At 45.2% G+C, this 72089-nt stretch overlaps 1 protein-coding gene across 1 annotated transcript; it reads left to right on the forward strand.

Moving 5' to 3' along the window:
- The first annotated feature begins 33272 nt into the window (after positions 1-33272).
- On the forward strand, positions 33273-57246 carry IRS2 (insulin receptor substrate 2). The gene is made up of 3 exons (XM_040425228.1): positions 33273-33551; positions 34985-38109; positions 54683-57246. Exons 2-3 carry the CDS (start codon positions 35076-35078, stop codon positions 54685-54687), a joined length of 3039 nt encoding a protein of 1012 aa, XP_040281162.1. The 5' UTR covers positions 33273-33551; positions 34985-35075; the 3' UTR covers positions 54688-57246.
- The last annotated feature ends 14843 nt before the right edge of the window (positions 57247-72089 follow it).

Raw genomic sequence — 72089 nt, forward strand, 5'->3', positions numbered from 1 at the left:
GACAATGCTCCATAGCTGCTTCTCCATAGAAGTTGAAAAAAATTGAAAAAGATGATGTCAGGCAGTGATACACAAGAGTGTAGGGTCCCTGTATACGCCCTATGGCTGACTAGCGAACATGACCCTAATTCTAAGATATGGGTAGCAGCCTCACCACAGGGCACTCGTCCTTACAAGGACGACCCCGTCCGGAACCTGTCCCTGAAGATAAGACTAGAAGTCCCTAAAAGGATCTAGAAAAAAAGCTCCCTACACGCATGTTTCACTGCCTGCAAACAGATATGTATATACTGCAGGTAGTTCATCAGGGGAGATAGAGAAAAGAACACCAGGGATAAGTATAAGGTAAACACTAAATCCCTAGAGACCAGCCTGAACAAATTCGTCAGCCAGTGATGGAGGTTTGCCCAGATGGTGGACAAATCCTGGGGCGGTCTCTATAGATGGAGAGACTGTGGATATGCAGCTAAATGATATGTAGTAAGCTACAACTGGGACGCCAACTATACTGGCGTGCCAGACACTTTTAAATAGTTTACCTACTTGCCGCCTTCGCCGCCCACACTATGGTCAGGCCAATGGGCGCATCCGTGCGTTTGCACGTCATCGCCGCGCATGCGCCCATCGCGGAGACGGAAGCGAGGCTTGAGGCGCACGGAAGTGCTATGGATGCCAGCTACTTCCTGCGCATGCGCGGCATCGCCAAATATCGCGATGCCGCGGCTGCCAGCTGAGTTAGCCGCAGCAATACAGATAGGTAAGAATAATGGTCCTACCTGTAATCACTATTGGGTAACAGGGCGATCAGAACTCACCCGGCTCCCAAAGTGCAACGGTCCCCAATCGGACCATCAGAAAATACACAGTATTTGGGCAACCGGTCATATAAACCAGTATAAGACATCTGGACAATGACAGGCACCGACATATCGATGTGGTGGCCAGTAAATCGGACAAATTATAAAGCATTGTATTCAATACATAGGAGGAATAATCAAATGTGTTAGGAACACCTAAGACGTAGTATATACACACATGCAACCTCCATGCCAAATCAGTATATAGACATAAATTGGCTAAGTGGGCCTGAATGAACGCCGAAACCGTCTGTATAGAGCTAGACCCAGCTAGTCCCATCATAGGAAGCAGCTGAAATTCAACTGTTCATTCAGGCCCATCGGTACTACTGTGCGCAAGAGGAAAATCCAGCGGGCTTCTCGCTGTAATATGATTTTATCCCAGTCTCCTCCACGTTTTGGGGGGGAGACTGCCTCAATACCACAAACTTTGATAACCCGCGGATCGCCTTGGTGGAAATCACACACATGACGGGCCACAGCCGTGTCCCGTCCTTTTTCTATATCAAGGAGATGTTCTCCGATTCGCCTTCGCAGCTCGCGCTTGGTCTTGCCAATGTATTCTTTGTTACAAATACACGTGATCTTATATATCACGCCTGCGGTTCTGCAAGAGATAAAGTCTCTGATATCAAAGGTCCGTTTGAGATTGTTACTAAAGAAGGTCTTGCCTGTGGCAATCCTGTCACAGGCTACACAGCCGCTGCACCTGAAACTGCCAACCGGCCGCCGGCTCAGCCAGGTCTCAGGGGCAGCGGGTGGCGAGAGATGGCTATGCACAAGCAAGTCCTTGAGGCTCTTACCTCGTCTGTAGGTCACTTGTGGGTAGTCATGTAAAACATCACTGATGTCAGGGTCCATCATAAGAATGGACCAGTGACGATTAAGTATCTCCCTTGATTTGTTGGCTAAGCCATCAAAGGTGGTTATAAACCGTACCTTCTTCTCTGTCTCTTGTTTTTGCTTAGGGACTAGAAGTGTGTCTCTATGGATGTGGGCAGCTCTCTGAAATGCTTTTTTCAAAATGCAGTCGGGATAGCCTCTGGCCAAAAATCTTAGTCGGAGGTCTGCCGCCTGGACTTTGAATTCGTGCTCCCCTGAGCAGTTCCTCCGTAGGCGCAGATACTGCCCATAGGGGATACCTCGCTTCAGGGGCAACGGATGGCTACTCTGCCAATGGAGGACTGAGTTGGTTGCCGTGGTCTTTCGATAAATGCTAGTTGAGAGTTCCCCCCCAGGGTTTTTGAATATACAGACATCCAGAAACGGAAGTTTTTCTTTGTTAATCTCAAACGTGAAACGGAGACCGATAGAGTTTATGTTAAGCGAATCCACGAATAATTTAAAGGCTGCATGGCTGGAATTCCAAATGATCAGGATATCGTCGATGTACCGGGCCCATAGGGAAACGGGCCCGGTCATCGACTCCCCTTCTCCAAAGACGGTTACGGCCTCCCACCAGCCCAGGAGCAGATTTGCGTAGGACGGCGCACAGGAACAACCCATCGCCGTGCCCCTGAGCTGGTGGTAGAGACGACCGTCAAACATGAAGAAGTTGTGTGTAAGTAAGAATTTGAGCAGCTGTAAAACAAGCTCATTATGAGCCGCAAACTGTTGGCCTCGCATGCTCAGTTTGCGCAAACTGTGGCCCGTCATGTGTGTGATTTCCACCAAGGCGATCCGCGGGTTATCAAAGTTTGTGGTATTGAGGCAGTCTCCCCCCCAAAACGTGGAGGAGACTGGGATAAAATCATATTACAGCGAGAAGCCCGCTGGATTTTCCTCTTGCGCACAGTAGTACCGATGGGCCTGAATGAACAGTTGAATTTCAGCTGCTTCCTATGATGGGACTAGCTGGGTCTAGCTCTATACAGACGGTTTCGCGTTCATTCAGGCCCACTTAGCCAATTTATGTCTATATACTGATTTGGCATGGAGGTTGCATGTGTGTATATACTACGTCTTAGGTGTTCCTAACACATTTGATTATTCCTCCTATGTATTGAATACAATGCTTTATAATTTGTCCGATTTACTGGCCACCACATCGATATGTCGGTGCCTGTCATTGTCCAGATGTCTTATACTGGTTTATATGACCGGTTGCCCAAATACTGTGTATTTTCTGATGGTCCGATTGGGGACCGTTGCACTTTGGGAGCGGGGTGAGTTCTGATCGCCCTGTTACCCAATAGTGATTACAGGTAGGACCATTATTCTTACCTATCTGTATTGCTGCGGCTAACTCAGCTGGCAGCCGCGGCATCGCGATATTTGGCGATGCCGCGCATGCGCAGGAAGTAGCTGGCATCCATAGCACTTCCGTGCGCCTCAAGCCTCGCTTCCGTCTCCGCGATGGGCGCATGCGCGGCGATGACGTGCAAACGCACGGATGCGCCCATTGGCCTGACCATAGTGTGGGCGGCGAAGGCGGCAAGTAGGTAAACTATTTAAAAGTGTCTGGCACGCCAGTATAGTTGGCGTCCCAGTTGTAGCTTACTACATATCATTTAGCTGCATATCCACAGTCTCTCCATCTATAGAGACCGCCCCAGGATTTGTCCACCATCTGGGCAAACCTCCATCACTGGCTGACGAATTTGTTCAGGCTGGTCTCTAGGGATTTAGTGTTTACCTTATACTTATCCCTGGTGTTCTTTTCTCTATCTCCCCTGATGAACTACCTGCGGTATATACATATCTGTTTGCAGGCAGTGAAACATGCGTGTAGGGAGCTTTTTTTCTAGATCCTTTTAGGGACTTCTAGTCTTATCTTCAGGGACAGGTTCCGGACGGGGTCGTCCTTGTAAGGACGAGTGCCCTGTGGTGAGGCTGCTACCCATATCTTAGAATTAGGGTCATGTTCGCTAGTCAGCCATAGGGCGTATACAGGGACCCTACACTCTTGTGTATCACTGCCTGACATCGTCTTTTTCATTTTTTTCAACTTCTATGGAGAAGCAGCTATGGAGCATTGTCAAGGGTGAACGTCCCGTTTCCTGTCTCACGGTACCGGTAGGACAACTGGTTTCTGGTGCCGCCGTGCACTATTTTTAGTGTTTACATGTATTTTTCAATTGGGATGGACACTTAGGCTGTCCGCCAGTGTATATTCATCTGTTCTATCCCAAGGTCTGTTATTGCACTCTTTATTTTGGAATTATTTTATCTGCATTATCAATAAATGTTAAATTTTAGATTACCCACCTCCTGAATCATAAATTATTTTACGACAAAGCTCTTCCCATGGGTTTTACCTTATCCTGTCATTATTTTGAGGCCTTTTTTTATCTTTCTACAATGGGTAGTAGAATTCAATTCATCAGAAGGTCATGTATTACACTATTTAGACATCTTTTTATTCATTGGTAAAAAAAGATTCTAATTCTTGCATGAATCTTCTTCAAAAATTCTCAATAAAGCAAAATTTTTCAACATGCTTAAAATTCCTTGGTATCACAATTGATACTGATAATATGGAATTTAAGATTCCTGAGGAAAAAAATTCTAGTACCATTGCATCATTGACTGAATTATTAGGGAAAAAAAGAAAACAACCCTCAAAAGTGTACAAACTTTACTCGGATCTTTAAATTTCATTGCGCGAGTAATTCCCATGGGAAGAGTTTTTTCCAAAAGGATGTATTCATCTACAAAAGGTGTCTTCTCCAAATTCCCATATACAGTTAACACAGCAAATTAAAGAAGATATCTCTATTTGACTTAATTTCCTAAAATAATTTAACGGTAATACTTCATGGCAGGGAGATTTTATTGATTCCGATGCCTTGTCATTCTTCATAGATGCTTCCGGTGCTATCAGTTATGGAGCATATTACAACACAAGTTGGTCTGCAGAAGAATGGTCACCTAAATGGATAAATAACAAAATTACCAAAAAAAACTTTGTTTTTCTAGAATTATTCCCAGTTCTTGTTTTCTTGATTTGGTCAAATGAATTCAAGAACAAAATAATTTTCTTACATTCCGATAAGGGTACTTTCACACTAGTGGCAGCCTTCTCCGAAATGTCGTAGTTTTATTCCGGCCGCCTCTCGGCATGTTTGCCGTGCTGTCGCCGGAACTCCGGCCCGCCCCTATTCTAGTCAATGGGGCCGTAGCGGACCTCCGGCGGCATGCATGCAATAGCGGCAGCACGGATCCAGCTTGCTGTTCACCCACCGGAACAGCCTGCCAGAGAAGGCTGCCGCTAGTGTGAAACTAGACTAACCAAGGAGTTGTACTTTTCTATTAATTGTCTAACTTCCAAATCAGACATAGTAGTTCTCTTACTTCGTCACTTGGTACTGATTTGTTTAAAAAACAATATTTGGTTAAAAGCAAAATACATCCTGGAAAAAAATAATTATATTGCTGATGCTTTATGCCAACAGTGATTAAAGGATTTGATAAAACTTGTACCACAAGCATCAAGAATTGGTATACCCTGCCCAACTCACCTGTGGAACCTGTTAGAAGTATAACTAATGAACTGATAATACATTCGTTAACCAACAATACATGGGCTGCATACTCAGCGCTTGGCAGTCATGGACCGAATTTTGTAATAGCAACAAACTATTACCGTTTCAGTATAAAGAAGAGAATTTCATCAAGCACATAATATCATGAATAAAAAATGGCTTACATGCTGACTTCATCTTAAAAAGATTGTCAGGCATGTCTTTCTTCTTTAAACTTCAATGTTTCGAGACCCCCATTTCGAATTTTAAAATATAACAAGTTATCAAAGGCCTACATAAAATCTCTTCAACAAAAGAAAAAACTAGACCAATATCTATTAACATATTCAAAAAGTTCATTAATTACTTACCTAAAATATGCAACTCCAGTTTCGAGACTCAACTTTTTACTTCGGCCTTTTTCTTATCTTTCTTTGCGGCTCTTAGAATTAGCAAAATAGCTGCAATTAACAAACATTTTTAAGCGCCATTATTAATCTCTAACATTTTTATCCACAATAACTCTATTAAAATACACATCAAAAAAAAAAAAGCTGATCAAACGGGAAAAGGAACGTGGTTATCCCTAAATAAATTTACCAAAAATTCCATTTGTCTAGTAGAAGCCATAATAAATTGGTTAAAGATTAGGGATGAGCGAACCCGAACTGTATAGTTTTTTCGTATACTTTTTCGTAAAAGTCCGTGTTCGGGTTCGGTGTTCGGCGCTTTCTTGGCGCTTTTTGAAAGGCTGCAAAGCAGCCAATCAACAAGCGTCATACTACTTGCCCCAAGAGGCCATCACAGCCTTGCCTACTATTGGCATGGCTGTGATTGGCCAGTGCAGCATGTGACCCAGCCTCTATATAAGCTTGGGTCACGTAGCGCTGCACGTCACTCTGCTGATTCAAGCATAGGGAGAGGTTGCTGCTGCGACGTTAGGGCGAGATTAGGCAGATTAACTCCTCCAAAAGACTTCATTCTGTGATCGATCTGCAGCTGTGGATCATTGAAGTGCTAATATCGACTTGCTCACTTTTTTTAGGCTGCCCAGAGCGTTTTTAGATCACTTTTTTCTGGGGTGATCGGCGGCCATTTTGTGGCTTGTGGTGCGCCAGCACAAGCTATCACCAAGTGTATTTAACCATCAATAGTGTGGTTATTTTTTGCTATATCCTACATCAGCTGCAGGCTGAGCCTGTGTCACCGAAGTGCATTTAACCATCAACAGTCTGGTTATTTTTTTGGCCATATACTACATCAGCTGCAGGCTGAGCCTGTGTCACCGAAGTGCATTTAACCATCAACAGTCTGGTTATTTTTTGGCCATATACTACATCTGGTGTAGGCTGAGCCTGTGTCACCCAAGTGCATTTAACCATCAATAGTGTGGTTATTTTTTGGCCATATACTACATCAGGGGCAAGTTGAGCCTGTCACCCAGCGCCTAAAAAATAGACCTGACATTTCTATTCAACCAAATCTGTACTGTTTTAGCTGGTCAAATTATTTGTAGTGACCGTAAAAGCACACTTTTTGTTCTGGGTTGAAAAACTATTCCCAAATTTGCCATTCTCAAAATAAGTAGTTTCTGCTATATCAGGCCTACTTGAAATCTATCCCAAAAAGGATATCTTAGATTCAAGGTGCTGATAGTGTCATTCAGAAAAACTTAACACACACGCTACCGTGCAGATACAAGTCTAATTCTGTGATTAAACCTATACCTGTCACACAGCGCAAAAAAAAACAGGCCTCACATTTCTATTCAACCAAATCTGTACTGTTTTAGCTGGTCAAGTTATTTGTAGTGACCGTAAAAGCACACTTTTTGTTCTGGGTTGAAAAACTATTCCCAAATTTGCCATTCTCAAAATTGTGGTGAACGGGAACAATGAGGAAAACATCTAATAAGGGACGCGGACGTGGACATGGTCGTGGTGGTGTTAGTGGACCCTCTGGTGCTGGGAGAGGACGTGGCCGTTCTGCCACAGCCACACGTCCTAGTGAACCAACTACCTCAGGTCCCAGTAGCCAGCAGAATTTACAGCGATATTTGTGGGGCCCAATGCCGTTCTAAGGATGGTAAGGCCTGAGCAGGTACAGGCATTAGTCAATTGGGTGGCCGACAGTGGATCCAGCACGTTCACATTATCTCCCACCCAGTCTTCTGCAGAAAGCGCACAGATGGCGCATGAAAACCAAGCCCATCGGTCTGTCACATCACCCCCATGCATATAAGGGAAACTGTCTGAGCCTCAAGTTATGCAGCAGTCTCTTATGCTGTTTGAAGACTCTGCTGCCAGGGTTTCCCAAGGGCATCCACCTAGCCCTTCCCCAGGGGTGGAAGAGATAGAATGCACTAACGTACAAGCACTTATGTTTCCTGATGATGAGGACATGGGAAGACCACCTCAGCACGTCTCTGATGATGACGAAACACAGGTGCCAACTGCTGCGTCTTTCTGCAGTGTGCAGACTGAACAGGAGGTCAGGGATCAAGACTGGGTGGAAGACGATGCAGGGGACGATGAGGTCCTAGACCCCACATGGAATGAAGGTCGTGCCACTGACTTTCACAGTTCGGAGGAAGAGGCAGTGGTGAGACCGAGCCAACAGCGTAGCAAAAGAGGGAGCAGTGGGCAAAATCAGAACACCCGTCGCCAAGAGACTCCGCCTGCTACTGACCGCCGCCATCTGGGACCGAGCACCCCAAAGGCAGATTCAAGGAGTTCCCTGGCATTGCACTTCTTCAAACAATGTGCTGAATACAAGACCCGAGTGGTTTTCACGCTGTGCCATCAGAGCCTGAAGCGAGGCATTAACGTTCTGAACCTTAGCACAACCTGCATGACCAGGCACCTGCATGCAAAGCATGAACTGCAGTGGAGTAAACACCTTAAAAACGAGGAAGTCACTCAGGCTCCCCCTGCTACCTCTTCTGCTGCTGCCGCCTTGGCCTCTTCTGCTGCTGCAGCCTCGGCCTCTTCCTCCGCCTCTGGAGGAACGTTGGCACCTGCCGCCCAGCAAACATGGGATGTACCACCAACACCACCACCTGCGTCACCAAGCATCTCAACCATGTCACACGGCAGCGTTCAGCTCTCCATCTCACAAACATTTGAGAGAAAGCGTAAATTCCCACATAGCCACCCTCGATCCCTGGCCCTGAATGCCAGCATTTCTAAACTACTGGCCTATGAAATGCTGTCATTTAGGCTGGTGGACACAGACAGCTTCAAACAGCTCATGTCGCTTGCTGTCCCACAGTATGTTGTTCCCAGCCAGCACTACTTCTCCAAGAGAGCTGTGCCTTCCCTGCACAACCAAGTGTCCGATAAAATCAAGTGTGCATTGCGCAACGCCATCTGTGGCAAGGTCCACCTAACCACAGATACGTGGACCAGTAAGCACGGCCAGGGACGCTATATCTCCCTAAGTGCACACTGGGTAAATGTAGTGGCGGCTGGGCCCCAGGCGGAGAGCTGTTTGGCGCACGTCCTTCCGCCGCCAAGGATCGCAGGGCAACATTCTTTGCCTCCTGTCTCCTCCTACTCAGCTTCCTCCTCCTCTTCTTCCACCTGCTCATCCAGTCAGCCACACACCTTCACCACCAACTTCAGTACAGCCCGGGGTAAACGTCAGCAGGCCATTCTGAAACTCATATGTTTGGGGGACAGGCCCCACACCGCACAGGAGTAGTGGCGGGGTATAGAACAACAGACCGACGAGTGGTTGCTGCCGGTGAGCCTCAAGCCCGGCCTGGTGGTGTGCGATAATGGGCGAAATCTCGTTGCAGCTCTGGGACTAGCCGGTTTGACGCACATCCCTTGCCTGGCGCATGTGCTGAATTTGGTGGTGCAGAAGTTCATTCGCAACTACCCCGACATGTCAGAGCTGCTGCATAAAGTGCGGGCCGTCTGTTCGCGCTTCCGGCGTTCACACCCTGCTGCTGCACGCCTGTCTGCGCTACAGCGTAACTTCGGCCTTCCCGCTCACCGCCTCATATGCGATGTGCCCACCAGGTGGAACTCCACCTTGCACATGCTGGACAGACTGTGCGAGCAGCAGCAGGCCATAGTGGAGTTTCAGCTGCAGCACGCACGGGTCAGTCGCACTGCGGAACAGCACCACTTCACCACCAATGACTGGGCCTCCATGCGAGACCTGTGTGCCCTGTTGCGCTGGTTCAAGTACTCCACCAACATGGCCAGTGGCGATGACGCCGTTACCAGCGTTACAATACCACTTCTATGTCTCCTTGAGAAAACACTTAGGGCGATGATGGAAGAGGAGGTGGCCCAGAAGGAAGAGGAGGAAGAGGGGTCATTTTTAGCACTTTCAGGCCAGTCTCTTCAAAGTGACTCAGAGGGAGGTTTTTTGCAACACCAGAGGCCAGGTACAAATGTGGCCAGACAGGGCCCACTACTGGAGGACGAGGATGAGGAGGAGGTGGAGGAGGATGAGGATGAAGCATGTTCACAGCGGGGTGGCACCCAAAGCAGCTCGGGCCCATCACTGGTGCGTGGCTGGGGGGAAACACAGGACGATGACGATACGCCTCCCACAGAGGACAGCTTGTCCTTACCTCTCGGCAGCCTGGCACACATGAGCGACTACATGCTGCAGTGCCTGCGCAACGACAGCAGAGTTGCCCACATTTTAACGTGTGCGGACTACTGGGTTGCCACCCTGCTGGATCCCCGGTACAAAGACAATGTGCCCACCTTACTTTTCTACACTGGAGCGTGATAGGAAGATGCGCGAGTACAAGCGCATGTTGGTAGACGCGCTACTGAGAGCATTCCCAAATGTCACAGGGGAACCAGTGGAAGCCCAAGGCGAAGGCAGAGGAGGAGCAAGAGGTCGCCAACGCAGCTGTGTCACGGCCAGCTCCTCTGAGGGCAGGGTTAGCATGGCAGAGATGTGGAAAAGTTTTGTCACCACGCCACAGCTAACTGCACCACCACCTGATATGGAACGTGTTAGCCGGAGGCAACATTTCACTAACATGGTGGAACAGTACCTGTGCACACCCCTCCACGTACTGACTGATGGTTCGGCCCCATTCAACTTCTGGGTCTCCAAATTGTCCACATGGCCAGAGCTAGCCTTTTATGCCTTGGAGGTGCTGGCCTGCCCGGCGGCCAGCGTTTTGTCTGAACGTGTATTCAGCACGGCAGGGGGCGTCATTACAGACAAACGCAGCCGCCTGTCTACAGCCAATGTGGACAAGCTGACGTTCATAAAAATGAACCAGGCATGGATCCCACAGGACCTGTCCATCCCTTGTGCAGATTAGATATTAACTACCTCCCCTTAACAATATATTATTCTACTCCAGGGCACTTCCTCATTCAATACTATTTTTATTTTTATTTTACCATTATATTGCGGGGCAACCCAAAGTTGAATGAACCTCTCCTCTGTCTGGGTGCCGGGGCCTAAATGTGTGACAGTGGCCTGTTCCAGTGGTGGGTGACGTGAAGCCTGATTCTCTTCTATGACATGAAGACAGATTCTGTGCTGACATAAGGCCAGATTCTCTGTTACGGGACCTCTCTCCTCTGCCTGGGTGCCGGGGCCTAAATGTGTGACAGTGGCCTGTTCCAGTGGTGGGTGACGTGAAGCCTGATTCTCTGCTATGACATGAAGACTGATTCTGTGCTGACATAAGGCCAGATTCTCTGTTACGGGACCTCTCTCCTCTGCCTGGGTGCCTGGGCCTAAATGTGTGACAGTGGCCTGTTCCAGTGGTGGGTGACGTGAAGCCTGATTCTCTACTATGACATGAAGACTGATTCTGTGCTGACATAAGGCCAGATTCTCTGTTACGGGACCTCTCTCCTCTGCCTGGGTGCCTGGGCCTAAATATGTGACAGTGGCCTGTTCCAGTGGTGGGTGACGTGAAGCCTGATTCTCTGCTATGACATGAAGACTGATTCTGTGCTGACATAAGGCCAGATTCTCTGTTACGGGATCTCTCTCCTCTGCCTGGGCCTAAATGTGTGACAGTGGCCTGTTCCAGTGGTGGGTGACGTGAAGCCTGATTCTCTGCTATGACATGAAGACTGATTCTGTGCTGACATAAGGCCAGATTCTCTGTTACGGGACCTCTCTCCTCTGCCTGGGTGCCTGGGCCTAAATGTGTGACAGTGGCCTGTTCCAGTGGTGGGTGACGTGAAGCCTGATTCTCTGCTATGACATGAAGACTGATTCTGTGCTGACATAAGGCCAGATTCTCTGTTACGGGACCTCTCTCCTCTGTCACATATTTAGGCCCAGGCACCCAGGCAGAGGAGAGAGGTCCCGTAACAGAGAATCTGGCCTTATGTCAGCACAGAATCAGTCTTCATGTCATAGCAGAGAATCAGGCTTCACGTCACCCACCACTGGAACAGGCCACTGCCTGGGTGCCTGGGCCTAAATATGTGACAGTGGCCTGTTCCAGTGGTGGGTGACGTGAAGCCTGATTCTCTGCTATGACATGAAGACTGATTCTGTGCTGACATAAGGCCAGATTCTCTGTTACGGGACCTCTCTCCTCTGCCTGGGTGCCTGGGCCTAAATATGTGACAGTGGCCTGTTCCAGTGGTGGGTGACGTGAAGCCTGATTCTCTGCTATGACATGAAGACTGATTCTGTGCTGACATAAGGCCAGATTCTCTGTTACGGGACCTCTCTCCTCTGCCTGGGTGCCGGGGCCTAAATGTGTGACAGTGGCCTGTTCCAGTGGTGGGTGACGTGAAGCCTGATTCTCTGCTATGACATGAAGACTGATTCTGTGCTGACATAAGGCCAGATTCTCTGTTACGGGACCTCTCTCCTCTGCCTGGGTGCCTGGGCCTAAATGTGTGACAGTGGCCTGTTCCAGTGGTGGGTGACGTGAAGCCTGATTCTCTGCTATGACATGAAGACTGATTCTGTGCTGACATAAGGCCAGATTCTCTGTTACGGGACCTCTCTCCTCTGCCTGGGTGCCTGGGCCTAAATATGTGACAGTGGTCTGTTCCAGTGGTGGGTGACGTGAAGCCTGATTCCCTGCTATGACATGAAGACTGATTCTGCGCTGACATAAGGCCAGATTCTCTGTTACGGGACCTCTCTCCTCTGCCTGGGTGCCGGGGCCTAAATGTGTGACAGTGGCCTGTTCCAGTGGTGGGTGACGTGAAGCCTGATTCTCTGCTATGACATGAAGACAGATTCTGTGCTGACATAAGGCCAGATTCTCTGTTACGGGACCTCTCTGCTCTGTCTGGGTGCCGGGGCCTAAATATGTGACAGTGGCCTGTTCCAGTGGTGGGTGACGTGAAGCCTGATTCTCTGCTATGACATGAAGACTGATTCTGTGCTGACATAAGGCCAGATTCTCTGTTACGGGACCTCTCTCCTCTGCCTGGGTGCCGGGGCCTAAATGTGTGACAGTGGCCTGTTCCAGTGGTGGGTGACGTGAAGCCTGATTCTCTGCTATGACATGAAGACTGATTCTGTGCTGACATAAGGCCAGATTCTCTGTTACGGGACCTCTCTCCTCTGCCTGGGTGCCTGGGCCTAAATGTGTGACAGTGGCCTGTTCCAGTGGTGGGTGACGTGAAGCCTGATTCTCTGCTATGACATGAAGACTGATTCTGTGCTGACATAAGGCCAGATTCTCTGTTACGGGACCTCTCTCCTCTGTCACATATTTAGGCCCAGGCACCCAGGCAGAGGAGAGAGGTCCCGTAACAGAGAATCTGGCCTTATGTCAGCACAGAATCAGTCTTCATGTCATAGCAGAGAATCAGGCTTCACGTCACCCACCACTGGAACAGGCCACTGCCTGGGTGCCTGGGCCTAAATATGTGACAGTGGCCTGTTCCAGTGGTGGGTGACGTGAAGCCTGATTCTCTGCTATGACATGAAGACTGATTCTGTGCTGACATAAGGCCAGATTCTCTGTTACGGGACCTCTCTCCTCTGCCTGGGTGCCTGGGCCTAAATATGTGACAGTGGCCTGTTCCAGTGGTGGGTGACGTGAAGCCTGATTCTCTGCTATGACATGAAGACTGATTCTGTGCTGACATAAGGCCAGATTCTCTGTTACGGGACCTCTCTCCTCTGCCTGGGTGCCGGGGCCTAAATGTGTGACAGTGGCCTGTTCCAGTGGTGGGTGACGTGAAGCCTGATTCTCTGCTATGACATGAAGACTGATTCTGTGCTGACATAAGGCCAGATTCTCTGTTACGGGACCTCTCTCCTCTGCCTGGGTGCCTGGGCCTAAATGTGTGACAGTGGCCTGTTCCAGTGGTGGGTGACGTGAAGCCTGATTCTCTGCTATGACATGAAGACTGATTCTGTGCTGACATAAGGCCAGATTCTCTGTTACGGGACCTCTCTCCTCTGCCTGGGTGCCTGGGCCTAAATATGTGACAGTGGCCTGTTCCAGTGGTGGGTGACGTGAAGCCTGATTCCCTGCTATGACATGAAGACTGATTCTGCGCTGACATAAGGCCAGATTCTCTGTTACGGGACCTCTCTCCTCTGCCTGGGTGCCGGGGCCTAAATGTGTGACAGTGGCCTGTTCCAGTGGTGGGTGACGTGAAGCCTGATTCTCTGCTATGACATGAAGACAGATTCTGTGCTGACATAAGGCCAGATTCTCTGTTACGGGACCTCTCTGCTCTGTCTGGGTGCCGGGGCCTAAATATGTGACAGTGGCCTGTTCCAGTGGTGGGTGACGTGAAGCCTGATTCTCTGCTATGACATGAAGACTGATTCTGTGCTGACATAAGGCCAGATTCTCTGTTACGGGACCTCTCTCCTCTGTCTGGGTGCCGGGGCCTAAATATTTGACAGTGGCCTGTTCCAGTGGTGGGTGACGTGAAGCCTGATTCTCTGCTATGACATGAAGACAGATTCTGTGCTGACTTAAGGCCAGATTCTCTGTTACGGGACCTCTCTCCTCTGTCTGGGTGCCGGGGCCTAAATATGTGACAGTGGCCTGTTCCAGTGGTGGGTGACGTGAAGCCTGATTCTCTGCTATGACATGAAGACTGATTCTGCGCTGACATGAAGCCAGATTCTCTGCTATGGCATGAAGAGACTGATTCTCTGCTGACATGAAGCCAGATTCTTTGCTATGGCATGAAGAGACTAATTCTCTGCTGACGTTAAGCCAGATTCTCTGCTATGGGACCTCTGTCCAATTGATATTGGTTAATTTTTATTTTTTTAATTTTTATTTTAATTCATTTCCCTATCCACATTTGTTTGCAGGGGATTTACCTACATGTTGCTGCCTTTTCCAGCCCTCTAGCTCTTTCCTGGGCTGTTTTACAGCCTTTTTAGTGCCCAAAAGTTCGGGTCCCCATTGACTTCAATGGGGTTCGGGTTCGGGACGAAGTTCGGGTCGGGTTCGGATCCCGAACCCGAACATTTCCGGGAAGTTCGGCCGAACTTCTCGAACCCGAACATCCAGGTGTTCGCTCAACTCTATTAAAGATCAGACCTAATCGCCATGGTGCACTCTTTATGCATCAGGATAGGTTGCCTTTGACCAAATACCAGTTCAATTTTATTCTCAAATCTTGTACCACCCAACTAGGATTTTCCAATCTTAAAATTTCATCCCATTCCTTTAGAATAGGAGCAGCAACTTTTGTTGCACAAATTGGTCTTGACCACAACATAATAAAAAAAAACTAGGTAGATGGAGCTCCAGTAGATATAAAATTTACATTCGCCCAGAATTAATTTTTCATTAATTTTATTTTAGGTTCAAAGAAAATAATTTGGATTCTTGGAAATTCATTAATTTCTTTAGCAAAAAGAAGATCCACCATAAGAATCAATTCAGGAAATCTTGGATTCCCAGAAGAATATATTATTCTGTGGAAAGTAGTTGAAAATGTAAGAATCAGTAACTTAATCTCGGAATGTAAATGTCTTTTATCAAAATGGCCAAAACCTAATCTCCTAATTTTGCAAGTTAATTCTCATGATCTAGGTAGAATCAAAACACATAAACTAATTTTCGAAATGAAAGAAGCTATTCGACAGATTCACCACTTACTTTCAAAAACAACCTTAGTTTTCTCCGACATCATCCCAAAATGTTCCGGGTCCTTCAAGGAATTAGCCTTCCTGGAAAAATAAGAAAAAGAGTGAATAAACAAATAGAAAAGTTTATGTTCTCAATGTTTTCATCTGTGAAAATTCTTACCGTCATGTTGAGTTAGAAGGATTTGTTAGGGGTCTTTATCAACCACACAGAGATTTCCTTTCAGACATTGGTTGTGACATATTCAATTTGGATCTTCAAAACATGGTAGAAAAATTTTACATTTAATAATTTATAGGTATGCAATGTTTTTTGCCATTTCGCTACGCGTTATGGCGGTTGCTCAATACAGTGTACTAATGATATAATTAATTTAATTGAGTTAATTTATTGATGTTGGTTTATTAGTTACAATTTATTAATTATCTAGTAAACATACCGTATTTTTCACCCCATAAGACGCACTTTTCCCCCCAAAAAATTGGGGGAAAATGCTCCTGCATCCTGTGGGGCGAATGCTGACATTTTTACATCGCAGGCTGAGCGAGCGGGGAGGGACTGGGAGGAGGAGCTGGGGGCCGGCAATTGCAGCTCCAGTGCTGCACTATACAAATATAAAATGTCTCATTCATATTAAAAGTGATTAAACATGCCCGCCCCACTTTTAATATTACCGTACACCCTAACAGCTTCTGTAGAATGCAGGCAGGTCAGGCGGGCGGCAGCCTAACTCCCTGATGTCACGTGCCTGTGCCGCCTACTTTATGAATAAAGCAGGCGGCGCAGGCACGTGACGTAATAAGCATTGCAGCCTTTATTAATTAATCAATCAATAAATAAATAATTTATCATCATTATTTATGTGTGGCGTTTTATTAATATTACTAACTCGATGGTGAATATGTCATCATGCCTCTTTATCGACTCAAGCACATTTTCCCCTTCATGGTTTACCAACATAGTAGATCCTGTGGAGAAAACAACTCTCTGCAAGGTTTTAAGACCCATATTAGAATATGGACAAGAACAACCTAGAATCATTGGTCATATGGCCGTTTACACACAGATCTTTTGTTATACATACCAACTATTGGTCTGATTGGACATAAATTGGTCAGATAATCTCTTGGTGAAATACAGACCTTAGAGTGGTCTAATTGACATGCCATAAAAGTTAAAGGGGTTATCCAAACCCTGAAATGCCTGGGCCCCTCACACACAATGTACTTACCTTGCTCCCCATCACCCGCGTCTTCTGATGCCCACACAGCAGCAGCTGCATCTCCCCATCCCGTGGATGAAAACATCAGGCATCGGGGGGGGGGGGCTTTTGGAGTCAATAGCAGTCCGCGATGCTAGGGAGGCTCGTCCCCATCTGCTATTGGCTGCCCCCACCACTGACTCCGGATGTTTTCATCCGCAAGATGAGGAGATGCAGCAGCGAGGTAAGTACATTGTGTGTGAGGGGTCCGGGCAAATGGGGGGGGGGGGGCATTTTAGGGGTTGGATAACCCCTTTAATTAAAGGAAAACCTTATTAGCTCTCTAATCCACATCAGTGATACACATTGTCTATAGATGCCAATTTATGAACCACTCCGTGCATATTGTACTCTACACTGGACTACTGTATATGCTGTATGGAATTAGGACAGTCTCGTATGTAATCACAAACGTGTTGGCACGTTTACTATAACATTACCTGCTGTTTTATGGCAGCAATAGCTATGGGTGCATAACTGCTATGTGTGAAGATTGATATAATGATGTATATGGTTTGTCTTGGATGTCTACTTGCTATGTGATCTTGTCCATATTGTGGGCATATTATATAGCATGCACATGGTTTTCCTCTTTTTTTGCTGTGTATTGTCTTTACCTTTCCTTTTGGGATCCAGTTCTACATTGTAATGTAAATATCCTGTAATTTTATGCTCTGAAATGGCTGAGAGTTTATGCGGAAATATGAAGCATGCAGAAAGCCCAGTGCATGATCATCCAATGCTTTCTGCATTCAAGGGATATCTGAATTCTGCTATATTATCAATGGAGCAGCTGTAGTCATTCAGGAGTTAACATGTGGACGTGCTTTTCAGGGCAACACTTCCCCACAGCATTAGACTATTAACAATTCTGTAGGATTAAGGAAAAGAATAACGTAACAAAGTAAAAGCTCCAACCAAACCCTCCCTTTTATCTTCAGATTAACCTTAAGACGGAAGTGTTTTCCTGTTTTGCTGCATCTGACTGCAAGCTCATAGGGGGAGAGGTGTCACACATCAACTCCGAGCCCCTTCCATAATGCATAAGATGACACACGTGTGACTGCAGCCTTATATGGAGCGGTTGGGAATTCTCTCCAGCCCACCGCTTGTTTGTGGGTTTTGTGAGGGGGTGGAGAGAGGGCGATGTGCTATCCTACGCTCAATAAGACAAGCGCTTTTCTGAGCCATCATCACAGGGAGTGAAATGATTGCTTGCCTTATGTGGGAGATGAAAGCAAATCCCACCCCGTTGATGCACTATGGAAACTACGCTCATTCAAAACAGATGACTTCAATAGAGCTCAATGCAAGGAAAAATAGAGGGAACACAAGCATGTGTCATAACAAGATCCCACAAGCTACACTGTGATCTAATAGGGTGTGTAGCTCTATGCCTCGCAGGTGTGTGATGTATCTGATACAGGCCCATCAATGTATCACAGTACAAATACACTGTATAGCAGTTCTGCAGTGCAGACCTGCGGATGTATATTCGTTGTACTGCTCTGCCGCAATTGTAAAGGCGACCATACACCTTCAATAGCTGCCAGCCACTGAAAGCTATAGGTAGGTTCTTGGAGGAGGTTTGGATGCCGATTTTCCTGCAGGTTTTTTCATCCAAACCCAAACATGTATTCCAAAGGAATAGGAAATATGAAGGAAGGGCTTGCACTTCTCCTTTCTTGCGGATCCATTTCTGTATTTGCCTGAAAAACCTGCAGGAAAATATGATGCAGACTGCAAATTGGCATGGTATTAAAAAGCAGGAAGTTTTTTTTTTTATCTTTATTCCTATTTTTATCTGTATTGCTGTTTTTATATGCCTTAATACCATCACTACTTCTGCTACTATTTGATTAGCTGTGAATAATATATTTTAGTCATATTATTAATAAATCCTATACCTACTATCATCCACTGTTCTCACTGCTATTGAGAGTGCCCCACTGTTATCCACTATTATTCTCTTCTTTCAGATTGGGTGTCATCTGTTAGTGGGTGCACCTCACGTTGTTCCCTAGTCACTCTTGTGCGTCATATCCCTTTTATTCATTAAAAAGCAGGAAGTGCTCAACCCCATATGCAGTGGTGCATCTATACCGGGGGGGGGCAGATCCTGCACTTGTGGTCCGCTGCTAATGGCAATCCCCAGCAAAAATGCATACAATGGAGGATGCCTGCAGCGGACCACAAGTACCACAATGGACACCCTACACAGGATAGCAAATGTGTGGATGTGATAAACAGTATATATGATATAACAAAAACAAAGACAGGTGCACTCTGCGGTCTTACTAAGCCCTCAAACTGGTGTTAAAATTGAGAGATTAGCCAACATGTCCTACGTGAGGACATGTCTGAGCCCGAGCACCGCGCCAAGGTTTCTCAAGTAGCTCGGGATCTAACGCTAAACCTACCTGGGCCGTATGGGCAATACCAGGAGCCAGTTGGCGAATTACAGGAGCGCAAGGTCCGACTCAAAGCAATCTCCTAGTAACCTCCAGCATGTGACCATGCATACAATGGGAGGAGGCAGAGAGCTCTGAGCCCCACCCAAGACTGGCTGATATAGCCCGGGCCTCACATGTGCACCAGAATGCTGCCTGTAGATGGAAATAAAGGCACATTCAGACTAGGAGTTTCTACACCTCCAAAAAATTCATCTGATCCATCCCACTCCTGTAATTCGCCCACTGGCTCCTGGTATTGCCCATACGGCCCAGGTAGGTTTAGCGTTAGGTCCCGAGCTACTTGAGGAACCTTGGCGCGGTGCTCGGGCTCAGACATGTCCTACACCGTAGGATATGTTGGCTAATCTTTAAATTCTAACACCAGTTTGAGGGTTTAGTAAGACGGCAGAGTGCACCTGTCTTTGTTTTTGTTATATCATAAAATCTGATGCAGAACCTTCTCCAAAAAACTTGGTGGGGGAGAATTATCAAATCACTGGTGTAAAAAAAACTGGTTTAGTTGCCCATAGCAACCAATCAGATTCCACCTTTAGAGATCCTTTAGAAAATAAAAAGGTGGAATCTGACTGGTTGCTATGGGCAACTAAACCAGTTTTTCTTTACACCAATTTTGATCAATTTCCCCCAGTGTGAACTTACCCTCAGACCAGGGAAACACGTGACAGAAAATCCAGCTGAATATTCTACGGATTTTGCTGCGTTTCCTCAGCAAAAACTGTACGAAGAACAACAACAAAACCGCATCGGATTGCACCATCTACATTGGAAAGGGTGGCATCAGCAAGACAAATCTGCTGTATAAATGGACATGCTGCAGATTTCAAATACGCAATAACGCAGCTTTTCTGCTGTGTTGGTTTTTTTCGCAGCATGTGGATGAGAATTCAGAGATTTTCATTCACTTTGCTGGTACTGTACAATGCTGTGGATTTGCCACAAGTCAGTCATGTGTGAACCCAGCCTACCTCTCCTGACTCACCAATACACATACACACTTGGCTTGTTTTGTGTTTTCCAAAAAGGGAGAGGAGAAAGAGGCTGCCAGACAGCTCTGGTGACTTACCTCGCAGGAGAACATAAGGATTGGGAGAAAGAATTGAATTCACCAGATCCTACAGTACTTCCTCCCTGGACATCATTTGTTGGGGAAGCTGCCCATACAACTAGATTGTTGGCTGCTAAAAACTGAAGGTTTGGTCAACAATACACTAATGTATATTAGCGCTATAAAGCAAAATAATAGACTATGATAAGGCAATGCAACCAGGGTTCACCCGACCCAGCGACACATGACACGAAGGTGATGGTCACAACTTTATTAGATCATTTCTGTATTCTTCAAATAGGACCTCAAAAAACAAACACAAGGGGGCAGATTTATCATACCTTCACTCCAGAATTCTGACTTCAAAAAGTTGAAAAATAGGGCTTTTGTGGCTTTTTTCACTTGCTTGTGCAAAAATGTTGGACTTTTTGCAGTTTTACACCACTGCCCTTTTGGCCACTAATACAAACAAAAAAACTAACGGGAGGGTGGGCAACCCACATTTCAGTCTGTCCTAAGCTCCATCCCCTCAATCCCAAACCAATTGCCAACATCCTAACTCAAAACCACATCCCACTAGTAAACCCTTCCTAGCCTGAGCTCATTATGAGCACCCTATGCCCAGTTTTATATTAGAAATTGTGAATTGTAGCATAACTATGTAATTTGCAAGGTTTTATTGTTTTGTTTTCAGCTGGTTAAATGAAGACATGGACATTTTTAGGACTGCTAAGGACTGGACAAGTAGTTCCCTAAATACTTACTGCCCAACTATGAGTGGGATGGATCAGATAAGACAGCAGGGAAGATACGTTCACCTTGAGATCCCCTCTATTATGCCTTATGCACATAAGCATATCTGGGATCCATATTATGCGGATACCAAATATAACGGTAAGATACATCAGATGGGTGCAGTCCATACATCGGATACCATACACCGAGCCGACATTTCCTCTAATTCATTTTAAAGGGTTTTCTAAGATTTTTTTTTTTTTTTACTAATGCACTCTGCGGTCTTACTAAACCCTCAAACTGATTTTAAAATTGAGAGATTAGCCAACATGTCCTATGGTGTAGGACATGTCTGAGCCCGAGCACCGCGCCAAGGTTTCTCAAGTAGCTCGGGACCTAACACTCACCTACCTGTGCCATGTGGGCAATACCAGGAGCCAGTGGGCAAATTACAGGAGCATGAGGCCGACTCACAAACAACTCAACAGTTACCTCCAGCATGTAACCATGCTAGCAATGGGAGGAGGGAGGAGTCTGCAAGTCCCACTCAAGACTCACTGGTATGGCCCAGGCCTCACAGGTGCACCTAAATGTAGCCTGTAGATGGAAAGCAGGCACATTTAAATTGGAGTTTATACACCTCCAGGCATCTCTATATATACAAACTGAAAAGAATGGCCTGGTATTAAACAGGCAGGAAGTGCTCAAACCCACATGCAGTTGTGCATATATATACAGGGGAGCAAATCCTGCACTTGTGGCCCGTTGCTAATGACGATCCCCAGCAAAAATGCATACAGTGGAGGATGCCCACAGCGAACAATGAAGATGTAGTGAACATCTGGATTAAGGTAGCAAGAGAGATAGAAACCAAAGGTTGGAAGCCACAAGTTTACAGGGGAAAGTTGTACTACAAACCCCCTGAAGAGGAAACTGAAAAGGTTAAATCTGGAGGTCCACCACCTTACAATCCTTCAAGGGCGCATGCCTCTTCCACGGCCCCTGCACAGGGACCGGAGGGATGGATATGCAGGACCTGCGGGAATCAGAATTCAGATTGGACTGAAACCTGCAGAGCGTGTGGTGCCCCCAGATACCGTACTGGATCATATCCAGCTCTATTGAGAACAGGGAGGATACCACAGGTCCCTCAGGCGCCCACCGCCGATGGAGCTGGTGGTGGAGATGGCCAAGACGGCCAACAGGCAGCACTACCTCCTCAGGCTCCCCATTATTTTCAACAGCACCTTATACAGTATGTTCCATGGAGTCCTAAGGACCAACTGGGACTACTGTCAAGGATACCTGACCCACTGACGCGACCCATGCCTACATACCGAATGTTACAACAGATACAGGCAACTAACAGAGAAACATGGGCAGACTTAAATGACTTGGTAGCCCTGAAGTTAGGGGAGGCACAGTATAGCTCGGTTAAGAATACCCTAGAGGGCGACAGAGTAAAAAATGACCCAAATGTGGCCTGGAGGTATTGAGAGTAGAAAAGAGACAGTAGCGACGTATGCAGCTGGACTGCGGACGATTACAGGATGCGATTCAAATGGAGAACTGAGTGTGGAAACTTGCTCGGTGCAGCGCAGAGGAAGTATTATGTCTTGCCTGTTTGTGTATCTGTGTGACCTGTTGCCCGGTAAATATGTCGCAGAACCCGTAGGAACTCTGTTTGCTGAGATAGAGAACATATGGAGACGGAAAGCTGAGTATGAGGGGAGAATGCAGGGGCTGCTTGCAGCTGCGGGGGAGTGACGTCACGGCATTGGAATGTGTGATAGCGAGAACACTGTCTGCAATTTTAAGATAAAATAACAAGGCAATGTTTGTGAGGTACTTAGTGTGAGTGTATGGAGCTCCAGAAAATTTTATTTGTTAATAAGTTCAAAGACTTGTATGTGTGTTAATGTATGGGAAATATTTCTTTATGTCTGTGTGAGCGAAATCAGCTTTACTGATGGAATCATCACATAAACACAGGGAGATGTGTGCTCTGGTTTACTTTACTTTATTCTGGATATATATAAAAAACAAACATAAAAACAATGATGAACAGACATAAAGAAACTCACTATGTCTCTGGTTACTGTGTATCTTAAGTCAGGATGTCAGCCCCCTCGAGTGTAGCAGTACCCCGTCCCCCTCCCCCCTAAGTCATGCCCAGACTCAGAAGCATGGTGAACATCAACGCCCAATGGCATACTTCTCAGCTAGATTAGATCCTGTTGCTCGAGGCGCCCCCTCCTGCGTCAGGGCAGTCGCAGCAGTGCAGGCAATGATTGAAAAAGCCTCAGAAGTAGTGTTGGACTACCCAGTGATTGTGCAAACTCCCCATGACATACAGGGCATTCTCACATAGGTGCAACCAAAACATATTTTTATGGCTAGACAACTCAGACTCCAACGTGCACTCCTCATGCCAGACAATATTTCTTTCACAAGATGTACTACTCTGAATCCTGCTACTTTGTTACCAATCAGATTCAGAAATGAGGGGGGGGGGTAGCACAGGTAACCTTTTGTCTGATTTAGCTGAAAATAATCCTCATGATTGTATACAGTTAATGCAGCAAGAAACTTCTGGATTTTCTCAAGTGCATGAAAAACCTCTTGATAACCCTGATGTTGAGTATTTTGTAGATGAAAGCAGGTTTATAGGAGAAGATGGCCGGTTCTACACTGGATATGCAGTGGTCACACAGCATGGGGTAGCCGTTGCTGAACCACTCCCTCCGCACATGTCTGCGTAGGAGGCAGAGTTGAAGGCACTCACTGAGTTGTGCAATATGGCTGAAGGGAAGAAGGTGAACATCTACATGGATTCCAGGTATGCTTTTGGTATTGCACATGACTATGGACCCATATGGCGGGCTAGAGACTTTTTGACTTCTGCAGGTCAGCCCATTAAAAACAAAGACTCTGTGCTTGAACTAATGAACTCTTTACTGTTGCCAGAAGAAATTGCTATTGTGAAAGTAAAGGCTCACACAAGGTGTACCACAGCAGAGGTAAAAGCCAGTGACAGAGCTGATAAGGCAGCCAAGCTAGCTGTGCTCCTGCTACTGAATGCTGATGCCACCCCGGTAAGAGCCTTAAAACCTGTGAATATATCCAAAGAAACTCTGATCAAATTGCCTGAGCAGGCCCCACCTGAAGAAAAAGAACTATGGACTAAACAAGGGGCTGGGCCAGATGACCAAGGACTATGGAGAAACAAAGACAGAATTTGTCTACCACGCCCTCTGTACCCAGCTATGGCTCAGCAAGCCCATGGGCCCACACACCTGTCGAAAGGTGCCATGGTAAGTGTTGGAAATGAAAGGTGGATTGCTCCGGGGTTTTCTGCAGTAGCCGCTCGATTTGTACAAGGATGTATGGTCTGTGCATTGAAAAACCCCGGCCAAGTGGTGAAGACTCCAAGCAAGCACACCCCCAGGCCACTTTACCCATTTCAGAGACTGCAGATAGACTACATACAAGTACCAAAGGTAGGAGTGTATGAGTTTGTTCTTGTGTGTGTTGATCTCTTTTCAGGTTGGCAGGAAGCCTTCCCAATAGCCAAAGCCAGTGCCAAGAACACTGCAAAGAAACTGGTCAGTGAACTGATATGCAGGTATGGTGTTCCTGAAGTTATTGAGTAAGACAGAGGTTCCCACATTACAGGTGAAGTGATGAGAGAGGTTATGCAAGCATTAGGGGTGACCCAAGCCTTTCATACAGCTTACAATCCCCGGTAGTGGCCGAGTTGAGTGCCTGAATGGCACATTGAAACTGAAAATACAGAAGGCCATGCAGGAGACCCAGAGGCCCTGGACAAAGTGTTTGCCTCTAGCCTTATATTCCATAAGAACCATTCCAAACAAAAATACAGGGTTATCCCCATTTGAGGTATTGTTTGGCAGTGCCCCAAGGCTAGGATTGTATTTTCCTCAACAGTTGCAGACTGATAGTATGGTCAATTACATGAAGGCCCTTACTGAAAGGTTAGATCACACTCATAAACAATTGTTTGCTTCCATTCCAGACCCTTATTCAGTAGAAGGCACACACAGTCTTGAGCCTGGAGATTGGGGGGTGATAAAGAGGCAAGTGAGGAAAACCTTTGAGCCCAGATTTGATGGTCCCTTCCAAGTCCTGTTGAAAACTGCAACCTCTGTAAAGGTGTAAGGAAAGCCTAACTGGATTCACGCCTCACATTGCAAAAAAAGTGCCCAACCCGGAGGATGGAAATCCTTGCACTGCTACTCCTAGGTCTGAGCATTCAAGCTCTACATGTGAACCTAAAAAGTGACTGGGAAAATGCCCTTATTAGGCATCATCAGGTCATGTTAAAAAATATGACAGATGCGGACAATTATAAAAACTGTTGGATCTGAACTCACAGTCCTGTGAGTTCAAAGACTATGCCTTATTTAGCAATTCTGGTACCGTGGTTAGAACTTGCTGACATAAATTGTAGAGACTTCTTATCTATCTGAAGACCAGAAAATGAAAGTTTTAAGTTTAACTCCACTGACTACCTAGATGACCAAATATGGGATGTGTTAGGCCTTGTAAACCAAACTAATGATGTGCAATTTCAGTTAATCATAGTTACTAACCAGCATACTCTAGTTTTAGTCTATCTTACTGCTAAGGAAGGAGGAATGTGTCAAATAATAGGATCTGCTTGTTGTCATTATAAGGTAACCTTCAAGTAAGAGCAGGTATTGAAAAGATGAAAGAAATTAGAGATAAATGGATGGATGCACATAGTGCTGACAAGGACTCTTGTTAGTCAGATACCTTCTCTTTCTTGAATCCAGCAAACTGGTTTAAAAATGTTGGTGGGTGTCTTATGGGTATAGTACAGGGAATAATACAGATTTTGTTGATTGTTGCAGTCATTTACATTGTAATTAAGCTCACATTGATGTGCTTGAGCAGAGTGTGTAACAGGAACAAAGGTAGAAAAGACTATGAGACATATTGAGATGCTCCATCAAACAGGTGCAGATATGCAGAATCTGGGAAACCAGCAGCAAGGGGAATATTCGGTTGAAGTATGTGTATATGACACCTGTGGTGAGTGAATATCTCATAATAGGGGAATTATGAGGGATAAGACTCCATGGTGTGTCCTGAGCCTCCATGTTTGTATTTTATACTGCCATTTTACATTAATGAACTGTGAGCTTCTTGTGGAAAGTTACTGTAACTTCAAGGTCACGCCTAGCTCCCAGCAACGCTCGTTAGAAAGGAATCTTAACAAGCGTCAGGAGTACTAGTATGTAGCTAGCACCCACAGTTAAGATAAAGGAGACGGTCTAGGCGCATAGCGAAGAAGATGCACATTTCAGATTGTGTTTTTAATGAGTTAATGATGTAAATGTCACGGACGTTCCCGTGGCAGGTACCAGGAGATCAGAGAGACTGGCAACTCGTGGGTTAAATTGACAAGTTCACTGTGGATCTTATTGTGTCTGTGTTTTGGTGAATGCCACACCCCTTGCTTCAGGTGTTCCTTGTTGGTAAACTACCTCTCTCATAAGTAGCAGTTTCTCACTCTTGGAGGTGCGGTTTATAGATTTTCTTCCTGCCTTCTAACTAGCTGGTCGGTTGTACTCTGTGGTGCTTCTGGAGTTGCCAGTTTTCTACTTTCAGATAAGCCTTGTCTGTTCTTATTGTTTTGTGTTTGTTATATTCCTTGTTCTTTGTATCTGGGCCTGAGACAGAAACTTCCATTCGTCCATCTGGGGAGGAATGGGTTGTCTCTGGTCCTAATCTCATTCCAGGGCCTTATAGGGATATAAGGGCCTAGGTACACAGCATATGAATATTCCTACCTTCAAGGTCTATTCATATTGATAGGGACCCGTCCGCGAAAGCCACCTTGACGCCTGGTGGATGGGCCCGACACAAGTTTGATCAAAATGTGCGCTAACAGCTTCCATTGATCCAAATAGTAGGTATAGTACCACTTGAATTTAGAATGATCCCCATTTCTCAGCTTTACTGCTTATATGTGTGTGCAGCCATTATTTATTTATTTATTATGTTTGCCTTATGGATGTGCACCCATGACTATGATTATGAATAAGAATATGGCAGTCTAAATTTTGACCTGTTCCTTCCCTAGTTTCTAGGCCGTTACTGTTCCCCTTCCCTCCAGTGTTTAGTGTGGAGCTTTTCCCCCACTGATCGTGACAGTAAATGTTTGACCAAATGTTTGGAAATTATCCAGAAAATTGCTTTATTAACCTCTGCTTTCTTTAATAAAGTTTACAAAACTCTTGATACACAGCTCTATGCCTGTGTTAGTTTTTCTCTATGGATATCCATAACTTCTAATTTGGAGTCCACCGTTCATCCGGCATTGGGGTATTTGCCCCAAAATGAGCACAAAGCCCTGCTGGACCCAGCGAGCCCATGTTCTACATTTTTGATAACTGACGCTGCACTGCTGTAGGGGAAATGTGCAAGCCCTGGCAGTTTCCCTGGCAATAACATCTAATGGATGGGGGTTTCTGGTCTAGTGAAGGTTCCTCTAAAGGGTTACAGCCTGAGTGTTCCCAGAGATACTATGTGCAGAATAGTACTAGCTGTCTGATGGGAGAAGTATGACTCATTGTTATCCTGGTAAACAAGCAGGGAGCCTCCTATGTACATTTGTTTACAGCCTGCAATGCTGAACACGTCTTTCCCAAAGTCCTTTCACCAGGACCGCAGCTGCGGAATACAGTGCCGCTCTGCACAGAGGACATACAGACCCATATACAGGGCATATAGCGGCAGCTATAGCTTCTACTCTCTGGGTGGTATTCTGGCACATGATGCTACACAACAAGCCCTGATTAATGAGGTGCTCCCCTCACCTCTCAGCGTAGTGAAGGAGGAGGGGAATCATACTCATCATCCCTACTACTGAGCGTTAACCGCTCACACGCCAGAGGGCTGCTGCTTTGCAGCATACACGTGATTCACTGCAGAGTATGCTCACCCAGGCAGCAGGCATATACCTACATAGCGCCAGGGTGCAGACAGCCCACAGCCCCGCAGTGCCTGCCTGCGCCATACTCCTCCCCAGCGCCACAAGGGTTAAAGGGGAGACTCAGGCGCCCTGGGGATGACTGCAGAGAGGGGTGACACTGGATTATCCATTGCATGCAGTCATCACAGCACTGATTCCCAACACTACACACATCATGGTCACGATGCGTGACACATCAATAGATCGTCCTGCGTCCCCCTCTAATGAGTCACTCATACATAATGTACAGTAAATGGGAGGAAGGGGACCACACGGCAAACTTGACAGCTCAGCCTGTGAGGTGGGGGGTGGGTAGGAGGGGATGGAAGTAGTCCCAGGGCGGGCTGCAGCTTCACAAACACACTGTCTGCACATTCAGCCCCTCCCCCGCTGTCATATATGGTGCGCTCTTTCCTGTAGTAGTGAATCCGTATGCGAGACTCTGCTAATGGAAGGACGCGCCCCTGGCCCTGAGCCCTCCCTGTCTTGTCCTTTAGCACACTAGGATTTACCTTGCTTTATATGAGAATGATGGGGCCCCGTGGGCTAAAGGACCAGTGGTTCAATGGACTTCTTGATGTTGCAGTGAAGTCAAATGATGCGATTTCTCTGCGGGTCGAGTGCGATTTAGGATTGGCAACCTTAAAAAAATAAAAAAAATTAAAAACATGATTGCCACTCGCAATAGCGGGACGAAAATTCAGCAGCTTTGGGTTTTTGCAATAGTCACATCATGTGTTGTAACACGACTACATGCACAATCATTACAGGCTCATGTCCGCGAGCGTGAGGGCCCAGTGCTGGTGCCGCGGATGGCAACATACCACCCATTGAATTGAATGGATTTGCAATCCGCAAAATACGGCCAAAGACAGAACATGTTCTATCTTTTTACGTTGCGGGGGCAGGGATGGGAAGCCCATGGAAGCGCTTCGTAGGGCTTCCGATCCACGCTTTCGTTACGCAAAAGATAGAAGTCCTATCTTCGGTCATATGTAGCAGATTGATGACCCATTCATGTCAATGAGTCCGCATCCGCACCATGGAGTGTGCACGGCCAGTGCCCATATATTGCGCACCGGCCGTTTAGGATCCGCAATATGGGCACTGAGCCAGTATGCTCGTGGGCATGAGCCCTACCTGTGATGTCGCTCTTCAGGTCCCCGTCCTATAAACTTTCTGATGTATGGGGTTACATACGCTGCTGCAGACATTGGCTGGCCTCAGTGGTGATGTGTCCCACAAGCAGCATGTGAGGCAGCAGCGGTGTGCTGCTTGAGGACATATCACTCCTGAGACCAGTCATTGGCTGCAGTGGCGCACATGACCCTGTCAGTCGATAGGTTTATAGGACAGAGTCCTGAATGCCGCTGAGGTGATCCGGACAGGAGAAGTGGAGAGCTGCTGAGCGTGAGGTTTTCAACACGTACAACATGCTGCAATGTGTACTGTGCAAGGATGTGTATATATGTGATGTGTACGTTGCAGTGCTGTGTGCTTAACGTGTACTGTCTGTGCAGAGCTGTGTGCTTAACGTGTACTGTCTGTGCAGAGCTGTGTGCTTAACGTGTACTGTCTGTGCAGAGCTGTGTGCTTAACGTGTACTGTCTGTGCAGAGCTGTGTGCTTAACGTGTACTGTCTGTGCAGAGCTGTGTGCTTAACGTGTACTGTCTGTGCAGAGCTGTGTATTTGACAGGTACTACTGTGCAGAGCTGTGTATGTGAAATGTACTACTGTGCAGTGTATGTGAAATGTACTACTGTGCAGTGTATGTGTGTACTACTGTGCAGAGCTGTGTATGTGTGTACTACAGTGCAGTGTATGTGACGTGTACTACAGTGCAGTGTATGTGACGTGTACTACTGTGTAGAGCCGTGTACTAGTGTGCAGTGTATGTGACGTGTACTACTGTGCAGTGCAGTGTATGTGACGTGTACTACTGTGCAGTGTATGTGACGTGTACTACTGTGTAGAGGAGTGTATGTGACGTGTACTACAATGCAGTGTATGTGACGTGTACTACAGTGCATTGTATGTGAAATGTACTACAGTGCAGAGCTGTGTATGTGACGTGTACTACAGTGCAGTGTATGTGACGTGTACTACTGTGTAGAGCAGTGTATGTGACGTGTACTACAGTGCAGTGTATGTGACGTGTACTACAGTGCAGTGTATGTGACGTGTACTACTACAGTGCAGTGTATGTGACGTGTACTACTGTGTAGAGCCGTGTACTACTGTGCAGAGCAGTGTATGTGACGTGTACTACTGTGTAGAGCAGTGTACTACAGTGCAGTGTATGTGACGTGTACTACAGTGCAGTGTATGTGACGTGTACTACTGTGTAGAGCCGTGTACTACTGTGCAGAGCAGTGTATGTGACGTGTACTACTGTGCAGAGCAGTGTATGTGACATGTACTACAGTGCAGTGTATGTGACGTGTACTACTACAGTGCAGTGTATGTGACGTGTACTACTACAGTGCAGTGTATGTGACGTGTTACTACTACAGTGTAGTATATGTGACGTGTTACTACAGTGCATGTGACGTGTACTACAGTGCAGTGTATGTGACGTGTACTACAGTGCAGTGTATGTGACGTGTACTACAGTGCAGTGTATGTGACGTGTACTACAGTGCAGTGTATGTGACGTGTACTGCAGTGTATGTGACGTGTTACTACTACAGTGCAGTGTATGTGACGTGTTACTACTACAGTGCAGTGTATGTGATGTGTACTACAGTGCAGTGTATGTGACGTGTACTACTACAGTGCAGTGTATGTGACGTGTACTACTACAGTGCAGTGTATGTGACGTGTACTACTACAGTGCAGTGTATGTGACGTGTACTACTACAGTGCAGTGTATGTGACGTTTACTACAGTGCAGTGTATGTGACGTGTACTACAGTGCAGTGTATGTGACGTGTACTACAGTGCAGTGTATGTGACGTGTTACTACTACAGTGCAGTGTATGTGACGTGTTACTACTACAGTGCAGTGTATGTGACGTGTACTACTACAGTGCAGTGTATGTGACGTGTACTACAGTGCAGTGTATGTGACGTGTACTACTACAGTGCAGTGTATGTGACGTGTTACTACTACAGTGCAGTGTATGTGACGTGTACTACAGTGCAGTGTATGTGACGTGTACTACTACAGTGCAGTGTATGTGACGTGTACTACTACAGTGCAGTGTATGTGACGTGTACTACTACAGTGCAGTGTATGTGACGTTTACTACAGTGCAGTGTATGTGACGTGTACTACTACAGTGCAGTGTATGTGACGTTTACTACAGTGCAGTGTATGTGACGTGTACTACTACAGTGCAGTGTATGTGACGTGTTACTACTACAGTGCAGTGTATGTGACGTGTTACTACTACAGTGCAGTGTATGTGACGTGTACTACTACAGTGCAGTGTATGTGACGTGTACTACAGTGCAGTGTATGTGACGTGTACTACTACAGTGCAGTGTATGTGACGTGTACTACAGTGCAGTGTATGTGACGTGTACTACAGTGCAGTGTATGTGACGTGTACTACAGTGCAGTGTATGTGACGTGTACTACTACAGTGCAGTGTATGTGACGTGTACTACTACAGTGCAGTGTATGTGACGTGTTACTACTACAGTGCAGTGTATGTGACGTGTACTACAGTGCAGTGTATGTGACGTGTACTACTACAGTGCAGTGTATGTGACGTGTACTACTACAGTGCAGTGTATGTGACGTGTACTACTACAGTGCAGTGTATGTGACGTTTACTACAGTGCAGTGTATGTGACGTGTACTACTACAGTGCAGTGTATGTGACGTGTTACTACTACAGTGCAGTGTATGTGACGTGTTACTACTACAGTGCAGTGTATGTGACGTGTACTACTACAGTGCAGTGTATGTGACGTGTACTACAGTGCAGTGTATGTGACGTGTACTACTACAGTGCAGTGTATGTGACGTGTTACTACTACAGTGCAGTGTATGTGACGTGTACTACAGTGCAGTGTATGTGACGTGTACTACTACAGTGCAGTGTATGTGACGTGTACTACTACAGTGCAGTGTATGTGACGTGTACTACAGTGCAGTGTATGTGACGTGTACTACTACAGTGCAGTGTATGTGACGTGTACTACTACAGTGCAGTGTATGTGACGTGTACTACTACAGTGCAGTGTATGTGACGTGTACTACTACAGTGCAGTGTATGTGACGTGTACTACTACAGTGCAGTGTATGTGACGTGTACTACTACAGTGCAGTGTATGTGACGTGTTACTACAGTGCAGTGTATGTGACGTGTACTACTACAGTGCAGTGTATGTGACGTGTACTACTACAGTGCAGTGTATGTGACGTGTACTACTACAGTGCAGTGTATGTGACGTGTTACTACAGTGCAGTGTATGTGACGTGTACTACTACAGTGCAGTGTATGTGACGTGTACTACTACAGTGCAGTGTATGTGACGTGTACTACTACAGTGCAGTGTATGTGACGTGTACTACTACAGTGCAGTGTATGTGACGTGTACTACTACAGTGCAGTGTATGTGACGTGTACTACTACAGTGCAGTGTATGTGACGTGTTACTACAGTGCAGTGTATGTGACGTGTACTACAGTGCAGTGTATGTGACGTGTACTACAGTGCAGTGTATGTGACGTGTACTGCAGTGTATGTGACGTGTTACTACTACAGTGCAGTGTATGTGACGTGTTACTACTACAGTGCAGTGTATGTGATGTGTACTACAGTGCAGTGTATGTGACGTGTACTACTACAGTGCAGTGTATGTGACGTGTACTACTACAGTGCAGTGTATGTGACGTGTACTACTACAGTGCAGTGTATGTGACGTGTACTACTACAGTGCAGTGTATGTGACGTGTTACTACTACAGTGCAGTGTATGTGACGTGTACTACAGTGCAGTGTATGTGACGTGTACTACAGTGCAGTGTATGTGACGTGTACTACTACAGTGCAGTGTATGTGACGTGTTACTACTACAGTGCAGTGTATGTGACGTGTTACTACTACAGTGCAGTGTATGTGACGTGTACTACTACAGTGCAGTGTATGTGACGTGTTACTACAGTGCAGTGTATGTGACGTGTACTACAGTGCGCACTAGTCCATGTGTGTGACAAACCTAGAGCTGCACAGAGGATACCGCATTGATGCGTTTGCTGACGTTCATGAAGTAACGCACCCTATCACCCGCTCGTGATGCTATTTTCACATAATGAAGGCGTCTAGCAGCAGCACCACAGCCTGACTCCGCCCACACATGATCACATGGTCGTGACATCATGAAAGGTCCTTCAGCCTACTAAGCCCGCCCCCTCCCCTGTGTGTATGTTTTCACTGTCGGTAACTTGGTACGTCACATGTTGTTTTGCTTCTCTACTTCAGTCACTGGATGTGCTGCGCTATTTACACAGCGGCCGAGACCAGGAGAACAGCTCTGTGGCGGGCGGGCGGGCGCTGAGGATCATGGCTGCACCTGACTGGACTGCCGCCTGTTTATTTCACCGCTGCACTTCTGGAGTAAAGTGCGTCTGAGGCGATGTCCGCCGCTTACACCATGTTCCTGCGTAGCTGAGTGCTGCCCCTGGTCGTGTGTACACAGCGCGGTAATCTACACATCCTTATTATGTCTTCATTCACGTATTTACTGCAGCATTCAGACCACTGCAGGAGAGAGCTGTCCTGTCTGCAGGGTTACAGCGGGCGTCTGCCCATCAGGGATGTGTGTATCCTCATGTGTGAGGTGGATATACACTAGATGTATGGTGGTGTGTGCATATAGATATATAGTATATGTGTATTATAGATGTATGGTGGGGTGTGCATATAGATATATAGTATATGTGTATTATAGATGTATGGTGGTGTGTGCATATAGATATATAGTATATGTGTATTATAGATGTATGGTGGTGTGTGCATATAGATACATAGTATATGTGTATTATAGATGTATGGTGGGGTGTGCATATAGATATATAGTATATGTGTATTATAGATGTATGGTGGGGTGTGCATATACAGTGTGTGTACATTATAGATGTATGGTGGGGTGTGCATATACAGTGTGTGTACATTATAGATGTATGGTGGGGTGTGCATATACAGTGTGTGTACATTATAGATGTATGGTGGGGTGTGCATATACAGTGTGTGTACATTATAGATGTATGGTGGGGTGTGCATATACAGTGTGTGTACATTATAGATGTATGGTGGGGTGTGCATATACAGTGTGTGTACATTATAGATGTATGGTGGGGTGTGCATATACAGTGTGTGTACATTATAGATGTATGGTGGGGTGTGCATATACAGTGTGTGTACATTATAGATGTATGGTGGGGTGTGCATATAGTATATGTGTATTATAGATGTATGGTGTGTGTGTGTGTGTACATACATAGTATATGTGTGTATTATAGATGTATGGTGGTGTGTGCATATACAGTGTGTGTGTACATACATAGTATATGTGTGTATTATAGATGCATGGTGTGTGTATGTACATTATATGTGTGGATATTACCTGTGTGTATCTATATAGCTCTATATTATGCACACACAGACCTGCAGATTCTTTGAGGAGTGCTGTAAGGTATGTGCATATACAATATATGTGTGTATGTACATTATATGTGTGGACATTACCCGTGTGTATCTATATATCTCTATATGATGCGCACACACACAGACCTGCGCTGTAAGGTCTGTCACTCGTCTTGTGTACACAGCTCAATACTCTACATATCATTACTATGCCTTCATTCAGACATCTCCTTATTTACTGCAGCATTGATATCTCTGTAGTCGTGTGCTGTCCTGTCTAGGAGGTATACATTAAATCTAGTTATAGATTAGTGTGTAGGATGAGTATACACAGTATCTGTAAATAGAAACCTTAATGAGTCACTCATATATAATGTACAATGTGAGATATGTATCTCAGATATTGCTGCATACGTTGTAAGGATTAATAGATGCACCCTCCTCTACGTCTTACTCAAGTCCTTTTTTTTTTTTCTTCTCCCTGTTGAAGGTCAAGGTAGAGCAGGTGGAAATCTACAAACACGTTATCTATCATCATCCCTGCCACTGTACTGCAGCAGCGGCTGAGAAGTGAGGAGAGGATGGCCAGCCCTCCTGTTCCCGGACAGCCAGTTCTGCCCGCTGCTGGCTCTAACCTCAACCACAATAACAACAACAACAGCAGCTATGTAAAGAAGTGTGGCTATCTACGCAAGCAGAAGCATGGCCACAAGCGCTTTTTTGTGCTCAAAGAGCCTGGAGATGGGTGCCCAGCTGCCAGGCTTGAATACTACGAGAGCGAGAAGAAGTGGAGGAGCAAGTCTGCAGCACCCAAAAGGGTAATTTCTCTGGACAATTGTCTTAATATTAACAAAAGGGCAGATGCGAAAAACAAATACCTGATTGCCCTTTACACTCGGGATGAGTATTTTGCAGTGGCGGCAGAGAACGAGCAGGAGCAGGAAAGCTGGTATCGGGCTCTCACAGAGCTGCTTGGCACCGGCAGAGGAGAGCGAGACAGAAATGGCTGTGTAGTTAGCGGAGGATGCTGCTGTTCAGGAAGCACCAGCTGCAGTGCAAACTGCAGCAGCCACCTGACACTGAGTGAGGACCCAAACTATGGACTGATAACACCAGCCAATGCAGCTTACAGAGAGATTTGGCAAGTAAACTTGAAGCCCAGAGGTTTGGGCCAGATTAAAAGTCTGACTGGTGTGCATCGACTTTGCCTGTCTGCAAGAAGCATCAGTTTTGTGCGGCTGAATAGTGAGGCACCCTCGGTCACCCTACAGTTGATGAATATCCGACGTTGTGGTCACTCTGACAACTACTTCTTTGTAGAGGTTGGTCGTTCTGCTTCCACTGGACCAGGGGAGATCTGGATGCAAGTTGAGGACAACGTGGTTGCCCAGAGCATTCATGAGACTATTTTGGAAGCTATGAAGGCCATGAAGGAGTTGGCTGAATTTAGGCCTCGTAGTAAAAGCCAGTCTTCTAGTTCTAACCCTATTACAGTTCCAGGGAGACGTCATCATTCTCGGTTGCCTCCAAGCCAGACAGGACTGTCCAGAAGGACCCGTACAGATTTTCCTCCCTCTTCTTCTAGTGTTCCTATAAATCAATCTTCCCGCCTCCGCACTGCTAGTGAAGGTGATAACTTAAGCCACAGCACAGTCATAAGTAGTCCCTTAAGTCCTAGTATTCTCCGAGCACCACTAAGCCGTTCTCATACAGTAAGCTTGGGTGGTCGCAATGGAAAATTGTTTCCAGCACCAGGACCCCTGCAACACAGTAGGTCCATGTCCATGCCAGTTCCCCAGTCTCCACCATCAGCTGCAAGTCCAATTAGCTTGTCTTCTGGAAGTAGTGGTCATGAGTCTGCCTCTGATCCTCTTATTCCTCAAAGACCTTCTAGTTGCAACGCTTCAGCTTCTGGGTCACCTAGTGACACAGGTTTCTTGTCCTTGGATGAATATAGCTCTAGTCCAGGAGAACTGGCACGTGCATATTTGAGCTGTAGGAGTGGAACTCCAGATTCTGTGTCAGGTACTCCACCCCACTCAGGGGACATGAATGGATACATGTCCATGGATAAACCATTTCCAAGTGGCTGTGCATGTCTTGCTCGGCGATTAGAAAGTTCAGTACTTGAAAAATGCCACCGAAAGAGAACATACTCCTTAACAACCCCAGGAAGACAAAAAGTTACAACTCCTCAACTATCCTCTGCTTCCCTTGATGAGTCTACTCTGATTCGTGCCACATTTAAGGGAAGTCCTAGTCTTTTGTCTTCATCTCCCAAAACATGCCATCCTTATCCAGAGGACTATGCAGATGTGGAGATCGGACGTAATGAAGATGATGGGTACATGCCAATGAGTCATGGGACAGCTACTGTTTCTTCTTCCACAGATTATGTTCCCATGAGCCCAGCTAGTGTGTCTGCACCTCAGCAAATTCTTCACCCACGTTACTCCACAGAGTCCTCTGCAGGGTCTCAGGAGAACTCACCAGACGGTTATATGCCTATGTGGTGTGGTCCAAAAGCACGACCAGTACCTGTGCACCATCGAGTTTCACCTGCAGAGTCGCTATCATTTACTCCCCCTGATTATTTCTTCATGCAGCCTAAAAATAATTGTTCCTGTCAAAATAACACAATGCCATATCAGACTATCAGTCGTGCAGATGCAGAACCATATGTGATGATGAAGTCCCCGGCTTCCTCTTCACCACATGGTCGAGCAGCTCGACCATCCCGACTTGCCTTGCGCACTCTTCCCAGTATGAGTGAGCATCCTCCAGAACCACCTAGCCCACCTGGAGGGGAATATATTCATATATACTTTGGAGAGACAAGGTCCCAAGATAATCTGCCTTTGCCTCCCCCACCTGCTCTTTCAGATTCTACACCTCTGTCTGCTGCTGGAAGTCCATCATCATCTTCGTCTGGGTCAGAGCCTCAGCAATCTCCAATTTCAGACTACATGAATTTGGATTTTGGCCCTCTATCTCCAAAGTCAAAAGTCTCACCAAACTTATGTCCAAACTCTGACTACACGGAAATGAGTCCAAGGAAGTCTCCAACACAATCATCTGTTCCTGTGTCTTCAACAGATAATCAAACATTACCTATAGAAGGCACAGTGTCTGGTGTGCAGCACCTTACTTTGCTCATGGACCAGATAAATGGGGGCTTTAATCTACACAGTCCTCCACCAGATCCTAACAGGGGCGCAAAGGTTATTAGGGCAGACTCACAAGGTGGCCGCCGTCGTCACAGCTCAGAGACCTTCTCTTCTACTACACAAGTGACTCCTGTTTCTCCTTCCTTTGCACATAGTCCGAAGAGACACAGCTCAGCCTCGGTGGAGAATGTGTCCCTAAGACCAGGAGAAACATTAGAGACTGGTGAATGTGGCAGTCCGATGTGCAGGGAAACCTCAGCTGGATTTCAGAACGGACTGAACTACATTGCCATTGAGCTGTCGCCTGAAGATCGAAACTTATTGCTGCTAACACAAGCCTCTTCCAGGGGGCACTTGCCTGCTCTTGGACTTGCCAGTATGGACATTGGATCTTATCCAAGCATAGATTTCCTGGGACATAGGATGAAGGGTGCCACCACTGTCAGAGGTGAGGCCTTACATTTTGTGAATTAATATTGCTAATATGACTGAAGCCAGAGGTTATACAGACCCATTTATACTTTATGTAGCACTTAGGATAAATGGCTCTTTTATTTACTGCTGAAATGATCAGGATGCCTCACATGGTGTGACAGATGTGAGCAGGGTATCGATTATTCCATGTCATAAAACAATACGGCTTGAGGTGATACTATCTCACATGGAATATGCCACCAATGTCAGATTTGGTGGCCCTTACTCTAGAACAGGCATGCTCAACCCACGGCCCTCCAGCTGTTGCAAAACTACAACTCCCAGCATGCCCGAACAGCCTACAGCAGGACATTGTGGGAGTTGTAGTTTAACAACAGCTGGAGGGCCGCAGGTTGAACATGCCTGCTCTAGAACATTCACTTCTATGGGAGTTCTGAAAATAGCAGAGCAAGTGTGCTTGGCTATTTTTGGAAGTCCCATAGAAATGGAGAGCGCACCACACATGCGTGACCGCCGGACATAGCTGAGCCAATGCTCACTCTCATATAAATGAATGGAGGACAGCCATACATGCACAGCTGTTTTCCATTCGCTTTAGATGTCCTCTTCTCGAGATAGGTGCAGGTCCCAAAGGGCAGACGCACCTCTATCTGACATTGGTGGCATATCCTACCCCTTTAATGTGTTTTGAGAGCCCAAACAGTCCGTCATAGTCAGGACACCAAACATACATGCAAGTCTACTTTCACACTGGCGTTTTGGCTTTCTGTTTGTGAGATCCGTTCAGGGCTCTCACAAGCGGTCCAAAACGGATCAGTTTGCATTCTGAATGGATAAGGATCCGCTCAGAATGCATCAGTTTGCCTCCGTTCCGTCTCCATTCCGCTTTGGAGACGAACACCAAAATGCTGCTTGCAGCGTTTGGTGTCCGTCTGACGAAACTGAGCCAAACGGATCCGTTCTGACACACAATGTAAGTCAATGGGGACGGATCCGTTTTCACTGACGCAATCTGGCACAATAGAAAACGGATCCATCTTCTATTGACTTTCAATGGTGTTCAAGACGGATCCGTCTTGGCTATGTTACAGAAAATACAAACGCAGTCCATGACGGATCCGCACAAAACGCGAGTGTGAAAGTAGCCTTAGTTGGTTGGCTGATCCTGCTTAAATTGTTGGGTTTAGCCATATTAATCTAATGTGTGGGCCAGCTTTAGGCCTTACAGGAAGGGTCATCATGTGTGGTTCTTTTCTGAGCCCTAAAGATATTTTTATGCAGGTTCCTTGCACCACTTTGTACTTTTTATTCTTTTAGTTTCAGATTCTGTTTTTATTCAGTTCCAAAGCTAAAAAGCATTCAGGTCTCTGTTTAGAGACATCAAAGCCTTGATGTCGTTTAACCTTTAACCAGATGGTACATAGAGCGTTCTCCCAATAACATGGGAGTGAAAAGGTCGGCCATCACTGTCAGCCGTACTCTTCCCTTTTATTCCCATACATTGCCTCCATACTTGACGAGTAGCTATGGCGTTGTACAAGTTTCTCTCCTACCTTGTGTCTGTTTTCTGGACTAAGTAGGTGGAGGTGTCTTTATGAACATAATCTTATTTCTTGGAGAGACTGCTCACATGATGAGAGTGGTTGTAGCAGTGAGAACCTCCTTTTTGATGGTTACCATTGAATACTTCTTACAGGGTTTGTAGTAGTCATGATTGTCACAAATGACATTGCCGTTTTTTTTTTGGGGGGGGGGGGGGGGAGTTCCTTTCTCTCAGTGAGTGTGTGTCTCACAAGATGAAATTCATGTGTCTGAAACCGGTTTCATAAGCCCCGGAAGTGCCATGTAATCCTCTTTGTAAGGGAAAGGTTAAATAAGCAGAATATTTCCTCTCTGACCACACTTCTGGAGGGGGAAAGTGTGAATGGCTCCTCAGTCTGCGTCCAGCCTTCTACAGTTCCATTGTCGTTGGGATATTGTTTATTCTTCACATTTGTGACTGTCTTCTTTCTGCCGCTCAGAAATTGGTGTTTGGGATTTGCTTGCTTCTGCCGAGCCATTGAAGAGCAGCTTGTCAGAGATTAGCATTGAACGGGGAGGGGTTCATTATTGTTTTGCTTTGTAAAAGGCTCTGGTGAATTGCGTACTAGTCCCTTTTTTTTTTTTTTTTTTCTCCCCCCAAAGGGACGTGCCAGTGGTTTGGTTGTGTAGTAAATAAAGGATCACTGACGTGGAAAAAAATAATAGGAAATATTACGAAATTCTGCATAAACCTCAGAGGAAGATGGAACCTGGCAAATATGGAATTCTGTGTTTTGTAGTAGAAGAGATGTCTTGACAGCCTCTGCTTTACCTCTCAGTGCAGTAATTCTCCCCTCCCCCACTTGTTTACCTTAAACCTCCCCCCTCCTCTGAATCCAGGCACCAGACTGTGCTGTAGTCCTCTCATTCATACAAGCTCAAAGCTGTGGTCGGATTGAACCCACTGGTGCCAGGAGACCTGGCATGTGCTTGCTTTCTGCTGTAGATTACAGGGGCTAGCAGGGGTACCTCCATTTTATTTGTATTTGCAGTATGCAGCCTTCTCGTGGAAATTTGGGGCTTTTCATCACCTTATCCCAAGGCTATTTCTGTCTGATTGTTACATGATCTATTTTCTCTTGTGTCTGTATTTCATTATTCTGTACATCAGCCATGACTCCTGATATGTGGCTCCCTAGAAGACAGCAACCGCAAATATGTCACCTTTTTAAAGGGTTGTTCCCAGTGATATCGCTAGGATGTGCCAATACTTATACTTGGTGGGAGTCCTACTTTTGGGACCCTTGCTGGTCCTGAAAATGAAGGTGACGGCGCTGGATTATCACTGCACCCCCTTCACGTCAGTGGTTTGACCACCTGCTGTGCAGATGAAATGGTTTGACTACAGATCCCTGCACAGCCGGGTGGCAGGAGAGCGAGGAGGGGAATGTAACTCCTTTGTTCTCAGGATTGATGGGGTCCCGAATTTGGACCCCCACAAATCATAAAGTTTTTGCATATCCAAGCAATGTGCTATCATTATACAAGATGGGAATACCCCTTTAAAACAGAGATATGATTGTTTTTGGGGTTACCTGCGGGTAAATATAATTATTTTTTTTTTATTATTTTTTTATTTTTTTTTTGTTAGGGGTTCCACGGTGGTAAAAAGGTAGGCAGTGCCATATATACTTTTTGGAAATGCCGCCTTCGTGTTTAAAATCTGGAAAGGGCTACATGTTCTACGAATGTCCAACCATCAGGTCTAGCTTGGTCCGTGCTTCACTATTGCTCTAGATTGTGGCATTAAGGGTACGGCCACACAGTCAGGGATTTTGCATGCAGTTTTGGAAGTCAAATCAGGAGTGAATCATAAAAGGAGAAAAAGTATAAAGGACAGATATGACTTGTCCTCCTTTTTTTTTTTTTTTTTTTAAACTCCTGGTTGTGGCTGCCAAAACTGCATGCAGAAACCTGACCGTGTGGCTGTACCCTTATTAGCTGACATAACCTGCCTCGTTTAGAAGTGCGAGCCCATGGTAAGAGTGAAGAATGTACGCTATCACACACAGTCATTAAATTCTTATCCTTTCAATGCTGCAGACTGCGAAGGTTCAACTTTGTTTATTATCTCAGCAGTAAAGCTGTAGTACTCAGTATTATTTTTTTTTCATCTCACCCTATAATAATAATAGGAGGGCAACGGACGCCTTCTATGGCTGAAAACGTCATGCTGGCCTCTAAAGGTGACCATACACACATACACTTGTTAGATATCAACATGGCTAATCCTTGTGGATATAAGCTTCCACCGAGTGAGTCTGGCAGCAGCTTACTCCCCTCTCCACACTCTGAACACATGCATGCTCAGCCGAGGGAGCATGTTGTTCAGTCATCGGCTATTTGAAGTGTATGGCTAGCTTAAGGCTCTGTTTTCACACTGCTAATGTCCGCTTTCGGCTGCGCATTGACAGAAATATTTAAAGGGTTTTGCAGGATTTTTTAACTGATGATGATAGTTCATCAGTATCTGATTGGTGGGGACCCCCGCTGATCATCTGTTTGAGAAGGCATCGGCGCTCTGAGTAGTACCGCGGTCTTCTCTCTGCTCAACAAGCACAGTGCCGTACATAGTATAGCGGCTGTGCCTGGTATTGCAGCTCAGTCCTATTCACTTCTCTGGGGCTGAGCTGCACCTAGGACATGTGACCGACGTGACGTCACATGGCCTAGGCACAGCTGGAGAAAACCGCAGCGTTACTGCGAGGGCTGGTGCCTTCCCGGGTATCGGACCCCTACCAATCAGATACCGATGACCTATCCTGAGGATTCAAAAATGTCGGAAAACCCCTTTAACATAGTTTTCAGCACTTTAACAAAATGGAGACCTGACAAACCCATCACTTGTTAATCGGGACCCATTGGGATGTAAAATGTGAACTAGGCCTTAGATATTTAGCACAGTACTGTGTTCTACATAGATTTACTTACTAGCAGATGGCAAATGCAATCTACATCTTCAGAATAAATATCCTGAGAAAGGGAAACCACACCATTTAGTGACCGATATGTTACAGAATAGTAATGTTTTGTATTATTCAGATACTCAAACCATACATAAAGTGACAGCACAACGTCCCGCATTAAAGTGGTCCTGGAAATGTCTGCCTAATTAGCTTGGCTCATTGCATGTCGGCCTTTTATAAGATTCCACTGAGATCTTTCCTCTTAATATTTTGTCCTTGGCCACATAATCCCCGATCATCCTCTCTGAACGCGGTGGGCGAGATTGGTATCTTGACAGAATGTTAACATGCCCTTATATAGAACCCTTCTATTCAGCCGAAATCTAAGCAGTGCATTCTTTAGACCTGGCCACGTCACATTTCTGGGGCTAGCATCTGGAGTCTTCGGAAAAACACTTAGAGCAGGCACCGCCTTGGACTGAATCTGCAGTGCACAGATCTGTAATGTTGCCATAGATTTTGGTGGAGACCTATTGTTATAGCAGACCGTAAGTCGCTATTGAAGTTAAAGGTGTTAGGGTACATTCACACTGTGCGCGCAGTGGATATCGTAAGGTTTTCCTGACGTCTGCCACTGTACAATGGCATCTAAAATGTATGTTTTATCCTGGATGCTCCTATTCTGTACAGAAGATACCGACATGCTTTTTGCCTCTGTCAGGCCATAGACATGTTTGACGTCCCCACTGAGAGCGTTCCGATCTCATATGCCAAATGCACCCGTGATGATACAAGGACATACATTGTACACGTGCCAATGGATTCGGATGGAGGGTGCAGTATGCGCTTGGCACCTTTTTTCGTCCAGTCCACATTATTTCTTTATACATGATGCGTTAACCCCTTTTGCCAACAAATGTTATCAGTTATAAGCTGGACATGAAATGGGCCTTTATCTAAAGGATGTCATGAACGCAGTAAGCAGTGCGATTATCATCCTATAGGACATGCCATAGGCTTACTCTAACGCCAAGTGCACCAGTTTCCATGTGAGTGCATACTGTCATTTTCTCCCCAGGAACCATATTTCCCAAAACTACCATTGACACTGTTTAGAAGAAAGGTAGTCGGTGAAGAATACATTAATGAATCCCCAAGCTGACTTCTACCATTGTTAATGAGATTAGCCATTTCCACCTCTACAGCAAAAGGAGAGGATAAGAAAATGGGAAGAAAGTCTTTTTTGTTTCGGAGTAGGAATATATTTGTTTTTGTTGCCAGTATTGTCATTTTGGTAAGAGTGTTTGTATTGATTCTTAAAGGGGTTTTCCAGGATTATCATATTGATGAACTCCCCTTAGGATGGGTCCTAAATATGAGGTCAGCGGGGGTCCAACTCCCAGAACCTCCACCGATCAGCTGTATGAAGAGGCCGCTGTGCTCGGTAAACAGCGAGGAGGCCGCAGATGATCATTTCCTGGGAGTCGGTCACCCACCGATCTGAGGGCGGGTCATCAATATGATAATCCCAGAAAGGCTCTTTTAGCTTCCTAGAATTTACATTTGCGTTGTGGCGCAGGTTTAGAGCTCATGCACGCGGCCATTGCCTGGCCGTGTGCATATTGTGGCCCGCAAACTGCAGGCCTACAATATACAGGCACCAGCCATTTGTGCACCGCATCACAGATGAGGACCCACTTGAATTGGTCCACAATCCGCAAGGTGCGGTGCGGAACAGAGGCACGGAAGCACTACGGAGTGCATCTGTGGGGTTTCTCTCCGTGTCAACGCACGGCCAAAAGCAAAAAAGTTTTTATTTTTTTGCATTGCGGGCAGATCACAAACCCATTCAAGTTGAATGGGTCTGGATCTCCCTGCGGCAGCCGCACAGATGGTGCCCATGCATTGGGCACCGCAGTTTGCACAGAACAGCCGTGTGCATGAGCCCTTAGAACTGTTCATTTTCTGTGAGTAATGTCTCGGAGGAGAAATGATCTCCCCGACCTTTCGCTGGAGGGAAGTGTTGACAAACACCAATTTCTAATGTGTTTTGTGAAAAACTGCGGGCATGTGACCTCAAGATCCTTCCCTCCTGCACATGTAGAACAGTAATGCTAGCCATTCTGGTTTGACTGTCCTGTCACAGCAGGATGAGTCTGGTGTGTGCGCGCTCCAGCTACTAGCACTCCCATTGCTGCACAGCCGTATGCCCCCCCCCCCCCCATTGACACCATGCACATTTCTGTTGAAGGCTGGGTTTTGGATGATAAATAATAGGTTGGCTTAATATGGTAATTCCTAGAGCTTGTCTGGGCCGTTGCCATCACTGTCTGGCTCAGCAATGGAAAATTGGTTGCACATTCATAGGAACATCTGCGTAGCTGTGGCAGACATCAGTGACCACAAAAAGCAAATGCCTGTTTTTCTTTTTTTTTTCTTCTCCTAAATGCAAGTAATAGAAGACCCTATGTATCACCTAAGCCTCCTTGTATAGTATACAGAAGTATCGGTTTATTGGCACCCACTCCATGCTGCTCCGAGACTTCAGTCTGAATGGGTAGAGTTGTATATGACGTTTGCTTGGCTTAGTAATAACCCCCTTTATGTACAGGTCCGGTGCTCTGATCTCTGGTATATTCTGGTTTTGTAAGTGGGTGGTGTCAGTTTTAGGGGTCTCCGGCAATGACCTGAGAAATGGTTGTGGAGTAGTTGTGTGGTCAGGACCTTGGCTACACTGTGTGACTATTTGTAGCGCAACTGATTGATTTTACCCATTTGAACTACAGCTGCCGTCCAAATGCATGCACTCAGTTGAATGCAATCTCGTGGACTGCACCTGTCATGCAATAGTTAAAATCAACCAATCGCACCACAGAAAGTCGCAGTGTAGCTGAGGCCTTAAAAGTGTGCGTTTCTGGGTTAATATGGTCCCATAGAAGAGTTCAGAATAAATGGTGTCAGGGTATAGTGAATGGAGTGTTTGTTCTCCAGTCAGCTTAGAACAATTGTCGCTTAAGGCATAGGAAGTGCTTTGCTTGAGCATTGCCTCCGATTACTTTGAAGATAGCAGGACAAGCTTGCGTTCACTGGTTGTGTGTGCTGCAGATCCAGAATAGGAGGAGCCGCCCCCCGTGGGTGATCAGAGGGGCGTCCCTGCAGGAACTCTCTCGCCTGTGCTCATCATAGTTTTCTGTTTTTCAGGGAATTGGATATTTTAGTATCCGGTTGTTTTTAAGTGTGTTGTTTGTCTTAAAGGCTGATAAACACACTTCTATTCTCGTGAAAACATTTTAAGTTTTTTTTGTTTTTTTGTTTTTTAGAGCTGTATATAGACGTGAACGCTGCTGAGCTATTTTCCCTGCCATGAGAACTTGAAAATGGAATTTATGATTCATAACTTTCTTCTAGCTTTTGACAAGCAGATGGTCCCAGCTAACTTGTGAGGAATGCAGGCGGGTACTAACTTGAAGACTATTATAAAGAGAGGTGATCCATAATAAAAAAGAGACTTCAAAGAGCAGTAAGAAAGCAGCGCTATAACCCAGCAATAGCACGGCCCGGAGTCTGCTAGCAATGCCTTGCCCACGGCTCTCTATGGCTAGCTTGTGTACGTAGCTGTCACTACTCGGTGCTGTGAAAACACTCATTGAACCTCAAGTTGGCTTCTCCTTGGCAGCAGCGTCGCTGACATATGTAAGCTATAGTTTAGCGTTTGCTAGGGTTAATTGGCCAGACAAGAATCCAGGGTGTAACCTATACAGTATATATACACAGTGCTGTGTGTAGCCCTCTTACGTAACCTAAACAAGGGGAGCACATGAGGCAATGCAGATGAATAGGGCACGGCAAGGCTGAATGACATTTGGAGGGTGACTGCTAAAGGCATGTGGTAAGCTCTGCTGTCCACTATTGCCGGCTGGGGTGTGTACCCCCATCCTTCATCTCTGACGAGAACCTCTTTATAATGCAGCCCCTGATGATTGTAAATAAAGGCGAGGACGGATGGTGCCCTCAAAAGACCCCGGGCTTTGCCTGTGCATTCAGGATTAGACTGTGCTGAAGCTCAGCATGTGCACAGTGCCAAAATTGTATTCAAGGTCACTGCATGTCTGAATGAAGCGCGCTAATCTGTTTTATTGGGAGTCCAAAGGTACTTGTATTCAGCGCATGTCATTATGCATGAGCAGATGCGAGGACTGCAGTCTGCGGGTCATTATTTTTGGCTCCCTAAAGTAGAAGGAGAAATGAATGAGCTGGCTGTAGTTTTACAATCCGCTCTCGCCCCCACTGCGCTTCCTGTCTGTACGGTGATGATCGGTATATATGATGTAATATTCAAAGTGAAATGGAGGAATGAACTCCAATATGAAAGGTGTGTGTGTAATATAATTAATTTAGACCATACATTAAAGGTGGAGATGTTACCTCATTACATGGTTACGGGATCAATGACCATCGGTGATTATTAGGCCGGTACGTTGTGTTGGCTTTGACGGAGCGAAGGGCAATATATCGACATGAACAGTGTTCACCTTTGAGACTGCTTTAATCTATACAGAGCTCCACCATAAAGCAGTCTTTATCAGCCGCATCAGAAGTGCATTGACATCCAGTAATTGACTTTGTATTTTATGTTTTATTTCTCTGCTGTTTCCTTCTTCTTGATGACTAAATCAGAAAGCTCTGCCTTACCAGAGATGGATTCTATGTTCTCTATGATAGAATTAGCACGGCGTTGGGTTTTTCTACCAATGAGTGGAGATTGGGGGTTGTTGTTTACATTTGTCCCATCCACATCTTGCAGGAGAAGACTTCCTTCCTCAGCAGATGACAGCCTCAGGGCCATGCACCTGCCATGACAAGCAAGACACACTAGTGCCTACCCCAGCATCGCTGTTGACAATAGGCTAATGATTGCATGCCATCTGCCTCCCAGGCCTACTACAACATAGAGGAAGAGATTTCCTCTTTCCAGAGACAATAATGACAATGCAAGTGAGATTAGAGGACAGTGCAAGATCTCAGCGCTGTCGCTTTCACTCGGCAATGACGGACCCCTGGGAATTTTCCATGGCCATGTGAGATACTGTTTACAGGTCCATCTCATTCCGCGACGCCTGCGTTTTTATACACATATGTGACAGACGCAGACTTCGTCCATGTACTGTGATCCTTTCTAATCAGCATTCGGAAAAATTCAAAGGGAACTATCCAGTGCGCTCCCTCTGGTCCTGACTGTTGTGCACACTTTAAGGCCGGTCAAAGTCCACTTGAAGAATATCTGTAGTAAACTGCTTGCTGACTGGAATGTGTAATCTCCTGGAGCACGTTCAAAGGGTTTAGAAAAACAAGTTGGAATTCATCATTTCACCAGGCCATGCCTGCAAGCACTTAGTGTAGTCAACAGTTTTGAATTTTCTTTAACATAAAAGTGCAAAATATACATTTTATTTATTTTTTACTTTTTATTTTTTTTAAAGGGCATCTGTCACCTCAAAAATCAGTTTCAAAGTAAGCATACTGCCATGTAGGGTAGGTGCCGTGAAACCTAACCATACTTGAAAATGTAGTCCTCTTATCCTGGGAAATGCTTCTTTTTCTGAACATCATAGCGGAGACAGCCCGTTTAGCGCGCGATCACCTCCTCTTGTTTGACAATGCCCAAAATGTCATAGTCTGTAACAATCATGCAGAGGAAGGCAGTAGCACCAAACGGAGCGGCCAGGGGTGCACCGAGAAACTTATTTACATTAAAAAGAAGCATTTCTCAGGATGAGAGGACCTGATTTTCACAAGAAAGTTATGGTGATGTTTCGCCCCACCTTACAACAGCATGTTTCCTTTGAAACTGATTTTGGAGGTGGCAGACTCTTTAAGGGGGTATTGTACACAGATTACTTTTGAGTAAAAAAAATATACCGTATATAAAAAAAAAAAAGGACACTTGAAGAATATCATTACGATTTGTTATTATATTAACACCGTTACTGCAAGTGAAATAAGAGACTAAAGTTGAATTCATATCATGGTTGTTGTAAGGTTCTTGTCTAAACTAGACTTGGACAAGGCAGCATTGTGGGTTCCTTCAAATAGGCCAAGATGTTCTTTCTAAATTTAAAAACAAAAAAAGGTCCAAACATCACCCAGAGTATTAAGTAGGATTATATGACGCATGGATTAGGCATTGTTGAGCAGCTTGGTTTAATGGAAAGGGTCAGAGTTGGTGGCATTAGTGTAATGCTGAACTGGCTGATACCAGTAACTACAGGGAAAGTTCACGGTAACTCACAAGACGCAAGGAAAAGCAAATAAAGCACGTGTTGTATGACTTCCCAAAGTCACAGGTTCCTTACGAAACCCTGAATATTGCTCTCTGGGGGCATTAGTAGAATTTTGTGTTCATACTGTATGAGCCCTGACTTCTCCACCTATTCTAGGTGTGGATGGTTACATATGGAATGAAGCATTGTAGACTGACACGTAACGTTGAGGTTACTACAGGATAAGCTTCGCATCCCATTCTGCACATATTTGCTGAGTAAACTCTGAGCTGCCGTTTGAACTTCTCATGAGCCATGTTCTGTTTGTGCCAAAAGCAGACATGGTGCACTGTACAAGAATAGCAGCTTGAATCATTAACATTATTCGTGGGCACCTATTTTTGTAGCAGAGATGTTTATTAGTAGTCTTCTGTCAGCTGTGAGTGTAACATGAAGGGCTTATATAGCCAGCAATGTCTCTGAAAGCTGTCCAACTGGGAGGTTTAGCACTGGCTACCATGTCCACCTCTCCGGTCTGGACAACTTTGGATTATTTGGCCAGAGCTGGCTGCCACAAAATAATTGTTTTGCTACCCACCCAACAAAGTGGCTCTCATCTTTGGACAATCTACGGTATTTTTGCACTAGAAACGTCCCCAGAAAATAAACTCATCTCAGGTCTTCTTGCCACTGGGACCTCCCCACAATGAACTGAAATTTGTGGGGAAACCACAATGTTCAGTTCCCCTGCAGTGCCACCAGAAGGACGCTGAATCATTACATACCTCTGCAGGTTGTCTACCAGCACTGGAGTCCTGGGCTTGAATATGACTAAGGCCTCATGCACACGACCGTTGTTGGGTTCCGTGTCCGTTGTTCCGTTTTCCGTGATTTTCTGCGGACCCATTGACTTTCAATAGGTCGGTTGAAAACTCGGAAAATGCACCGTTTGTCATCCGCGTCCGTGATCCGTGTTTCCAGTCCGTGAAAAAAATATGACCTGTCCTATAGAAGAGTCAATGGGTCCGTGAAAAAAACACGGAGGCACACAAGATTGTCATCCACGTCCGTGATCCGTGTCCATTTTTTTCCTATCATTTCCAAGGCAAACTTGACTTCGTTTTTTTTTTTTTCACTTTTCATTGTCTGGTGATCCTCTAAAAATCAAGGAAGACACACGAAAAAAAAAACGGAAACTGAACAACAGAACCCCGTTTTGCGGACCGCAAAAAAATACTGTTGTGTGCATGAGGCCTAAGGCTACTTTTACACTAGAGTTTTTGCTGGATCCGGCAGGGTTCAGCAAAAAACGCTTCCATTACTGATACTACAATCGTCTGCATCCGTTATGGACGGAACCCGTTGTATTATCTTTAACATGGCCAAGACGGATCCGTCATAAACTCCATTGAAAGTCAATGGGGGAGGAATCCATTTTCTATCGTGTCAGAGAAAACAGATCCGTCCCCGTTGACTTGCATTGCGGGTCATGACGGATCTGTCTTGGTCCGCGTCTCGGGACGGAAAGCAAACCGCAGCATGCTGCGGTTTGCTTTCCGGTATGAGAACAGAACGGAATGCATTTTGGAGCATTCCGTTCTGTTCAGTTACGTTTTGTCCCCATTGACAATGAATGGGGACAAAACGGAAGCGTTTTTTTCCGGTATTGAGACCCTATGACGGATCTTAATACCGGAAAACATTAACACTAGTGTGAAAGTAGCCTTAGGACTCCTGCACAAGACCATATATTTCATCTGTTTGCTATCCACATTTTTTTCCGGACAGCACACTGACCCAGTCACTTCTATGTGGATTTGTTTTTCCATTCTGCAAATTGTAGAGCATGTCCTGTTGTGGTCCATTTTGAAGTCAAGAATAGCCATTTCTGTTGATGGGAGTGAGAAAAACATGGAATGCGCATAGAATATACCTGTATTTTGCGGATCTATTTGTGGACTGAAATACGGACACAGTTGCGTGCATGAGGCCTAAGGACATTTGCATGGTGTATGTTCTCCTCATGTTTGCTTGGGTTTCATCTGCATGCTACAATTACCACTATCCAGTCCCTGCTCTTTATAACCTGCTGTCCTCTCCGGCTAATTAATGGAGGTCTCATCTGATGCCCCATATGAACCCAGAGTGCCCTTATAATAGGTGGCTTAAGTAAAATTTATATTTTTTTTCCCCCTAAACCAGTAACTGGAAAATGAGACATTCTGAGCATTGATTGAAGCAATTATCCCATGATTAATATCTAAGAAAATTGGTCACCATATAGTACATGGCAATCTGTTTCTAACAAAGCTAGAACCGCATGGATCCAGAGTTCCCCTACTCATGCTCTAGATTTATTTCTAGCTGACCGCTCAGGAGGAGTTTCCTTTCTCAGGTGGCCCGTACTGTAACGGTCACAACTTCTAACTGAAGATATGGCTATTGGTAGTTGAAGGTTGGAACTGAGCATGTGAGTCCACCTCTACCAGGTGGACAGAGAGATGAGGAAAGGAGAAAACAGCAGGTGGTGCGATACAAGTACATTTTATTGAAATAACTCTGGCTATAGTAATTTCTTTCTTTCTTTCTTTCTTTCTTTCTTTCTTTCTTTCTTTCTTTCTTTCTTTCTTTCTTTCTTTCTTTCTTTCTTTCTTTCTTTCTTTCTTTCTTTCTTTCTTTCTTTCTTTCTTTCTTTCTTTCTTTCTTTCTTTCTTTCTTTCTTTCTTTCTTTCTTTCTTTCTTCAAACAAGTTTAAATGTTTTCATATGAATGGAAAACGATTACCATTTTTCCCTGTCTTATGAAAAATAGATGTTTTGCTGGCTTCTAGTGAAGTGTGTCTTCATTGAGAGCCCTGGGCCTGACACAAAGCTGGACTGTCAAACCGAGATTGTGTTTGCATAGTAATTTAACCAGAGGCAAATTGCTAAACCCTCAGCGATGGTCTGGGATCTTGCCTCAGCCCAGGACAGCTTTCCTTTCATACTCTTCTAGGAGTTCAATGTTTTGATTGAAAATACAGACATAACTTAATTTTTTTGACCAAAACACTTTTATCATTGAATTTTCTGGATTATTTTTCATGGCCAATAGTCCTTTCACATTGGTTAGATGCATGTCTTACCTAAAAAGTTCTCCAAAGCAACATGACCATCATGGACCTTAGTGCAGATTGCTTTCTAGTGATCTAGTTCCGTTGACGTGTTTGGAAACGTATACGTACGTACCTGCATCTCAATCCTCCATTATTTAGTTCCTCTGAAACGTGGATATTCGGTCTCATAATTGAGGACTTGTTAAAGCAGTGTTTGCACAGAGGCTTTATTTTCCATCAGCGTAGGCAGTCCAACCATTGCTTGGCCTTGGTTGAGGGAATCTCCTTGTGTACACAAAGTGAAGGTGATCGTCATGAACTGTTCCAAGCCTGGAGCTGATGATGCGCTTCGAGCTTTCCCCACGTCATCAGAGAGAGATGTGATGCAAATATTCATGTGCTGTTGACCTGGGCATGATAAATCAACATCACTTTCATTGCAATAGCAAGTGATATATAGCATCTAATTCTTGTGTCTAGCTGAGCAAATAGGCAAACTTTGAGCAACTCCCTTGGCAAACTTTATCTATCGGTACAGAATTCAGACAGGAAGCAGGAATTTCCCTATTTTCCTTTTGTGTGACAGATGGGCAACAGTAAAAGCAAAAAGCAGCTGTTCAGACCCGTGGCGGATCATGAACACTGGGAAATACCTTAACCCTTTCCTTCGGCTTCTGCTGGTGGAGATGACGGCAAACAAGTTAAGCAGACGACAAGCAACGTTTGACGTTTTCCACGTTGAAGATATTATTCTTTAGTGTTACCCACAACCGATAACGGTTCCCACCACTGATAGAAATAAAATTATTCTTACTGTCCCAAACCCATTCCGTTCCAGAATCGCTCCTCCATCCTGCCTGCAGCGGAGACATGCCCATATACTGCTGAGTACAGATGAGCGAATTGATTTTGTACAAATGGATTTGTCTCATTAACCAGAGTTCTTCACCTGCTAGGGGCTCTCCCCACTGCCGCTTGATGGACAGGGCCGGACATCTCAACCGTCCCTGACAATCTTGCGCCTGCGTCGCCTCTCCTAGTAGTGCCGCAAGTGCAAGGGCTTTGCTTCCATTACCAGAGAAGTGACTGGGCCTTCACCCCTTCACTTCAAGGTAGCATTATGTAAACAATTGCTGGAACAAAGCCTCCGCGCTTGCACCGATACAGGTACATCATTGCTGCAGCCATAATTTTACGTCATGAATGCAGTATTGGGGAGGATAGGAGCGGCAGCAATGGAATGGATGGCATTCAAGATGCTCCGTTTGCTTGTATTCTAATAATGTCAGCAATGTGTTTTTAAAAAAAAAATGGGACAACCTATTTAAGACTGCCCAGGTGTAACGCCTAAATTTATAGTTATATGAGGTCATTTATCAAACTGGTGTCAAGTAGAACTGGCTTAGTTGTCCATAGCGACTAATCAGATTCCACTTTTCATTTTGGACAGCTCCTTTGGAAAATGAAAGGTGGCATCTGATTGGTTGCTATGGGCAACTAAGTCAGTTCCACTTTATACCAGTATGGTCTCTCTGGACATTTTGTAATAGCCGTGTGTTATAGTATTTTGTTTACTATGCATTTGCAGTATTGTCATAGGCGGCACAGCGAGTCTGACTTCTTGGATTAGCAGCGAGCGGAGGAGGGTCAGGTGATGCATGCCACCGCTTGGGTGCTGTAACCTGATCACAGGTGAATAATTCAAAAACACTTCTGGAAAGCACTTTAGGGAAACAAATATTTTCAGCCGTTCTAGTAGAGTGTAATTGACATGCTTACTTGACTTCAGAATAAACCAGTGTAACATGTTCCTTCTGCTTCTGGAGGATTTAGAAGGGAAACTGTTCACGGATCATGATTTCTTTTATTTTGTTGATGTGTAGATTTAGGATGTGTTTACCTGCTGTAGGTTACTGCACCATTGAGTCTATTGTCTCAGCAATAGTTGGATGTATAGTGCTCTACTGTTTTTTATGTTTGTGGGCTTTTAAGGGGCCCATACACATTAGATTAACATCGGCCAAATCAACTGACTTGACGGGACTGAACAATTATCTGATGTGTACTGGGTATTCCACCTCTTCCTCAGTGGAAGATCTCCACATTGAGAACACGTGAATGTTCAGCCAAGTGAGCATTCAACCAAGGTCTAAGGTTGTATTGCCACCTGTGAGGGTTCACATATGGTGGCACTGGTGCAGAGGACTGCACTTTTTATATACCTTGGACTTTGTTTAAAATGGCATCTGTCAGCAGGTTTGTATTTATTTTCTGTGCCCGTATTGCTGAGAAAAATGACATATTTTAAAATATGCAAATGAGCCTCTAGGAGCAACGGAGGTATTCCCGTTACACCTAGACGCTCTGCTCTTTCTGCAACTGCCACACTCTCTCCACTATGACAGGGCCAGGTACTGGAAACGTGATCATACCTGCCTGGAGACGATGCCCCAGTTGCAGAGAGAGCAGAGCCTCTAGGTGTAACGGGACCCCCCCCCCCCCCTATTGCTCTTACAGGCTCCTTCACATGTATTAAAGCCATTTTTCTCAGCAATGTGGGCACATATGAACATGGAACCAATACCTTCAACGGCCAAGCTCACATGCAAATGGTCAGACTGTTTCATAGGTCCAAATCTGCTGACAGATGCCCTTTAATCACAAGAGAAAATGTACGTTTTATGCTATAAAAACCGTATCCTAATACTTATGTAACTAACTACTTCTGCCATTTCTGTATTTCAGAGTGAAGGCGGTGGCTCAGAACCTCACCACACTACAGAAGAGATCTACGGGCCTACTTTGTGACCAAATGCTGCTAAAGTCTCACTCCTTCCGCTCATGCGGGTTTGAATCGATTCCGCTCAGGTACACAAGTGGTGGACATACTTCAGAGACCTGCTTCAATGTAATTAAATGGCATTATTTTTCTTCTGTCATATTCCCACGGATGACACAAAGACAACCATGTACTTTCAAGTTCACATTGAATGACGAGGCCTTCATCAAACTTCCTTATTTATTCTTCAGTAGACCAAGACATGGCAGTAACCATCAGAGTTATTGGAGATGAAGAGTACCAGTTGCCCTACCTCAGAAAATGAATGAAAATAATCAATGAAGAGGATTTTTGTGTTTCATTTTGGTTGTGCAATGAAGATTCTGCAGAAATTGTTCAGCATTATTATATGATAAATTTATAATATATTGCTTTATGGATCAAAATCTATTGGCTGCACAGTTTACTTGGGAAAATGGACACACTATGGTAACCAGTGACTAGGGAAATGGAAGAGCAATGCTTTGGTGCACACGTGCTGTTCCTATTTCCAAAGGTGGACCAAAAATGTTACTAATGAACGTATTGTACTCCATGTTACGCTGCATGCACTACGCGGTTCCTCCCTCTAGACTGATCAAGCTCAATGATTTCTATTAATAATCATTAGGGTGTACGTTTTCAGCAACCAGTGATTTTGTGTGATGCCACACCTATCTTCATGTCCTAATGACTTCCTCACAGGTACTTTGTTAGCATATGCTACATAAATTTTAATATTGATTGTAGGAATACAGACACAGACGCACACATAGCTGCATTGCTGTTAACCAAAAACATCCATATATTTTATATCTTGGAGGATTTACCTAAGTAATGCGCTGTTACCACCCTGAAATTATTCGCCCGGCCACTTGGCTTGGTTCTTCCTGGTTGAACAATACACTGCAGTAATGTCTTGTAGATGCCACAAAGCGGCCCTGTTTGAGATGTGCCGATTCGCACGCTCGGAAAGTGGCACATGCACTTTTTTGTTTTCAGTGTACTGGAAAATGCAACCTTTGCAGCATTACACATTTCGGAAAGGGCTGCATTCTCACTTATCAATATTTCACAGCTTATTTTTGAGGCTACTTTCACATTAGCGGTTTTCAATGCCGCTATTGAGATCCGTCATAGGGTCTCAATAGCGGAAGAAAAAGCTTCAGTTTTGTCCCCATTCATTGTCAATAGGGACAGAACGGAACGAAACAGAATGCACCAAAATGCTGAATGTCTGTGATTTTTTATTTTTAGTTTATTTAAAAAAAAATCGGAGTGCAAACAATCTGCGATCTAAAAGGCTGAATGGTGGTGGTCATCAGTTAAATCATATTCTTGGCATTGAACCATGTAATGATGAAATTGAAAAGCTTCATGTCTTCCTACTTGCTCAACAAAAGTCTTACTAACATGGATTGTATTGCCAGACAAAAATGAATGTAAATTCATATCTTTTTTCTATTGCTCCTTTTTATAGTTTGATTCTTGTTGGAAGAGGAAGGTAGTGCTTCATAAACCGGTTGTGCGAGTTATTGGCCTGTTTATGTATAGCGTAGTTTTTCTATGTAAATGTAATGTACAGATGTAAAACTTTCTAAACTATTTTGGCCTGGACTCCAGATAAATTGGACTTAATATTTGCTACGTATGAACCATAATAGCACTGATCATTCTTAACTGCTGACGTCAATATTTGATTTATACTAAGAATATGTTTCGAAATAAGATTGATTTACTAGAGCAGTTGGGCATAACGGGCTTAAATCGACTTCAACTCTGTACATTTTCACATAAGGCATATGCAATATTTAAAAGTAACGTTTAGTTTACAGAGTGCAACCAAAATGTACAGGTTTTGCAGAAACACCATAATGTATATTTAAATCTTTATACATTCTTGCCCAGTGTCCCTTAAATTTAAAATATTTTGCTATCGTAAACTTAAGAGGTATCAAACAGTATTTTATTCTTTCTCTACTGGGTACATAATGTTTCTGAATATCAAGATGTTAAATATATTTCAATCGTGGTATGACAAGAGACTTTATCTTGCAGTGTCTTCCGATGTACAGTGGAATATATATATATATATATATATATATATATATATATATATATATATATATATATATATAAATTCCTATAAAATAATGATGAGATGCTGCTGGAGACAACAAACAAAACTAGGGTAGTACATTGTATGTAGTCTTTATTGATCTTGGATGCTGTCTTAATAGCCATATGCAATAAATACATTATTTATGATAGGATTTTTGAGTGTGCTTTCTGTGGATTTGTAACTTCAAAAATAATGATGATATGATTATTCTAATTTATTATTTCATTTTTCATTATGACATAATTACAGTGTGCACCGCTACACTTAAAGGGGTTCTCCGGGCTTTTAATATTGATGACCTATCCTGAGGATAGGTCATCAATATCAGATGCACGCCATGCCAGCGCTGCCTCCTCTTCACTGTTTACCTTCTCGCCATCGCCTCTGCAGCGGTGAACAGGTGTAATTACACCTAACAGTCCCATTCATTTCAATGGGACGGATCGTTCCCATAAACTTGTATAGGAGTGATCTGTCCCATTGAAATGAATGGGACGGCTTGGGTGTAATTACACCTGCTCACCGCTGCAGAGGCGATGGCGAGAAGATAAACAGTGAAGAGGAGGCAGCGCTGGCACGGCGCGCGCCTCCTCTTCTTCAAACAGCTGATTGGCGGGGGTGTCGGACCCCCGCCGATATGATATTGATGACCTATCCTGAGGATAGGTCATCAATATTAAAAGCCTGGAGAACCCCTTTAATGTTTGCTATAATTTATTATATTCGTTATTTAAAAAAAGGAAAAAAATATGACAAACGGTACTATGTCAGTTCTCTATAGTCCATATAACATTTTTGTTTGGCGTGTGCCATTTGCTGTTTATACTGGAAAGGATTTTCCTTTGCCACCTTTTATAACAATAAAGACATGAGTGAATTTTATAAGTAAATTGTCATCTGTAAATTGTGCAGATTCAATTTAGGCTCCCACCGTCATAATTCTCCATATTATTGTATACCCCTAAGCTCTGTACATGTACAGCAGGTGGTGCTGGGCTTTAATCCAGAGTGCCGTACATGTACGCAGTGCAACCTAGCAGGAGCTGGTTGGGTCCCCTAGGAGATGTTATTAGGGGTTTATTAACATTTCTGATTTCTCCATTGCTCGGCGCATAGCACTCAATGAGCACAGTGAATAGAGGAAGCAGCTATCCTATTGCAGCTATATGTCCCGGTGATCACTTGATTGCTTAGTGTCTCTGGAGCAGAGCAAAGCTGTTTGCTCTTATCAGCTCTGCCTGTGTAAAACGGTACATGTCCATGAGTTAGGGGGCGCAATGCTTGGCGTACCCTGTGCTCTGGCAATCAATGCTACACCACAGCAGTAACCATTTTAATCTCGTGAACAATATGGAGCAGTTTTTTCATGTGCGGTACCAGATGCAAACCCCACAGACTTCTGGGCAGACAGATTGGAACAGTAGCCAGAAATGGCCCAGTTTGCTTTTTCTATACGGTCTTGTCCAGCCTCCAGTGTCATCTCAGAGTTTGCAGTTGGCGTTGCCACACCCAAACTGACAAAGTTGTACTCCACCAGCTAATGGTGGCTATTTATCGCAGGCCCCGTCATACCCTCCTGCCACATCCATTACTCGTACTGCCACTACCATTACTCCACCCAGCCGCCACTTGTACTACACCAACACAGCTGCACACACTCCTAATGCCTTGTCCATGCTGTGCTGGCGCTATTATTGCTTCTAGTTATTAATCCTAAAGGCCAGTCGTAACGAATTACCATCTATTCATACTAGAGTCTCATTATTCACTCTAGCCTCTAACTGGGTGGGTGTCAGATTTACATATTTTGGGGTCCTCAAATTCCGCGCTTGATCGGGTTAGTAAATAAATGTTATCAAGCTTGTTTCTACAATACAACTGTCCTCCAGTTCTTTTCCACCAAATAATGATAGCTCGTCCTGCTGAAATTGGCGGATTGTAGCATAGAGTCCTATGTGCATTCCTAATAATTAGTAGGAGCTAACGCCTTTTATCACTGGTCATCTATTCAGATCCCTTAACCCCTTAGGGACACATGACGTACCGGTACGGCATGTTTCCCGAGTCCTTAAGGGCACGTGACGTACCGGTACGTCATGTGTTGTTCCGATCACCGGCGGGTGATGATCGGAACAAGGTGCCTGCTCAAATCATTGAGCAGGCACCTCAGCTAAATGCGCCCCCCCCCCTTCCCCCGTGTTGACGATCGCCGCAAACCGTAGGTCAATTCAGACCTACGGTTTGCGGCTTTTTATGGTGCAGCAGCGGTGCCATCGGGTCCCCATTGGGCTGTGGGGGGGACCCGATGGTATGGAAGGCAGCGTGATGCCTTCCTGAGGCATCTGCGCTGCCTTCCGGTGAAGAGCCTGTGAGATCCAGCCCTGTGAGATACAGCCAATGCATTCCAATACAGAAGTATTGGAATGCATTGTAAAGGAATATACCCCCAAAAGTTCAAGTCCCAAAGTGGGACAAAAAAAAATGTGAAAAAGAAAGTAAAAAAAAAAAAAAAAGTTTTACCCAAAAAAGTTACGTTTCAAGTAAAAACCGGCTCTATAAACATATAACATGTCCTAACCCCTCAGATGAACACCGTAAAAAATAAAAACTGCTAAATAAACAATTTTTTGTCACCTTACATCACAAAAAGTACCACAGCAAGCGATCAAAAAGGCGTTTGCCCACCAAAATAGTATCAATCTGTCACCTCATCCCGCAAAAAATTAGCCCCTACTTGAGACAATCGCCCAAAAAATAAAAAAAACTATGGCTCAGAATATGGAGACACTAAAACATCTTTTTTTGTTTGAAAAAAGCTATTATTGTGTAAAACTTACATAAATAAAAAAAAGTATACATATTAGGTATCGCCGCATCCGTGACAACCTGGTCTATAAAAATATCACATGATCTAACCTGTCAGATGAATGTTGTAAATAACAAAAAATAAAACTGTGCCAAAACAGCTATTTCTTGTTATCTTGCCTCACAAAAAGTATAATCTAGAGCAACCAAAAATCATATGTACCCTAAACTAGTACAATCAATACTGCCACCCTATCCTGTAGTTTCTAAAATGGGGCCACTTTTTTGGAGTTTCTACTCTAGGGGTGCATCAGGGGGGGCAAATGGGACATGGTGTCAAAAAAACCAGTCCAGCAAAGCCTGCCTTCCAAAAACCGTATGGCATTCCTTTCCTTCTGCGCCCTGCCGTGTGCCCGTACAGCGGTTTACAACCACATATGGGGTGTTTCTGTAAACTACTGAATCAGGGCCATAAATATTGAGTTTGGTTTGGCTGTTAACTAGGGATGTCCCAATACCAGTATCGGGGCCGGTACCGGACATTTGCACGAGTACTTGTACTCGTGTGAATGTCGCCGATACCTCATGGCCCAGATCAGCGGTGGTGGCGGCGTGTCCCATCTTCTTCCGGGCGGCGGTGGCACTGCTCCCAGCTGATCGGCGTGTGGGCGGGACTTCTTTGCGGCAGTGTTTCAAGTTCCATGCGGTTTCATGTCAACTACGCACAGACCTGGGGATGGCAGCGGATATTATCCACCTGGGGACGTGCTGGCTCGGCAGCGGCAGGAGGAGGCTGCCTCTGGCTGAGGTTCTGGATATTATCTTCAGGGGACTGCAAGAAGCTGGTCCGGAGGTGGAGAGATGGCAGGAGCTGCCGGAGCCCAGGTACTGCAGTCCATTCTTATGTCTGCCAGCCGCATCTGATTCTGAGAAAGCTGGGTGACAGCCAATATGGCTGCCTTTCATAAGCGGAGCCATCCAGAGCAGAAGTGGGAGGAGCTGGCATTGAGAACTTCAGGGAAAGTGGGTGACAACCCCTGTGACTGCTGTGATGCTGGCTGCTGTGGTTGTCACCAAGGATCTACCAGACTGGGAGTACTCCTACAGTCTGTGACTATTCAGTCGCCTTCATTATGCTGGTGCCCGAACTGCCTGCTGGATCCGTCAAAACGCATACCAACTGATGGCATTTGTCAGACGGATCAGGATCCTGATCCATCTTACAAATGCATTGAAATGCCGGATCCGCCTTTCCGGTGTCACCCGGAAAAACTGATCTGGCATTTATTTTTTTTCACTTTTTTTTTTGCGGTCTGACCACAATGCCGGATCCGTTTTGCCGGAACACTGGCACTGGGAGGAAGTTGAAGCCACTTCCTCCCAGTACTCTGGTGCATCTGCATAGGAAGGATTGCACCAGGCCAGGTGGGTGTGGTGCATGAAATGGAGGAAAAATTCTGTTAATTTCTCTCCATTTCACGTTACACTAGACAAACAGTGAATAATAAAATAAGGTGGGTGGGGATGGGCATATAATAGTGATCCCCAACCAGTGTGCCTCGAGCTGTTGCAAAACTACACCTCCCAGCATGCCTGCACAGCCAAAGGCTGTTCGGGCATGCTGGGAGTTGTAGTTTTGCAACAGCTGGAGGCACGCTGGTTGGGAAACACTGCATATGCCCATTCTCTCCCTTCATTTGCCAATTTATTAACCCTTGTACAAAGGAAAAGTAAAGCAGTTGTCCATAGCAACCAAATTCCAGCTTTAGATTTTTTCATTGCTATCAGCAACTGCGCCGCTATTTCTTTGTACAAGGTTTGATAAATCTCCCCTATGACTAAATTAAATTTGAATTTGCTGTAAAAACATTACCACACCATAATTGGTATCGGTGAGTACTTAAATAAAAGTATCGGTACTCTGTCTTAAAAAAGTGGTATCGGGACATCCCTACTGTTAACCCTTGCTTTGTAACCGGAAAAAAATTATTAAAATGGAAAATCTGCCAAAAAAGTGAAATTTTGAAATTGTATCTCTATTTTCCATTAATTCTTGTGGAACACCTAAAGGGTTAACAAAGTTAGTAAAATCAGTTTTGAATACCTTGAGGGGTGTAGTTTATAGAATGGGATCATTTTTGGGTGATTTCTATTATGTAAGCCTCACAAAGTGACTTCAGACCTGAACTGGTCCCTAAAAATTGGGTTTTTGAAAATTTATGAAAAATTTCAAGATTTGCTTCTAAACTTCTAAGCCTTGTAACATCCCCAAAATGATCCAAACATGAAGTAGACATATGGAGAATGTAAAGTAATAACTATTTTTGGAGGTATTACTATGTATTATAGAAGTAGAGAAATTGAAACTTGGAAATTTGCAATTTTTTACAAATTTTTGGTAAATTTGGTATTTTTTTATAAATAAAAATGATTTTTTTTTACTTCATTTTACCAGTGTCATGAAGAACAATATGTGATGCTAAAACAATCTCAGAATGGCCTGGATAAGTCAAAGCGTTTTAAAGTTATCAGCACTTAAATTGACACTGGTCAGATTTGCAAAAAATGGCCTGGTCCTTAAGGTGAAATAGGGCTGAGTCCTTAAGGGGTTAAAGTATTATGATTATTCTGTATACTCCCCTCTTGCACATTCACTCTCACATCATAAATACTTTCCTGTGTTTTTTTGTATAAGGGTTTCCCCCAATATACATCACTTCCTACCGTGATTGGCAGTTCTGAGCCACCACCAACAAGAATATAAAGCTCCCTCCTGTTTGTAATGGCTTATCCTCTGTTTTATTATAGACAGTTGTAACCATCCAAGAGTCCAACCTTTCCTCCCTTAGGCTACTTTCACACTAGCGTCAGGGCTCCGCTTGTGAGCTCCGTTTGAAGGGTCTCACAAGCGGCCCCGAACGCATCCGTCCAGCCCCAATGCATTCTGAGTGGAGGCGGATCCGCTCAGAATGCATCAGTCTGGCAGCGTTCAGTCTCCGCACCGCTCAGCAGGCGGACACCCGAACGCTGCTTGCAGCGTTCGGGTGTCCTCCTGGCCGTGCGGAGGCAAACGGATCCGTCCATACTTACAATGTAAGTCAATGGGGACGGATCCGTTTGAAGTTGACACTATATATGGCTCAATTTTCAAACGGATCCGTTCCCCATTGACTTTCAATGTAAAGTCTGGACGGATCCGTCTGAACAACTTTCAGACTTAGAAATTTTTCTAAACCATAATGCAGACGGATCTGTTCTGAACGGATCCAAACGTCTGCATTATAGGAGAGGATCCGTCTGTGCAGACACCAGACGGATCCTCTCTGAACGCAAGTGTGAAAGTAGCCTTAGGCCTCTTTCACACTTGCGTTGTCCGGATCCGTCGTGTACTCCATTTGCTGGAGGTGCCCGCCGGATCCGTAACACCGCAAGTGTACTGAAAGCATTTGAAGACGGATCCGTCATTTGAAGACGCTATTAAAGTCCTGGCTGCCATAGTAGTAGTGGGGAGCAGGGGAGCAGTATACTTACCGTCCGTGCGGCTCCCGGGGCGCTCCAGAATGACGTCAGAGCGCCCCATGCGCATGGATGACGTGATCCATGCGATCACGTCATCCATGCGCGTGGGGCGCCCTGACGTCACTCTGAAGCGCCCCGGGAGCCGCACGGACGGTAAGCATACTGCTCCCCCGCTCCCCACTACACTTTACCATGGCAAACAGGACTTTAGCGTCCTTGCAGCCATGGTAACCCTTCAGAAAAAGCTAAACGTCGGATCCGGTAATGCGCCGAAACGACGTTTAGCTTAAGGCCGGATCCGGATTAATGCCTTTCAATGGGCATTAATTCCGGATCCGGCCTTGCGGCAAGTGTTCAGGATTTTTGACCGGAGCAAAAAGCACAGCATGCTGCGGTATTTTCTCCGGCCAAAAAACGCTCCGTTCCGGAACTGAAGACATCCTGATGCATCCTGAACGGATTTCTCTCCATTCAGAATGCATTGGGATAATCCTGATCAGGATTCTTCCGGCATAGAGCCCCGACGACGGAACTCTATGCCGGAACAGAACAACGCAAGTGTGAAAGAGCCCTTAGTTACACCTTAGCCTTATGGCCCCAGTGTTTGTTTGTTTTTGATGGAACTGATCTGTCACATTGTACTCTGTGTTAGTACGGATTGGAGCTGTCAGAGGAACAGGTGGGTGGTAGTTGCATCGGTGATGGTTCAGCCATTGTGATTGGTTTAGCCAGAGTGGCCCCCATCCTGGGCAATACTTATAGACTGACACAACCCGGCAATGCTGACATAGGTGGAGGTCACTCCTACTGACATAAGACCTAGCTGACACTGGTTGAACCTTCCTGAGACCAGCCTTCTTATGTGGCAGCTAATGATTGGACCTGCTGCTCACATTAATAGGGAGGCGATGCCAAAGATATAAAGAGAAACTGTGAGGCACTGGTGCTTGACCACTCTATAGGTCAGACAACCAGACTATGTGCTTAACTCCGATATTTGTTCTCTAATCAGACATCCCATGAAGATTCCTATTAGGAGGAAACCAGTGAGTGCAGAACCTGTGGCCCATGATGTCCTTTGATGAAGCCCCCAACCATCAGGACCCAGGCATGCCTCTGATACGTTGTTGGTTAGGTTTGTTATTTTTCGCCATGCCAATAAGACACACCTAGGTTTAAAAGGAGGAAAACAAAAAAAATATATATTTTCCATTAGACCTCACCTCAGACCCCAGTGTTAATAAGACCCCCAGTCAGACCTCAGCTCAAACCTCCAATGTTAATAGCTCCAATGTTTATAAGAACCTCAATCAGACCCCCAACGTTAATAAGACCCCTAATGCCGACATCCTCAATCTGTGCGCTGGTCACCGAGCCCTCACAGGGAGCGATGCATTCACCGCTCCCCGGTCCTGCTGTATTAATGAATACCCCAAATGACACAGACATTTTTTCCCCTGCTTTGGAGAGGGGGTGTATCTTATAGGCTGAAAAATACGTTTAGTGATTTTCTAACCTTTCTTCATTAAATATTTCCTTCCATTTCCCCCTCTGCAAAGTATGTGTAAAGTCCTTCATTTAGCTGCTGGCGCTGCAGAATCTGACATACAGTTGTTTTCAAAATAATAGCAGTCAGACATCACTACCTGATCAATCACTGTTTTTGGTAGAAATTATATTTCTACATGGCAAATAATTTACTAGCAGGTGTAGTAGAGTAATAGAAACCCAACAGTGATGACATGCATGCTGCCGATTCTGTGTAATTGAATCACTAATTGAAAGGGGTATTTTCAAAATAATAGCAGTGTGGAGTTTAATGAGTGAGGTCGTTCATTCTTTGAAAAACAGGTGGCAATGATTGCCCTTATTTAAGGAAGGAAGGCAGCAAATGTTGTACATGCTGGTTACAGTGCATTTCTGTCTGAAATTCTGAGGAAAATGGGTCGTTCCAGACATTGTTCAGAAGAACAGTGTACCTTGATTAAAAAGTTGATTGGAGACGGGAAAACATACAAAGTGCAGAAAATGATAGGCTGCTCAGCTAAAATGATCGCAAATGCTTTAAAATGGTAACCAAAACCTGAAAGACGTGGAAGAAAGCGAAAAACTACCATTCAAATGGATAGAAGAATAGCCAAAATGGCAAGGACTCAGCCAACAATCAGCTCCAGGAAGATCAAAGGTCTAAAGTTACCTGTGAGTACTGTTACAATTAGCTTGGTTTCACATAGGCGTCTTCTATCTGCAAGAAGCCCCCGCAAAGTCCCACTGTTGGAAAAAAGACATGTGCTGAAGAGGTTACAATTTGCCAAAGAGCACATTGACTGGCCTAAAGAGACATTTTGTAGACTGGTGAAGGTAATATTGTTCTTTTTGGGTCTAGTGGCCGGAGACAGCTTGTCAGATGACCCCCAAACACTGAATTCAAGCCACAGTACATTGTGAAGATTGAAGCATGGTGGTGCAAGCATCATGATATGGGGATGCTTCTCATACTACGGTGTTGGGCCTATTTATCGCATACCAGGGATCATGGATCAGTTTGAATACATCAGAATACTTGAAGAGGTCATGCTGCCTTATTCTGAAGAGGAAATGCCCTTGAAATGGGTGTTCCAACAAGACAACGACCCCAAACACACCAGTAAACGTGCGACATCTTGATTCCAGACCAACAAGATGGACGTTATGGAGTAGCCAGCCCAATCCCCGGATCTTAATCCAATAGAAAACTTGTGGGGTGACATCAAAAATGCAGTTTCTGAGGCAAAACCAAGAAATAGAGAAGAACTGTGGAATGTAGTCCAATCATCCTGGGCTGGAATACCTGTTCACAGGAGCCAGAAGTTGTTAATAGTTATTCTCTATCCTGTGGATAGGAGATAAATGTAACCCCCTGGAATACCCCTTTAAGTGGGGACTTGTCTGAAACTTTAATTCTAACCACCGAGCTCCCACCTCAACAGAGAACTTACTATTCTGAACTTACATCTATCAGCCTCTCAGGAACCCAATAACGTAATGCTCCTCTTCTCAAAATCCAGCTTTCACCGCCATCACCTCCTTTACTATATTTCCGGCATGAAGTATGGTTGGGATGTCACTTCCACTGTGGACAGGATCAGCAATATTCCTCTCCATGGTGCATGTGTAAACTCCTGAATCCAACTCATCTGCAAATGGAACAGGGAGAGGAATGTGATTTCATGTCCATAGCTCAGACTGGGCAGGCCCAGGTTGTAATATTAGCAGAAGCTGGATTTTCAGAAGAGGAGAGTCACGTGCTATGTGACATACTCTCTTCCACCCCATGACTGCCAGGCTGTTTTCACTGGACTTATTGTCCCATCTGTCAACTTCTGCACAGATGCGGTTGCATGTGCTATACTGCAGTCAATGACCCCAAGTCCCCAAGCATCACGTGACCCAGCATTGACATGTTGGTTAGAGACACATCAATGCTGTGGCCAGTCATTGGCTCTAGCAGTACCCATGAACCCATCCATGCAGAAGCTGACAGACGGGAACTGGAAATCAATTCTTGCAGAAGTTAACAGAAGGGAACCGGAAGTCCTGTGAGGACACCCAAGGAGCAATGGTCAGAAAAGATTAGCGGGGAGCAGGTATGCATAGATTTCTTCACCGGTACTGCTGGGCTGGGGGATAAAAAAAATAAAAATCCTGAATAACTCCTTTAAGGTGGGACCTGTTTGGTCCGCAAGCCCCTTGTCAGCACTGAATATCAACAAGTGATTCTAAGTAAACTGAAATACCTTTTAAACAATTTACCAATAGCAGCCACAGAACTGAAATTAATAACGTAATATTATTGAAAGGAGGGGAGGAGATGTAGAAAGGATGAAAAATGGATGAAAAATGAGTTTTTATACTTATGTGTAGCAGGGAACTTGACAGTGGAAGCTGAAGCTTCTAACCACCAGAGTGCAAAGACATCCTTCTTTTATAGTTTTAATTTCTCCTGTTATATGTAGAGATGGCCTTTCGGTTCGCGGCTAACTTTGCGCGTTCGCGATTCGCTGAACATGCGAACATATGGCGATATTCGCGCCCGCCATATTCTTTTACATTGTGAAGAACTTTGACCCATGACACATCCATCAGGTGGTACAGGACAGCGAATTGAGACATTTCAGCACATGGACAAACCCCCTACCTTATAAATAAAGCTGATCTGGCTGCTATTTTACATTCAGTCTTTTGCCAGTGTAGGGAGAGGATGCTGTGTGGAGCAGGGACAGACTGTTAGGGACACAAAACGCTACTAATAGGGCCACAAAAGTCCTTTAAGGACTGGTATAGGTGTGCTATCGATAGGTGTAGCTTACTGAGGGGTGTAATATACTTATAATATAATTTCTAACATAGAAGGTATATTATAGTGCGAATAGAGCACATGATGCGGGTGTAGAGGCGGTCCTCGACATCGTGGCGAACCTGGGTAAGAGTGATTTGTACTGTGAATTTGTTGGCGAAGCACTGAGGTTCATTTTAACTAATAATACTTTCCAGTTTGGGAGCGAGTGGTTCAGACAGAAAGTGGGCACGGCTATGGGGACCCCGGTCTCCTGTACATTTGCTAATATGTACCTTGCCAGACTAGAGGACAGGTATGTTTATTCTACCAACAATCCTTTCCTCTCAAAACTCAAGGCGTATTCACGCTTTGTAGATGATGTGTTCCTCGTCTGGCAAGGTACAGAACAGGAATGCGGTGAATTTGTGAGTTATCTCAATGAGAATGATATGGGCATGACCTTTACCCTCAATTTCGGAGGAAGTAGGTTAGAATTCTTGGATGTGGCTGTCATGGTGGAAGGCGACGGGTTGGTCACGGAGGGTTTTCGTAAACCCACGGCGACCAACTCCTTGCTCCACCATGACAGCTTCCATCCACAGAGTGTCAAGAGATCCGTACCTTACGGTCAATTCATTAGATTGAGACGCATCAACAGCACTGACAGTGGGTACCATAAACAGGCTCAGCATCTGAAACAGCGATTGGTTAGGAGAGGCTATCCTGAAGAGGTATTAGAGAGGGAGATGGAACGAGTAGGACAAAACTTCACACAAGAAAGTCTTCTGAAAAGTGGTCGTGAGAAAAAGGATCAGATGAAAAGGGGGAATAAGAGTGTCAGATTTGCATTTTCATTTAAGTACAGCCCCATGGCTGAACGCATACGGTCAGTCATATTTAAAAACTGGGACGTATTGAGAAGGGATGCAACTCTGAATGAATTGACACAACAGAAACCCCTGATTTCCTTTAGAAGGAGCCATACGGTGAAGGATAAGTTGGTCAGGAGTAGGTTTCAATCAGACAGGAGCAAGAGTTGGCTCAATAGTAATCTTCCTAAGGGCAACTTCAGGTGTGGAAGCTGCTCACTGTGCACTAGCAATTCTCAGAAAAAATGTGTTGAGTTTGCCGGCATTTCATATAAAGTTAACACCTTTATTAATTGCCGTAGTACTTATGTAGTATACTTGCTATTGTGCACGTGTGGCCGCTTCTACATCGGGAAGACTATAAGATGCCTATACTAACGAGTCAGGGAACATTTTAACTCCATCAGGACAGGTAAAGGATGTCCGAGACTCATAGAGCATATTAGAAGAGCCCATGACGGTGATGTCAGTTGTATCTCCTTCTCAGGTTTGGAAACAGTACCCACGCCCCCGCAAGGAGGAGACAGACATCGCCTACTCCTACAGAGAGAGGCTAGATGGGTACTACGTACGCATGCCTTAGGGGACCTGGGTATGAATGACAGGAATGATCTCAGCCCCTTTTTATAATACTTTGTGTATTAATTCATTGCCATATTATTTGTATTGTCTATTGTCCTTGACGTTGCACATGTCATTGTTTTTATATTTGTATTTTCAATTACAACCTTTGTGCGGACGCAGCCTGGTTTGTCGGTTTCTATGGCAACAGATTGCGCCAGCATTTAAAAGGAGCGATGCGTGAGCACGCATTGACAAACAGCCAGAAGAAGCGCATGTAGCGTGAAACGGCCGCCGCTGTTCAATGCGTGCTCTGGATCTTTCCGCCCCCTGCCTCATGTGAATTTTGAATAATAAAGCTGTTCAGTACACACGGGTGAGTGCCGCTACTTGTTTTCACTTCTATATTGATTACGTATATTATAGTGCATTTGTATTGTGCAGCAGATGTGTGCGGTTCTGCTTTGATACTGCAGCCACACAGAATGCCAAACGCTATTGGAACAAATAATTTCTACTGGTGTTATTTACCAGTTGCCCCCCAAAAAAACCTGATTGAAGCAGGGGTGTTATATACCAATAATATATGTTCTATATAGTGCATTTAGGTAGTGCAGCATTTGTTTGCGGTTTTGCTGCATTACCGCAGCTACAGATAGTGACAAGCACCATTGGAACAAATAATTTCTACTGGTGTGATATTCCAGTTGCCCCACAAAAAAACTGAATGAAGCAGGGATTTTATATACCAATAATATACATTCTATATAGTGCATTTAGGTAGTGCAGCATTTGTCTGCGGTTTTGCGGCGTCCCCGCATCTACAGAGTGAAAAACACTATTTGAAGAAATCATTTCGACTGGTGTGATTTACCAGTTGCCCCCCCAAAAAACTTATTGAAGCTGGGATTTTATATACCAATAATATACATTCTATATAGTGCACTAGGTAATGCAGCATTTGTCTGTGGTTTTGCTGCGTTACCGCATCTACACACAGTGAAAAACACTATTGGAACTAATAATTTCTACTGGAGTGATTTACTAGTTGCCCCCCAAAAAAACTGATTGAGGCAGGGGTGTAATATACCTTCTTCCACAAATACTGCTCTTCTATATGGACTTTTGTCACAGGGTCAGGGAAGAGGCAGGCTATTCCACAGGGGTGGTAGGGGTCGGGCAGGTGCACCAGGCCGGAGCCTAAGTGGGTGCGTGCGATTACATCAAAGGACGCACCAGACTTGGTTGAGTGGCTCACTCAGCCTTCCGCTTCTGCACCCTCCTCATCCTCTCTATCTGCACCCTCTTCACTCTCTGTTGTGTCCACCACCAAAGACATCACGACCACCACCCCCATATCCCCTCCGCTCGAGTCAGAGAAATTATTTTCCCATACATTCCAAGACCTTACCGATGCGCAGCCATTGGCATTGGATCAGGAAGAGGAGGTATCAACGGTCGCCACCCAGCAGTCTGATGACTGGACTGTACCCTGATCAGCCCAAGGAGGGTGGTTCCCGCTGTAGCTGCTTACTCCAAGATCTCTAATGTCAGTGGTGGTGAAGGTGACGAATCCAATGATGACGTGTCGATGGACGTCACATGGGTGCCTACAAGAGAGGAAGAGGAGAGGCGTTCGGAGGGAGAGACAGAGCAGCAGTTAGGGAGGAGAAGCAGGCAGAACTTACAGTGCACAGGAGGCAAAATGCAGACTGCTAATGTATCTGGAACGAAACATCCACCATGCACGGTCACATCTGGAGCTCCCAAGATGCCGGCACATGGCTCCGCAGTGTGGGCTTTTTTTTTTATGTGTCCGCTGCTGACAATAGTGTTGCCATCTGCAGCCTGTATTGTCAACGCATAAGTTGCGGTAAGCCAAACAATCACCTAGGGATGACCGCCTTAAGAAGGCATCTGGCCTCCCATCACCGTGCCGTCGTCGCGTTCATCTGGCAAAAGGGAGGCTTCCTTGCCCCAAATGTACAAGCGAAAAAAGATGATGACGCCGGATAACCCTCTTGCCCAACGGCTGACCGCTGGCTTGTCAGAACTGCCATATAACTGGTGGACTCAGAGGCCTTTAGAAAATGTATGGCTATTGGAACACCGCAATGGAAGGTCCCCGAAAGGAAATATTTCTCTCAGAAGGGCATCCCAGAGCTATATGGCCACGTTCAGCAGCAAGTGAATGTATCTCTGGCACACAGTGTCGGTACCAAGTTACATCTGACCACAGACATGTGGTCTAACAAACATGGGCAGGGAAGGTACATAACTTTTACTGCCCACTGGGTGAACCTTCTGACGGCCATCAAGCATGCAACCCGTGGCACCCGTGTAGATTTGGTGTTACCACCACGGATTGCATGTAGGCCTGCCTCTTCTCCTGCTCCTACTCCATCCTCCCTCTCCTCCTCAGCTGACTACTCCTTTTCCGCTGCTACCGTCTCTTCCGCTGCACCCCCCAAGATCCCCAGAACCTATTTGACGTGCCAGGTGAGACGTTGCCATGCTGTGCTGCGTCTGTTGTGCCTGGAAGCCAAAAGCCACACCGGTCCTGTACTCCTTTCAGCTTTGCTGTCACAGGCAGATCAGTGGCTAACCCCGCTCAATTTGACAGTTGGTAAAGTGGTGTGCGACAACGGTGCCAATCTGCTGAGCGCGCTGAAACAGGGCAAAATGACACACGTGCCGTGCATGGCACACATCCTGAACTTAGTCATGCTTCGATTCATTGCCAAATACCCCGGGGTCCAGGACGTCTTGCGGCAGGCCAAGAAAATCTCTGGACATTTTAGAAGATCTTACACAGCCATGGCTCGCCTTGCTGACATTCAGCGGCGACACCACCTGCCCGTCAGACGTCTGATTTGTGACTGCCCGACGCGATGGAACTCCACATTGTATATGCTTGATAGGCTACTCCAGTAGAAACGTTCAGTTAATGACTACCTGTACGAACTCTGCGGCAGGACAGGTTCTGGGAGCTTGGTTTTTATTCACCGCGCCAGTGGCTGCTCATGCGCGACGCATGTAGACTTCTGCGGCCATTTGATGACATCACCAAACTGGTCAGTCGCAGCCAGGGTGCCATCAGTGACTGTACCTTACACCTTTCTGGAGCGTACATTGCGTTG

The sequence above is a fragment of the Bufo bufo genome, chromosome 3 (genome assembly GCF_905171765.1).
Source record: "Bufo bufo chromosome 3, aBufBuf1.1, whole genome shotgun sequence".
Classification (NCBI taxonomy): Eukaryota; Metazoa; Chordata; class Amphibia; order Anura; family Bufonidae; genus Bufo; species Bufo bufo.

What these genes read in the sequence shown, in the direction of transcription:
- IRS2 (XM_040425228.1), top strand. Translation starts at nt 35,076, where the DNA reads ATGGCCAGCCCTCCTGTTCCCGGACAGCCAGTTCTGCCCGCTGCTGGC.